General features: G+C 48.3%; 1 protein-coding gene, 1 non-coding gene and 1 pseudogene across 2 annotated transcripts; 1 reads left to right on the top strand and 2 right to left on the bottom strand.

Annotated features, from left to right (window-relative positions):
- The window catches only part of LOC122212738, a 31,942-nt pseudogene extending 17,319 nt beyond the window's left edge, over positions 1-14,623 (bottom strand).
- Positions 14,624-32,108: 17,485 nt separating this feature from the next.
- LOC122212740 lies at positions 32,109-32,272 on the top strand. Its single transcript, XR_006199267.1, has one exon. It is a non-coding gene; the product is annotated as a U1 spliceosomal RNA (small nuclear RNA).
- A 6,506-nt stretch (positions 32,273-38,778) lies between these two features.
- LOC122212739 (neuroblastoma breakpoint family member 6-like) lies at positions 38,779-70,269 on the bottom strand. Its single transcript, XM_042926684.1, has 16 exons — positions 70,132-70,269; positions 63,011-63,187; positions 62,700-62,910; positions 60,320-60,416; positions 55,661-55,875; positions 54,553-54,634; positions 53,503-53,717; positions 52,466-52,517; positions 51,503-51,678; positions 50,395-50,446; positions 49,399-49,574; positions 48,271-48,322; positions 47,300-47,481; positions 45,485-45,724; positions 43,057-43,271; positions 38,779-39,945 (listed from the first exon to the last, which is right to left on the bottom strand). Exons 1-15 carry the CDS (start codon positions 70,267-70,269, stop codon positions 43,066-43,068), a joined length of 2,271 nt encoding a protein of 756 aa, XP_042782618.1. The 3' UTR covers positions 38,779-39,945; positions 43,057-43,065.
- Positions 70,270-71,530: the final 1,261 nt, after the last annotated feature.

Raw genomic sequence — 71,530 nt, 5'->3', positions numbered from 1 at the left:
CCAGGTGTCTTCCTCAACACCCGTCAGAGAGATGTCCCTTCAGGCCCTCCCTGCGGCACAGCCATTTCCTGTGAACCTACACGGTGTGCATCGTGCTGTGCATGGACCCAGCGCCAGCCACAGAAATGTGGACAGGACAGCTGGTGTGGACTACACAGGTCAGGAGAGCGGCAGGGTCAAGAGGACAGCATTGTCTGAAGGAAAACATGACCGACAAGCTGTCATCCCTCAGGAGGTGACTGTGTTACAGGCAAATGAGGTGGTGATCTCACAACAGTGTGAATGTGGCCAATGCCACAAATTGTTCACTTGAATTTGGTGACTTTCAGCTCAATAAATGATATTTATTTGACACAGAGTGAATGATACATGGAAGCCAATGAAAATGAAACACGACAGGCCAAAACCTCTGGGATGCAGCAAAGGCGATCATAAGAGGGAAGCATATAGCAATCCAGGTCTTCGTAAAAGAGGAAGAAAAGTCTCAAATACACAACCTAACTTTACACCTAGAGGAGCTGGAAAAAGAACAGCAAATGAAGCCCAAAACCAGCAGAAGAAGGGAAATGATAAAGATGAGATCAGAAGTCAATGATATGGAAATAAAATAAAACGGAACACATCAATGAAACCAAGAGCTGGTTCTTTGAATGAATTAACATTATCGGTAAGTCCCTAGCCAGCTTTATCAAAAGAAAAAGGAAAGGGCCCAAATAAATAAACTCAGGAGTGAAAGTGAAGCGACCACAACCAACACTGCAGAAATACACACAAAAAAGAAGACATTATTATGAGCAATTATATGCCAACAAATGGCCCAAATCTGGAAGAAAAGGACAAATCCCTAGAAACATATAAACTCCCCAAACTGCAATAGGAAGAAATAGAAAATTTGAACAGATACATAACAAGTTGAGAAATTGAATCAGCAATAAAAAAACACCCAACAAACAAGAGTCCAGGGCCAGATGGTTCCCCAGGGGAATTGCACCTGACATTAAAGAAGGGTCCGTACCTATTCTCCTGAAGCTGTTTGAAATAGAAATGGGGGGAAAACTTCCAAACTCATCCTACAAGGCCAGCATTAACTTGACCCCAAAACCATCCAAATCCCCACTAAAAAGGAGACTTGCAGACCAATCTCCCTGATGAACACGGATGCGAAAATTCTCCACAAGATACTAGCCACCCATACCCAACAATACATTAAAAGAATTATTCACGGGGTGCCTGGGTGGCTCAGTCGGTTGAGCGTCCAACTTCAGCTCAGGTCATGATCTCAAGGTTCGTGAGTTTGGGCCCCCATCGGGCTCTGTGCAGACAGTCCAGAGCCTGGAGCCTGCTTCGGATTCTGGGTCTCCCTCTCTCTCTGCCCCTCCCCCACCTGCGCTCTGTCTCCCTCTGCCTCTCAAACATAAAGAGAAAATTAAAACACAAAAAAACAACAAAGAATTATTCACCACAATCAGGGGGGGATTTATTCCTGGGCCGCAAGGTTTGTGTTAATATCTGCGCATCAACCAACCTGATACAGCACATGAATAAAAGAATGGATAAGAACCACATGATCCTCTCAATAGATGCAGGAAAAGTTTTTGACAAAATCCAGCATCCTTTCTTGAGAAAACCCTCAAGAAAGTAGGGATAGAAGGAACATACCTCAAGATCATATATACCGATTACAAAAGACCCACAGCTAATATCACCTCAGTGGGGAAAAACTGAGGTCCCTAAGGTCAGGAACACGACAGAAGGTCCACTCTCACCGCTCTTGTTGAACATAGCGTTGGAAGTCCTAGCCTCAGCAACCAGACAGCAAAAGAAATAAAAGGCATCCAAATCAGCAAGGAACAAGTCAAACTTTCACTCTTTGTAGACAACATGATACTCCACATGGAAAACCGGAAAGACTCCCCAAAACACTGCTAGAACTGATGCATGGATTCAGCAAATTCACTGGAATATGGTCAACGTACAGAAATTGCTTGCATTTCTGTATACCGATAATGAAGCAGCAGAAAGAGAAATCAAGGAACTGATCCCATTGACTAGGGTACTGAAAACCACAAAATACATGGGAATGAACCTACCAAAGAGGTAAAAGATTTGCTGTAACTATAAAAAGCTGTAAACTGTAGAAAACTTATGAAAGAAATTGAAGACACACACACAAAAATGGAAAAACAATCCATGCTCCTGGATCTGAGGAACAAATATTGTTAAAATGTCATCACTGGGGCGCCTGGGAGGCTCAGTCGGTTAAGCATATGACTTCAGCCCAGGTCATGGTCCCGCGCGTCGTGGGTTCGAGCCCCACGTCGGGCTCTGTGCTGACCGCTCAGAGCCTGGAGCCTGCTTCAAATTCTGGATCTCTCTCTCTCTCTCTGTCCCTCCCCTGTTTGCACTCTGTCTCTCTGTCTCCCAAGATAAAAGAAATACTAAAAAAAAAAAAAAAAAAATGTTTTTAATCTGAATACTACCCAAAGCAATCTACAGAGTCAATGCAATTCCTATCAAAAGAACACCAGCATTCTTCACAGAGCTAGAACAAGTAATCCTTACATTTCTGGACTTCAAGTCATATTATAAAGCTGTAATCATCAAGACAGTATGGTATCAGCACAAATACAGACACACAGAACCAGGGGACAGAAGAGAGAACTCAGAAATGGACCCACAAATCTATGGCCAAATAAGCTTCAACAACACATGAAAGATTATTCAATGGAAAAAAGACGGTCTCTTCGGCAAATGGGGTTGGAAAAACTGGACAGAGACGTGTGGAAGAATGAACCTGGAGAACGTTCTTACACCGTACACAAAAATAAACTCAAAATGGATGAAAGACTTAAATGTAGGACAGGAAACCATCAAAATCCTGCAGGAGAAGACAGGTGGCAACCTCTTTGACCTTGGCCGCAGCAACTTCTTACTACACATGTCTCCTGAGGCAAACATGAACCACTGGGATCTCATCAAGATGAAAAGCTTCAACAAACAACAAACTCAAAGGCAATCGAAGCAATGGGAGAAAATATTTACAAACAACATATCGGATAAAGAGTCAGTATTCAATATGTATAAAACAACCTTGATCAAACTCAAAACTCAACACCCAAGAAGCAAATGATCCCGTAAAGAATTGGGCAAAAGACAGAAACAGACACTTCTCCAAAGAAGACATCCAGATGGTAACAGACACACGAAAACTTGCTCAACATCATTCATCATCAGGGAAAAGGAAAGTAAAACCACAATGAGATACCACTCCTATCTGTCAGAATGGCTAAAATGAATAACAGATGGTGAGGATGTGGAGAAAGGGGACCACTTTGGCACTTTTGCTGGTAGAAATGCAAACTGGTGCAGCCACTCTGGAAAACAGTGCGGAAGTTCCTCAAGAAATTTAGAGAAGAGCTACCCTACAATCCGGCAATGGCACTACTAGGTAGTTATCCAAAGGACTCAAAAATGCTGATTCGAAGGGGCACCTGCACCCCAATGTTATAGTACTGTTATCAACAATAGCCAAAGGATGGAAAGAGCCCAGATGTCCATCGACGGATGAATGGATTGAGAAGACATGGTACATAAATTGATACAACGGAACATTACTTGGTGATGAAAAAGAATGGATCTGCCCTTTGCAACACTGTGGATGGAACTAGAGTGTATTATGCTAAGCCGAATAAGTCAATCAGAGAAAGATAAAGATCACATGATTTCACTCATATGTGGAATTTAAGACACAAACCAGATGCACCAGGGGAAAGGAAGGAAAATTAAGATAAAAACAGAGACAGAAGCAAACCATTAGAGAGAGACATTTAAATGCAAAGAATAACCTGAGACTTGCTGGAGGGGTTTTGGGTGGGAGATGGGCTAAATGGGTGATGGGCATTAGGGGGGCAGTTTTCGGGATGAGCACCGGGTGTCATTTGTAAGAGATGATACCCTAAAATCTCCTGCGGAAACCATTTATACACTATATGCGAACTCATTTGGATTTAAATAAATTAAAAAAAAAAAAATACAAACATTGAGCGAGGCCCCGAATAATTGGAGTCCGCAATACACCAGATACTGCTGTCTTCACTGTTTGACAGATGTGTGCGTGCACCTGTGTGCCAGGCAAGTTTCTGCCCTTCTCCTGGCCCAGACCTGTCGCTGACAAGAGTCAGAGATGCCTACGGCCTCCCACCAGCCACGGAGCCCTCCTTACCTGAGCTTCTCGGTCAAGGTCTCTGCCAACTTCCCCTGCTTACGCTGCAGCGTCTCCCCCAGCACGGATTCGATGATGTCTTTCAACTCTTCACACTCTGAGAACACAGACACCGGCCTCAGTGGACAAGCTACACGTGCCGCTGTGCTCGCTGCCTCCAGGGAGGGGGGCGGGGTGTACCCCAGGACAATGTAACCCCAGCATCGGGCTCTGCGCATCTCATTCCTCAGCCCCCCAGCTACACGGTATTTGATACCTCCCTGTTTTAGAGCTGAGGGAAGAGCAGCTCCAAGGCGTGGACAGGAACTAGACAAGGTGAATGACTGGGATTTGGCAGAATCAGAATCCACATCCCCTGACACTCACCCTGATCATGGCCACTCACCTGAGCTGGCAGCCTCTTAGGTAGGACACTAAGCAGGGACATGAAGTGAGGCCCTTAGGACCACAGGACTGACTCATGGTTCCCTTGAGTTGGATAATGAGCACATATCTCAAAGGCAAAAAGTTCACCCGTATACTCTTGTGTGCACTATAATGCGTAAAACCAGAAGGACCTGAAAGCGATACGGCCAAACACTAACAAAGCTTGTGGTATCAGAAGCAGCAGACGGGGGGGGGGGGGGGGGGGGGGGGGGGGGGGGCGCCTGAGTGGCTCAGTCTGGCGAGCTTCGCCTTGGGCTCGGGTCATGACCTCGTGGTTCGTGAGTGCAAGCCCCCGCAGCAGGCTCACTGCTCTCAGCGCAGAGCCCACTTCTCGGATCCCGTGTCCCTCTCTCACTGCCCGTCCCCTCCACTCAAAGCAGCAGGTACTATGACAGCAGCAGGATCACAGAGGAGGAATGTGAGGCACAGAAATCGGGGCAGGGCAGCATGGCGGGGAGCACAGGAAGACTGGCCCAGAGCCAGACTGTGTTCCCTCCACCCCAAGCTCCTGGGTGATGCCTTCCTTCGTCGTCTTCACAAGTGGTTTCCCGCACTTGTGTCACGGTTATCAGGAAAGATGCAAAGAAAACTTTGCTTGTCCTTACCCCAAAGCTCATCATCTCTTCACCTTGCTAAAGAGCCGCTTCCAACATTACTTTTCTCCCCATCAGTCATTTGTAATCCCACCTCCCCTTGTTTTATGGAAAACTCTTGGTAAGGAAACGGCAACAGTTCGGGCTCAGAGTCGTCAGGATTCCTTCCCATCGCCCCGCTGCACACATGCCCCTAACTCAGGATTCCTCCCGCCATGGCAGCCCCCTCTGAATGAACAGGCAGCTGGCCTCCCCATTCCAGGCTGACCGTGGGGGAGGGCCAGCTCCACACACTGGCTTGGGCGGTCACCGGGGCTGTGGTCTCCCCCGCTCACCCTCATTCTCACCGGGCCGCTTGACTCCTGGCCCAGGCCTGCCCTGCTGGCCGTCCTGCATCCTTGAAGGTTCCCCAGCTCAGGGAGAGACACAGGAGGGAGCACAGATTGTCTGATGGGCCTTGAAATGCCCTCTACCTCGCCACAGGGTGCCAATGGCTACCGAGGACTCAGGAAGCAGAGCCTGTGCCCACGAAGCACGGCTTCCCTCTCATCAGGGGAGTCACTGTCTGCATGGCATCGCTCATGGATACCGCAGTTTCAGGGAAAGCAGACCCATCTTCCAGCTCCTTGCAAGCTGGCCGTGTCCCCTGGTCCCCACCCGCGCCCCGTGTGCACCATCAGCAAGTTTCCCCAGTGAAACAGCTCGCTGCTTTGCCATTGGAACCTCAGAGAAGTGGGACGTGATGGAGTTCATTAGTCCGAGACACGAAGGCCAACAGTGATGCAGGATGTGACACACACACACACACACACACACAGGACCCTGAGAGGACCAGGCATTTCTGGGTCTGCGTCAGGAATCAATCACTAGAAAGTTAACTGTAACCCCACACTGTACAGCACTGCAAACCAACCTGGAGAAACTGCTAGTCTCGTTTTCCCCATTCTTCCCATCCTCGGCAAAATGAGGGTAAGACACCCACTTCCACTGGGTCCTCCGGGAGCTTTAGTCTGTTAAGCTTCCAACTCTTGATTTCGGCTCAGATCATGATCTCACATTCCTGAGATCGAGCCCCACGTCAGCCTCTGTGCTGACAGCACCGAGCCTGCTTGGCATCCTCTATCTCCCTCTCTCTCTGCTCCACCCCGACTAACACTGTCTCTCTCAAAACCAACAAACATACATTAAGAAATACCCACTGCTACTTTTCCTGGATTGTGGTCACAATGGAATTGATCGTGACGATGGAAATAGAGAAGACAAAGTCCGGAGAGGGCTTTCGTTTTCTCTCCACACAAAGCCAATTCCCGTCTCCAGGAATACAGACAGTCATCACTTTGGTGACCCTGACCTTGTAGGACTTACTATATTTCTGCAGCTGGTTGGCCAGGGAGTAGGCAGTAGCTTCGGATACAAGGAATTTCTCTCTGAGGTCTCGGAAGTCCTGCTGGCTTGCTTCCAGCTTGGATTGAAGCTCCTGGTTGAGTTCCAGGAGGCTCATTTCTGTCCCTGGATCAGACACCGGGTCAAGAGGTGCTGCCATGGTGACATGTGGCAGAAGAGGTAGAGCTGGGGACTGGGGAGAAGAAACCAAACACATGACGGGTTAAAAACAAGTGAAATCAAGTAGGTTCAATCAGGACTGAGGGGCGAGGATACAGCAATTCTTTACTTACTATCGGGAACAACTTGAACAACACCCCACAGCACTGGAGAGTCAGCAGCTCCAAAAAGAAGGTTCGAGATGCCAGAGTCGAGAGCCCGAGGCACTGCCTGTAGCTCAGACTCCAACCGGAATGACAGACCGAGCACCTGGCACGCCAGGTGACGGTCTGCAGTTGCAATAACAGAATTGGAACGCGGGGATGTCATGGAACCTTGGGAGCCATTGCCTTCCAGGTGCCAAGGCTACGCAGATACCCAAGGCTGCCTAGTCTCCCCTGAAGGTCACCACTGATGGGGACCACCCCTCAGCGGCCACTCTCAGTAGTTGTCTACCCTTGTGCTAATACCACAGATCCCATATCTCTCTCTGTCTGTCTCTGTTTTAAGTTTATTTATTTATTTTGAGAGAAAGCACGAGCACGTGAGCGGGATGGGGTGGAGGGAGTGGGAGAGAGAGAGAATCCCAAGCAGACTCTGTGCTATCTGCACAGTACCGTACGGGAGCCTTGATCTCATGAACCGTGAGATCAGGACCTGAGCCAAAATCAAGAATCAGACACTCAACCCAATGAGCCATCCAGGTGCCACAGACCCCATCTCTTTCCAAACACATCTCAGCATCGTTCTCACTGTTCATTCTTGTGTGTGCATAAAAACATCAAGGCAGAAATAGTTTCCCAAGTTTTACTAAAGGGCTGTCATCAAGCCACCCCACTTCTCTTTAAGGTCAAACAGACCTTCAGGCTTTTCCAGTGAGTGAAACATTCCAAAGTCTTAGACTGTCATGATGTTCTTCTCTGGGTCTCTCTAGTTTGTCCTCTATCCGTTAAAAAGTGTAAGACAGGAGGCAGAGTATAATACTAAGTGAATAAATATTTACTTGAGAAAAATGTTTTGTCCCAACTCTCACTGTTCTTCTGGCTGTTTTCCTGTGTTATGAGGCTTTCTTATCCCCTCTTGGGGCACCATTTTGGCTTTCCATTAAACTGATGTTGGATATCCCTATATCCTCGACTCCTTCTCTACGTGTGAGTTGTTTTTTTGTTGTTTTTATAATGTCACTAAACAACCATATTTCATGCTTGTCACTTACGGATTTCATGTGTCTCTCACAAGATCTCTTTCGAACTGTCAAAATGTTAATTTATACGTATGTCCTTGAATACATGTAGTGACCACCTACTTTGGAAACATCTATAAACTTGATGCTATTTGATTACGTTCATTTGGCCTACCTTCATATTTAATAGAACGGAGGTTAACAAACCCTCTGTTTGCTCTCTATTACTTAAGAGTCTGTTTCATGGTTTGCCTCTCTCTTTACCAACCGCCCATCGTTCATCTATTGGGTTTCTTAAATTCCACAGATGAGTGAAATCATATGATACGTGTCCTTCTCTGGCTGACTGACTTCACTTAGCATAATACACTCTCGCTCCATCCACGTCATTGCTAGAACTGATACACAAATTCAGTAAAGTCCCAGGACACAAAATCAACATACAGAAATCTCTTGCGTTCCCACACATCAATAATGAAGCACCACAAAGAAAAATCGAGGAGTTGAAACCATGTACAATTGCACCTAAAACCGTAAGATACTTAGGAATGAACCCAACCAAAGACGTAAAAGATCTGCACTCTGAAAACTAGAGAACCCTTACGAAAGGCACTGAAGAGGGCAGAAAGAAATGGAAAAACTTCCCGTGCTCATGGATTAGAAGAACAGATATCGTTAAAATGTTGATACTAACAAAAGCAATCCACACACTGACTGCAATCCCTATCAAAATACCACCAACCTTTTCCACAGAGCTACAACTAGCAATCCTCAACTTTGTATGCAACCAGAAAAGACCCCAAAGAGCCAAAGGAATCTTGGATGGCCTCGAAAGCCAACCTTGTACCCCACATCAAAGCGACTGACAGTACTTTTGCTGGAATACGTCTCAGTGTTTATTGCTCTAGAGTGACTTTCCTAAGGCGGCAACATGCCATTCTAATCTTATTTGAACTTGTCATTCTCACTCTCCTGTTTTTCATGAAATTATACTTTTTAGTGTTTGTTCTGTTGAATCGCTTTGGGTTTCTCCTCAAGACATTCTTATTGTGATGTTCATGTTCAATATTTGTTACCGATTTCCTGTCATTTGTTATTCTCTTTTCGGCTCGGTCATCTCTCTCTTTTTCAATTCTAACAGTTCTTTATTGGGGTCGAATTGACCTAGAGCAAAACGCACAAACCGCAAGCACACAGCTCAATGAATTTAACGTACGTATGCATCCTGTCACCACCCAGATCGAGATATAGAACACTTTCGTCCGTGGCGCAAAGTTCTCTTCTGCTCCTTGCCAGTCAATACCCATTTCCAAACACAAACACACTCTGAATTCTCACCCTAGACGACTTTTGCTTGTTCTTACACTTCATATAACTGCAATGATGTCGTATGTTCTCCTATGTTCTGTGTTCTCTCACTCGGTGTCTGGTTTTGAGATCTCGTCCTGATTAGCTGTGTGTCAGCCATTGGTGCTGATGCTGCCGAGAAATACTCTGCTTGGGGATTATAGCACAATTTGACTATCCGTGTTCCTGCTGGACAGATCTAGTTTTGGTTATCACACACAGAGTAAGGACAAATAATCATGTACAAACTGTGTTTGTGCAGACACCCACTGGTTCCTCCCAGGTACACATCCTAGGAATAAAATGCTTGGGGAAAGCAGAGAAACTGACACAGACTTTTGCAAAGGCTTTGTCTCCTAGATTTCCGCCCAAAGATAGGCAGTCCCAGTTTCTCTACATTCCCACATACCTGGTATTCTTGGTCCTTTTGATTTTAGCCATTCTGCTAGCTGTTAGTGCTCGGTTTAGTTTTCGAATGCTCTTGGTCATTTGGGTATCTTCTTTTATGAAGCTCCTTTTGAGATCTTTTCCTCATCAATAAGCTCGGTTCTCTGTAATTTTCTTTGTGATGTGTGTAAGTTCCTTCTGTATTTTGGATAAGGTCGTTGCCATATATGAGGTATTGCAAGGAATTATTCCTGGACTGTGGATTGTGTTTTCACTGTGTATTTTATGATGACTTTTTAAATTTTACATATTTTGAGAGGGGGAGGGGCAGACAGAGAGGGAGAGGGTGTGTCTTTTCACTTTTTAAATAGTGATTTATGATCAACGAAGGATTTAATACTTTATGAAATCCAGGTTTTTATACTTTTTTTCTAAGTTCTTTATGTTGATAGAGAAAGTGAGTAGGGGAGGGGGAGGGAGAGAGATTCCCAGGCAGGCTCCACACTGTCAGGATGGAGCCCAATGCCCCCGGGGCTCAAACCCGTGAAGTGTGAGATCATGACCTGAGCCAGAATCCAGTGCCGGACGCGGACCTGACCAAGCCATCCAGGCACCCTTCCACATACATTTTAGAATTAGTTGGTAACTTCCCCCCAAAATGCCTACTCCAATAGGAATCAGGGTAATATTGATTTGGTATTCCAACAAGATTGGATCTTCTCATCTATGAAGGTGCTGTATACACTTTTATATGTATCTAGATCTCCTTTAATTTCTGTCAGCAATAGTTGTCTGGAGTCTTCCTTATATGTGTTCTTATGCATTTAATGATTGTGTGGATGTGAATCTCTATTGTGTTTATTGAGTTTAATTTTATTTTGTTTTTAAATTTCATTTTCTAAATGCTCACGGTTGGTATGGAGAAATACACTAGATTATCACACGAATGCTACCGGGGGATACTTTGGGTACGTTAGACGGCATTTTTAAAGTGTACCATGCGGGGTATGGGTGGCCCAGTTAGTTAAGCATCTGACTCTCTGGACTTTGTCTCAGGCCATGATCTCACGGCTAGTGATTCAAGCCCACACATCGGGTGCTGTGCTGACAGTGTGGAACCTGCTTGGGATTGTCTTGCTCTCCCTCTCTCTCTCCCCCTTCCCTGCTCAATCTCAGAATAAATAAATAAACATTAAAAAAGTAAATAAGGCGTACAATTAAATGCACAGCAAAATCAAACTCCAGCTACCATCAAGACACGGCATTTCTTCCAGCTCACAACTTCCCTTGTGGCCCTTTGCAGTCCATCACTGTCTCCGCCTCAGCCCCAGGCACCCACTGACCCTACAGGTGGGTTTGCCTTTTTTAACAACTCTAGGTAGGTGGAACGCTTTGGTGCCTACATTCCTTGGTGCAGCATAAGGATTCTGAAATCCATCCATATTACTGCACGTATCGCCAGTTCGTGCTTTTTTATCGCTAAGTAGTATTCCTCCGAACGGCTACATCCTGTCGATTTATACAGTCACCTACTAGTGGCCTCTGTGTGGTCTCCAGGGTTTAGCCACTGTGAAGAAAGCGATGGGGAGTATTCATGTACAGATCGGTGTGTAAATACTTAGAAGTGAAATGGCTGTTCATGTGAGTGGTCAATGTTTAACTATGGTTCAGCCTCTCTACATGACTGGACCAGTTTTCATTCCCACAAGTGTTGGAAACTTCTAGTGACTTCACATCCTCACCACATATATTTCCGGTCTTCTTCATTTTAGCCCATGGCAATGGACGTGTAATGCTAACTCATGGTAGCATTAACTTGTGTTCCTCCTGATGACTGAGTGTGTTCTGGAAAACTGACCTCCGTGCTTTGGAGCCAAAATATACCACAAAGACAGAGTCTGAGATAAGGAGGAACACTAACAGCTTTCTTGCTTTCCCAGGCAAAAAGGATGACAGCAGGCTAAGGCCTTCAAAAACTGCCAGCTCCTGCCCCTGGAGGAAGGGGTTGGGGGTCTTATCGGGAAAATCAAGGTGTGGCCAGTAGCGACAGCAACTGTGTACATGCCGCTACCCTCCTTCCTCATGTCCTGGGGTGTACCTGCTTCCTGATACAGAAGGCTAAGAAGGGAGGAGGGGAGCTTTGCAGAAGACAAGAAAAAGGTTACTTAGTTTAAAATCGAACCTGGGGAAACATCAGTGAAGCCATTTTCATTTTTCTTCAACTTTATGCCTTTAAGTGGTTTCCAGCGGAGCATCTTTTCAAGTGCTTTTTGGCCATGTGTATATCTTGTTTTGTGAGGTATTTCTTCTTCGAGACTTTTGACCAGGAGCGCCTGGGTGGCTCAGCTGGTTAAGTGTCCGACTGGTGATTTTGGTTCTGGTCATGCTCCCACAGTTCCTGAGATCGAGCCCCACTTCAGGGTTTGTGCTCACTGTGTGGAGCCTGCTTGGGATTCTGTCTCCCTCTCTCTCTGACCCTTGCCTGCTTGCTCTCTATAGCCCTCTCAGAATAGATAAAAATAAACTTAAAAGACTCTTGACCAATTCTCTTCTTGCACTGTCTTATCACACAAAATACGTGTCAGAACAGTACACTGAACACTACACAGCATTACCTTGAGAGATTAATGAACTAAACACATGGAGAGGTAAAATTTGCTGTGGATTGGAAGACCTCAATATGGTTTACATGTCAGTTCTTCCCAAATTGATCTACAGATCTGATACAAGGCCAATCAAAATTCCAGCAGACATGCTAGTAAACATTTCTAAGCTGATCCAACACTTCATATGGAAATGGAAAGGATCTTGAATTATCAAAGTGATTTTAAAAAGAAGAATGGTGGATGACTCAAGTGCCTATTCCAGAATGGCCATACGCATCTTTTACGCAATTTTGGAGTGATGTATCCTATTATTATTCAGTTGTAAGAGTTTCTGTACGTTCTCACTGAAGCTTGGAAGTTGCTCTACTCCCTTTGTACGTGAAGTACATGTCCTTGTTCTAAAATTGGGCCAATATTTATATTAGTTTTTATGTGGCGAGAGAATATGGAAGACCAGAAAGCATTTAACTTACCAGAGAGGAAGACAGATCATCACTGGTCATTATGGAGAGGATGACCCTATGAGATTTAGTGAAGTTGCCTCCGTTTCCCCAGCTGGCCAAGACATAGTGGGTAGTAGCCACAGATGCCAGCCGTTTCCTCTGAAGACCTTGGCAGTATTGACTGGTTGGAGCCACCATGGATCCCGGGTGTCAGTTGTGTCCTAAAAGGCTGAAATCTGGCTGAGGCTCCAGGGCTGTTGGGCCAAGGCAGGTCACCCAGCTGTTGGAAAACACACAGGCAGACCAGGACAATCACCGAGGTCATAGCCAGGCAGCTTTGGTCATTTCCTCCAAGGAACCCACCAGCACTACACTTCTCATGACTTCCTGTTTACCACACTGAGATCCCCAGGACAGTTGGGAGAATGTGTTATTCACCACTGTATTCGGGGTTCCTAGCACTGAGCCAAGCACTGAGGAGGCCCTCAGGGACTTCCTTTCACTGATCAAATACAAGTTGCTGCCAATCTCTGACCATCTCAACTCCATTCCAGTCACAAATGTCCAGTCAGGGGTCCCCTGCTTTCTCCCAAGAGGTAGCAAATCCCCTCCCTCAGAGAGGAAGCTGCCCTACCCTCTCCATGTCCCAGGACACTGCCCTGTGGTGAGCTCTGATGAAGACGGGGTTCTCCTCGGGGATTCCTCTCAATGGCTCACTCTGTCATGGGGAAGAGATGTCCTGGGCCTGGCCCCCACACCAATCCTCTGCTCTGTCACAACACAACACCCCAGTGTAGGAGAGCTACCACATTGTGTTTGCATCGTTCTCCCACTGCTTTGTCCTCCTCGGGAAATCGTATTGATTTCCAAGTTCTGAACACAGCCTCAGGAAAATGAAGCACTCAACCAATAGTCAAGAAAATCACTGGTCAACAGATATTATGTGTAAAGCCTTCCACATTCCTGACCAGAAATTCAGAAGAATATTATTAGTATTATGACTTCAAATGCAAGGGTCCCCTGCCCTGGCCCCTCTTGGCCTTAGGGCAAAACGATTTGAGGTAAGAATGGACATCTCCAAATCTGATCCAAACACCATTGATCCCTCCAAACCCACACTTCCTTGGAGGCCATCCACTGTCAGGGCAGCTCCAATGTCGAAGCTCAGGGACTGGGGCAGAGCCTCATGGTCACACCATCCTACCCTTAGAAACGGTGCTTCCCGGCAGTGCAAACCAACCCCCGTCCGTCCTGTGGGGCTCCCTGGCCGGTGCACCGTTCACTGTGGAGTGCGTTACACCCCCAGTCCTCACTGCTCGCCTCAGGCTGCTCCTTGCAGGGTTGGATGCTACTGTACGCGTTCCTCAGTTTCTCCAGATTGTTCTGAGCTCCACTTGCCCGTATTCTCAGGTCCTTGGGCAGCCACCGTTCCACCATTACCTTGTCCTTCTCTGGGTCATTCTCATGCTCCACACCTGCTGATTTTCTGTCTTCCATCGGCTCCCTCGGTCCTCTGTTTCCAGTGTGGGCTCAGCCGGGCTCCTGCAGGAGACACACAGACAAGGGACCAAGTCAGGTCTCAGCCACAGTCCTCAGGACACGTTTAACAGGCACCTCAGTCCCTCGTGCTCTCAGAGAGACGGAGCGGCAAGGGACTTTGGAGAAGTTGAATGACAACCTTATCTTACAGACAAGGAAACTGAGGCCCAGAGAGATGAGGAGATTTTCCCAAACTCCCTCATCGCTTGATGGCAGCACACACACCAACAGGTGCCTTGGCCGCAAGCTTCCCTTGGACTCTCCTATCACACCCTCCAGGAACCCACATCTGAATTTCAGAGGACACTGATCAAACATCTGTACCCCACCCCCGTCCCCGTTAAAACAAAAATGTCACAAGGACCTTTCTTGGGACACTTCCTTGTCACACTTCTACAGCCCTGTAGTTTATACTCAGTTGATTTTCAAGCCTGGCTGGCACAATGGGCCCAAGGAACTCAACAATTAAGTAAAATTCATCACAGCAGAAATTAAAATGTATTGATGTGGTTATCTATAAGACACCGATCTCCTGGGCTGGAAAATCATCTTCCTGACAGCGGGCGCTCTGCCTGCCCTGTTCATCCCGTCTCTGCAGCGCCTCCATTAAGAGCCTGCCAGGGAAAACGTTCAGTAAATACTTGTCAAGCAGATAAATAACAGTTCTCAGGAACAACTGCCTTTACCTATCTCTAGTCCCAACCACAGTTCCAAACAAACCGTATCCAGGGTCTGTGCTGAAGCGATAAAAGCACAGCCTTAAGAAAAGCAGGCCCAGATTCCAAAACCAGCTTTACCACATGCCACATGTGCTTCAGTGGATGATTTCAGTATCTCTTGGAGCATGTTTATCGCATGTATAATAAGAGAAGAATGTATACTGTAAGGTAGAGAAATCAGCATGAACCACGAGAGTATTGGATCAGAAAATGTGAGATCATGCAGCACACAGGGGTAGCCAACCTGCAAGGAGAATGAGAGAGCAGGCATCTGAGAAATTCATCTGACAGAAGTCCTCTAGCAGCAGGAAGGCGAGGACTATCTTACCTTAAGCAATCTGAATCACGGCACCAGAAGATGTTACCAGTGGGAGATTCTGCATTGTGTGAATGGAGAGCTCAGTGCTTAGATTCCCCGTGAACGACTGACGTGAGGATCCATGCCCGAATGAACACAGTGACGGGGTACCCGGCTGGCTCAGTCGGTAAACCATGCGACTCTTGATCTCGGGGCTGGAAGCTCAAGCCCCACGTTGGCGGTGCGCCTACTTAAAATATAAAATGAAAATAAAAGCAAAAGTATGCTACCAGCCCGTGGAAGGACAGTAGGGCAGTAGATGAAGGACAGCACATTCTCAAGATGGGAATGCAGGCAGGCCCGGAGGGGCAACAGCACCAGGGTTAGGGGTGTCTTTTCTTCCTCTGTTTGCACAGGTTATGGGTCATAGCTGGTGTGGTCTCCAACTGAAGTTGTTTCCAATCATCTAAGGAGCTTGTCCTATCGGTCAGGAGGGGCAGTTTTTGGCTCTACAAGGTTGTTGCTGGAACTGTCATGGTCATCTTCCCCTCCCAGGGGATCAAAACCACAGGGTCAATATTTTATGATGAAGCCATCGGGCATTGTAGGACACAAGCTAGAAAGGAGAGCACGTGCCGTGTCCCTGCTCTTCTAGTCCCAGGAGGCGGGAAACCACAAAACCACTCTCTACCACCACCCTTGCCTCCAGCTCCTGTCCAGCTGCCTACTCTATCAAGTTAACACTAGGAACAATTCCTTTTGACCCATTTGGAAAGGAGAAATGGAGCCACAGAACGATTCAAGAGACTTCGTCAATGTCACACTTTTGTCACCAGGGTTGCACCTACAGCTTCTGAGGCCAGAGTGCTCTCTTTTCTTGTTCTCTATGTTAGGGATTTCCAGGGAGAAAGAACAAGGCCAGCCCCCAATGCCCTGAACTCTGCACTCCCGGCTTGACTGTGTTGTTCTCATGCTGGAAAGAGAGGATCTGAGATACAGAATACCAACCTGAGATAAGACTGCTTTGAAACCTTGATAAATGAGACCAAACAAGGCTACCTCACAATATCGTTCAGGCCAGACAACAGCAAGGTCACAGTGAAATTTACAACGTCCCAAACATCTTCTTTTCATAAGGAAATGCTATCGCTTCTTTACCACAAGCATAGAATGTCCAGTGCTAATAGGCTTCAATATAGAACAAACCCTGCTTACTTCCATCAGCCCCCACCCACATCAACCAACCAAAGCCCAAATCCTATCATAGATCCTCTTAGTGAGACCTTGGGGTGTGTTCTTTCTGGCTGCAAGCAATAAAAATCCCAACCTCTTTAGTGAGAGGTGTCTTCCTGGCAATTTGGCTTAAAGGAATTAACACCGACCTTCCAGGAATGAGCAGCTGTAAACACCCAGCCTCAGGAAGAAAGGTTACATTGTCTGGGACATGCCCAGGCTCTGGGGCTCCAGACCTGATTTTTATCTTGAAAACTAAAAGAAAATAAAAGACTCTCTCTACCAAACCCCCTTGGTAACTAACATGAAACTTAGGCGCTCAGGCAGGATGTTTTTCTCCACATCTGATTTAAAATAGAGATTAAGGATAAGGTTAAGAAAGAAGCTAGTTAAGAGAGAATGTGTAGCACATGTGTAGCTTCCCAGGGCCTGGGATCACTTAAAACCCAGTATTCCTAGCTGGGCTTGAAGCTCCAAGCCTTCAGTTGCAGATGAATGAGCTCTCTCTTGACCCAACCAAAGGCAGGCGCTGATCCTCTCCCTGGCCTCTCTAGCCCCCAGTTGCCACTCTGGGCTCTTCTGCCTTGTGTAACTCCATCAGCTCAGAAGATATTGAGCCCATGAGGCTCCTGGCTGGCTCCGTTGGTAAAGCCCGTGACTCTTGATCTCAGGGTTGTAAGCTCGAGCCTGGATTGGGTGTAGAGATTACTAAAAATGAAATTCAAAACAAACAAACAAAAAGAAGACATCGAGCCCAAAAACCATGTTGCCATATCTACAGCTATGTGACATCAGAGCATCACAAAATCTTCTGTTGGCTACAACGTTGCAGGACTCTCCCATGCCACGTTCAGGAGATGCTACATTTCTTTCAGTAATTAGTCAATATCAAGACGTCCTCACCCCATCCAACTGAAACGTATGCTGTTCGGAATGCATTTGTCCCTGTTGTGTAGCAAAAGCCGAACTCGGTTTGGCGCCTGGCGGTCTCGGTAAAGCACATGGAGGACTTGGCCGGTTCCTTCCATCTGGTCTCCTTCACATGGGTGCCTGGCCCTTCCCTTCCTTTCTCCTCCCACGACACTGTGGGGTACTGGTCTCCACTCCTTCCCCCCACCCCCGCCCCCGGCGAGTGAGAGACTCACATGACATCTCTTTTTCCCCCAGACATCCCACTCCTTGTATCTGTGCTTACCAGACACACCTTCTGGGTCTTTCTTCATTTTGTTTCCTTAAAGTTTTTGCTGACTTCTAGAATATATCCGTGGCATATATTTGGCGAATCTTTTTGTTGTTGTTCTTATTCCTTCTATTGACGTTTTCATTTTCAAGAGCTATTTTTCTACACCGGTCTCATAACCAGGGAGCATCCAAGGCCTGAGGCCTTAGAATCCACACTGGGCCTGAACCTAGAGGGTAATGACATCACTTCCTGCCTGGTAGGCCAGCAGGCCATTGGCCAGGAGGGTGGGATGGGCGGGGAGAGGTGTGGGGGAGCATCATGGGAGTGGCAGCCAAGGAACCCATGTAAAGGGGCCTGTCTCCTGTGGATGAGGCTTGACAGTGGCTGCTGTTTAGGCTTCTGTTGCTCACAGACTCTAGGACCTGATACTCTAGGACTGCTACCTGATTTGCTTGCAAGTGTGGGCAGACGGACGCGTGTGTATGTGTGCACGCGTGCATGTGTGTGTGTGTGTGTGTGTGTGTGTGCGCACAGGGGCAGGCCTGCATCCTAGAGACCGTGAATGTACATTGTGAAGAATACAAGGTTGTGCCCAGGCGACACAGGCTGGGTTTCTATGTATGGTCCTGTAGGTATTCAAAAGTGGCCGTATGTTTTCAAGATACAATTGCTTTGTTGGACTTCTTGTCTGCTTGGTTAGTTCTACCCACGTGTCATGAAAGCCATGTTACCAACATGTTTGGCCATAAAGGCCACTGCATCGTCAGCTCACCAAGATGGTACGCTTTACGTCCTATGAAGTTTTACTCACAGTTTTGAGGATAAACTTGGGAGGCACAAGCAATGCCACAGCAAGGGTGAGGCCAGTAACACTATCTGCGAGAACCTTTTTCCCACATTAGAACGTGTTCTGGCCTGAGTCGACCACGTGTGGTGTCTGGTGTACGAGGTCGTCACTTATATAGCATGAAGCTGTTTAGGGCCATCTCCTGTGCTGATACGTACATAACTGATGTGACAGGTTGCAAGGAACGAGGCCTCACAAATCCAGAGTCTCAGTTTGATTCCCTGAAGAGTTCTCCACACACCCCATACATCCTGCTCTCAGCATGCCATAGGGAAGAACTCTCCCAATAGGAACCACCATTAGTATCTTTGTCAACAGGTTTCTCACCAGATGTTTACAAGGAAACTTGACTGGGGCATGTTTCTTTTTCCAGGCCTGCCTCACCAAAGGAGATAATAACAAGTGAAAGGAACACAGTTTCTCTTCTAGTCCCCGATTGTCTAGGTGGAGGGGCTCCTGGGTGGCTCAGCTGGTTAGGCCTCTTGCTCTTGATTTTGGCTCAGGTCATCTCATGGATCATGGGATCCAGCCCTGTGTTGGGTCCCGCCCTGACAGTGCAGAGCCTTTTTGGGATTCTCTCTCCTTCTCTCTCTGCCCCCCTCTCTCTATACCAAAATAAATAAACATTTTGTATGCCAACTGTAAATATTTATGCCTCCAATATCTAAGTGCCTAAATATACAAAGCAAAAACTAACAGAGCTAAAAGGAGTAATAAACAGTAATACGATACTAGTGGGGGATTTGAACACCCCACTCAATAAATAAACATTTTTAAGAAAGTGTCTAGGTGGGGTTTTTAGGCACAGCTTATACATCAGCAGGAATTCAAGTTTCTTTCTCTGAGCAAAGGTACAGTGATATCTCCTAGCATTGCTCATTAGTCAGTGCCAGATTTCATAGTTCAATAATATGTATATTATCCTGAGAAAGCACATGGTCCTCTGTGGAATCAACCCACTTAGGAGCATGTTTTCTTTTTACTACCCTGTCCCATTTCCTTTTATTACCTGTTGGACAAACATCCTTCCCCCAGGGACAGTGCCAGTTCAGAGGTACTGCTTAACCTAGAGGTGAGGCCAAGGAGTAGTGTGCACCCGGCTAGAATGGGGCTGCCTTCAGAGTCAGCCATAATTTAGCTACGTGTAGTAATAAACCAGCCTAAAGTACCATTATGAATAAGTACTGCCAAATTTAGTCATACGGGTTTCATATTTGTGTGCATTTGTTTTTTTCTTTTGAGAGAGAGAGAGAGAGAGAGAGAGAGAGAGAGCGCCTGCAGGTAGGGGAGAGGGGCAGAGGGAGAGAGAGAATCTTAAGCAGACTCCACACTCAATGTGGAGCCTGACATGGGGCTCAATCCATGACCATGGGATCATGACCTGAGCCCAAATGAAGTGTGGGACACTGAATCTACTAAGCCACCCAGGTGCCCCTGTATTTTATTTTGATATCAACCTCTTGGTGAAAATATGTTTAGACGTCGGCAAGGGACCATGGCATCACAGAAAATGACAGAAAACCTATGTGAAGTGTGAAAGATATTTATCAAAGTTAGATTGGGAGCGCCTGGGTGGCTCAGTCGGTTGAGTGGATTGGACTCTTGGTCTTGGCTCAGGTCATCATCTCATGGTTCGTGAGATCAAGCACTACATTAGGCTCTGTGCTGACAGCTCAGAGACTGCTTAGGATTCTCTCTCCCTGTCTCTCTCTCTCTCTCTCTCTCTCTCTCTCTCTGCCCTTCCCCCACTTGCTTGCTCTCATGCTCTCTCTAAATAAAGCAATAAACATTAAACAAATTATAATGAGTTGCATAATTTCATTCTCCCTTAGTGTCTCCTTTCCACCTGCAGAGCCAAGAAAACTTTTCAGCAGAGTCCTCACTTTCCAATGAATATAATCCAAGGACATAATAATTTGAACTGTTAGCCCATACCTTCAGTGTTTTCCCATAACATGCCTTAAATACCAGGTATTTCCAATGCCCACTCCCATGTTCAGTGAGACTAGTGAGGGTGGTAAGTAATGTGGTATATCCAGGTCACATTCTGTTTCTTGGTCTACTTCTGTACTCTGCGTGTCAACTTTTGTCTGCTACTGTACCTCGGACCGCACATACAAAACACAACAAATCTTTCTGTTTTTTTAATTCTTTGGAGACAGCACAAGCAGGGGAGGGGCAAAGAGAAGGGGACAGAGGATCTGACAGGCTGACAGCAGCGAGCCTGATGTGGGGCTCCAACTCATGAACTGTGAGATCATGACCTGAGTCGAAGTCAGATGCTCAACCAACTGAGCCACCCATGTGCCCCCTCAACAAATCTTAAATGTATAGGGACTCTGCACTGATCTTGGAGAATGTCAGGCAACATTTAGGATTCTCTCAGGGTTCAGAATGGGTCTTGATCTGCAAGGCCCAAGATAATTTCCCTATCCTTTCCTTAGGGGGAGTAACAACACGTTCCTGATCTAAACACCTTATGATTTCCAAGACAACACGCACGCGCGCGCGCGCGCACACACACACACACACACACACACACACCACTATTTTCTTTTTGGCAAAAATGTTTACAAGTCTGTGAAATGCCTTTCATCTGCTCTGATCCCTCAGGCATATGTTTCCTGAGTCCCTGCTGGTCCCCCTTTATCCTTTGTGTGGAATCCTCTCCTGCTTTTGGTGTGTTTTCGTTTCTAGGGACATCTTGGAGGAGGACCGCTTGCTACCCAGTGTTGCAAGATTGAAAGTACATGGGGTGTACGGCCACCAAACCTCACTCATCTCCCCCACCCCAGGGCATTTAGCCCATCACTGACAGGTGCAGAGGTATGAAGTCTCCGTTTCCTGGCCTGGAGATGAACTCTTAAACATAACTTACCGCTAAATTCTCTTACAGCTATCAGGACAAAGCCTCCCCGTGGCACTTTACTTGAAATCACACTATCGATGCCAAATGACCAGAAAGAACTCTAATATAAGAAGAAGACAGAGTTTGACTCAAACCCGGATTAGGATAGCTGCCCGGGGAACCCCATCCTCAGGGGGAAGAAAGTGCTCCGGAGAATGAACACTTTTTACAGGGTTACCTATGCTTTACATAGAGAGCCACAAATCAAGGTCACAAGTCCATTCCTGAAAAATGCTGAGGCCACTTTCAGGCAACAGGCTTGAGCAGTGGAAACTTCATCAAGGCAGAAGGGCCCACAGTGACCACCTGGCTGAATGCAGGGACCCGCCTCAAAATATCCACAGGCCTTCACTAACCAACGGGCCACTTACAGGCAAGGTTACCAAAAGAGGGAAAATCCCACATGGGGCTGTGCCTCTTGCCCTACCCCTTCCCCCCACTGCCTCCTTGCAGACAGTCTCTGCTGTGCTGACCTGCCCTCTGTCCCCTGCAGTGTATTCAGTCAACTTCCATCCGCTTTGTCCTGCTCAGGTGAACCTTCTCACACCCGCTCTGCCCCTTCCACACAATCCTCGCCCCATTTTGGGGGCCCCCATACGATCGGGAGAGACAACACAAAAAGTTCAAAAAGATTATAGATCAACATAGACACACAGGAATCACGAGTTTTAACATCACAGATGCAGGGAGTAAGAGCATTGATTGAAATACTAATGACAAATGCTTCTCCTCACTGTGTGCCTGGCGGGCCAAAAATCACCCTTCAGGTTGGAACAAAGTTTATCCACCATTATGCTGACTTAGAAAGAAGTCGACCATGATTTCCCTTAAATATTAGGCCTTTAGACAGATTTTCTCTCAGCAACACCGTATACAGCAGTTAATGCAAAATGGATCACAACCCTAAATAAAAGAGATAAAATAAAATTTCAAGAGGAATTTTGGAGAAAATTGTCATAAATTTGCATTAAGCAAAAAGTTCTAAGACACCACAGCAAAAGGACAGTACGTAAAGGACAAAAATTAAGAAACTGAAGTTGCTTAAAATTAAGAACCCTTTTGTGGGGAGCCTGGGTGGCTCAGTCAGTTAAGTGTCTGACTGTGGCTCAGGTCATGATCTCCCAGCTGGTGGGATCGAGCCCCTCGTCCGGCTCTCCCCTCTCAGGGCACAGCCTGCTTTGGATCTTCCGTCTCCCTCTCTTTCTGCTATTCCCCCACTCTTGTGGGTGTGCTTTCTCTCCCTGTCCCAAAAGTAAATAAACATTTATTAAAAAGCAGTGTAAGGAAAAAAAAAAAAAAACGCTTTTGCATCAAAAGACAACAATAAGGAAATGAAAAGACAAGCCACAGACAGGAGAAAACAGCCTCAGATTGAACTGTAGGAATGAAGGAATAGTATTCACAAGAGCCAAAGAACTCTTCCAACTCCAAAAAAAGAAACAGCAGGGTTTTTAAAGTCAGTAAAAGACATGAGAAGACATTTTGTCAAAGAAGACAAGTAAATGACTCATAAGTATATGAAAAAGTGTTCCATATCACTGAAAGAGGACCCAGTTGTAGCCTTAAATATCTCCATTTTGACTTTTATCACTTTCTGGTTAAGTTCTCCTTTCCAGCTTATCTTTTTTTTTTTTGTTCTTTTTAAGTTTGAGTTGCTTATTTTGACAGAGAGACAGAGAGACAGAGAGCGCAAGCTGGGGAAGGGCAGGGAGAGGAAGAGAGAGAATCCCAAGCAGGCTCAGCGGCCCTTGTCAGCGTGGAGCCCGACACGGGGCTCAAACTCATGAACCATGACCTGAGCCGAAATCAAGAGTCTGACACTTAACTGACTGAGCCACCCAGGCACCCCGTCTTCTTTAGAATTTGCTTAGTAACATTTTCTTTTCTCTAGCTTGCTTCACTGGAAGTATCCAGTGTATGATACGTATAACTTGCAAAATATAGGTGGGTCGACTACGTTATCGCTAAGGCTTCCAGTAAACAGCTGGCTGTTAGTAGTTAAGTTTGGGAGGAGTCAGGAGGTATACACAGAGTTCTGACCTTGGGAGTCAGCACCCTTAACCCCGCCGGGTTCAAGGGTCGTCTTGTGTCTCTATGTGCTGATGACATGGTCCTATGTGTTGAAAACTCTCAAATAATCCACACACACAAATACCAGAGTCAATGAACTAATTCTGGAAAGCTGCAGGGTACAACATATACAAAGATCGGGTGTGCTTCTATGCACTGGCAATGAACAATCTGAAAACAAAATGGAGAAAACAATTCCAGTTACAATTGCACCCAAAACAAGAAACTATTTAGGAATACATTTATTCCAGGAGAAGCAAGACTTGTGCACTGAAAGGTATAAACCATTGTTGTAAGAAATTAAAGAAGACCTAAGGGGAAAACCCCTCCAGTATTCACGTATCATAAGACTGAATGTAGTTAATATGGCCACACTCCTCAAAGGGATCTAGAGATTCAGTTCTATCAAAATCTTTCCCTCTGCTTTTAGTTTTGTTTTTTCCTTTTCCGATTTTTATCTAAATTCTTGTAGTTAACATACAGTGCAATCTGGGTCTCAGGAGTAGAATTCAGTGATTCATCACTTACATACAACACCCAGTGCTCATGATAACAAGTGCCCTCCTTAGTACCCATCACCTGTCTAGCCCATCCCCTCCCTCCATCAAGCCTCAGTTTGTTCTCTAGCTCTAAGGGTCTCTTATGATTTGTTTCCCTCTCTCCCCCGCCCCCAAAAAAGTTCATCTGTTTTGTTTCTTCAAGTCCACATACCGGTGAAATCCTAGGGTGTTTGTTTTGCTTTGACTGACCTCCTTCACTTAGCATAATAATACACTCTTGTTCCATCCCCAGTGTTGCAAATGACAAGAGTTCATTCTTTCTGAGGGCTGAGTAATACTTGATTGTATATATGTACCACATCTTCCTTATCCATTCATCAATCCATGGACATTTGGGCTCTCTCCATAGTTTGGCTATTGTTGATAACGCGGCTATATATAAACATCGGGGTGCATGTGCTCCTTCAAATCACTACTTTTGTATCCTTTGGGTAAATATCCAGTAGTGCCATTGCTGGATCATCGGGTACCTCCACTGTCAACTTTCTGAGCAACTTCCATACTGTTCTCCAGACTGGCTGCACCAGTTTGCATTCCCACCAGCAGTGCCAGAGGGTTCCCCTTTCTCTGCATCCTCACCAACACCTGTTGCTTCTTGTGTTGTTAATGTTACCCATTCTGACAGATGTGTGGTGGTATCTCAGCATGGTTTTGATTTGTACTTCCCTGATGATGAGTGATGTTAAACATCTTTTCACGTGTCTGTTAGCCAGCTGGATGTCTGCTTTGGAATACTTTCTGTTCACGTCTTCTGTCCATACTTCACTGGATTTTCTGGCTTTTGGGTGTTGAGTTTGGTAAGTTCTTTACGGATTTTGGATACTAACCCTTTATCGGATTCGCCATTTTCAAACCTCTTCTTCCGTTCCGTAGGCTGCCTGTTAGTTTCATCGATCGTGTCCTTCACTGTGCAGAGGCTTTTTATCTTGACGAAGTGCCAGGAGTTCATCTTTGCTTTTGTTTGCCTTGCCTCTGGCGACGTGTCCAGGAAGAAGTTGTTCTGGCCAATGTCAAACAGGTTGTTACCTGTGTCCTCCTCTAGGGTTCTGATGGTTTCCTGTCTTACATTGAGGTCTTTCTTCCATTTTGAATTTATCTTTCTGTGTCAAGCAAGAGATTGGTCCAGCTTCGCTCTTCTGCATGTTGCTGTCCGGTTTTCCCAACACCGTTGGTTGAAGAGACTGTCTTTTTTCCATTGGATATTCATCCTGCTTTGTCGAAGAGGAGTTGACCATATCATTGTGGGTCCATTTCTGGGCTTTCTATTCTGTGCCATTGGTCTATGTGTGTGTGTTTGTGCCACTACCACCTTGACTTGATGACCACAGCTTTGTAATAGAGCTCAGAATCTGGAATCGTGATGCCCCCAGTTTTGCTTTTCTTTTCCTGGATGGAGTTAGCTCTTCAAGCGCTTTGGCGGTTACATACACATTTTAGCATTGTTGGTTGTAGCTCTGTGACAAAGGCTGGTGGTATTTTTTTTTTAATTTATTTTCTTTAACATTTACTCATTTTGAGAGTGAGAGAGACAGAGCATGAGCGGGGGAGGGGCAGAGAGACAGGGAGACACAGAATCCGAAGCAGGCTCCAGGCTCCAGGCTCCGAGCTGTCAGCACAGGGCCCGACGCGGGGCTCGAACTCACGGACTGCGAGATCACAACCTGAGTCGAAGTCGGATGCTCAACCGACCGAGCCACCCAGGTGCCCCATGGCTGGTGGTATTTTGATGGGGATTGCATTGAATGTGTAGATTGCTTTAGGTAGTATAGACATTCCTCTGAATTTTCTAATTGTTCCAATCCCTTACACTACATTTCCTTTCTGACATCGTAGTTTTCATGTCTCTCTCTCTGTTTTTTTAAGAGTTCCTTTTAAAAAAAATTATTTATTTTGAGAGAGAGAGAGAGAGAACCTGCAAGTGGGGGGGGGGGGGGTTGGGGAAAAATAAAGAGGGAGAGAGGGAAGTCAAAGCAGACTCAAGTTGTCAGCGCAGAGCCTGTTGTGGGGCTCAATGAAGAAACCATGAGATCATGACCTGAGCCAAATCAAGACTTGGACACTTAACCTACTGAGTCACCCAGATACCCCCATGATTTTCATCTCTTAAAGATACAGAGGGTCTTTTCTATGTTTTCCATTATCTATTTAACATTTTCAACTGATGGAATATGATCACTTAAAACACATTTTTAATGATTATTTTTGAGAGAGAGAGAGAGCGAGAGAGAGCGCATATGCACGCACAGGAGGGGGGCAGATAGAGAGGGAGACACAGGATCCGAAGCAGGCTCCCAGCTCTGAGCTGTCAACACAGAGCCTGTCGTCAGGCTTGAACTCACAGACCTCCAGATCATGACCTGAGTAGAAGTCAGAAGCCCAACTGAGTGAGCTTCCCAGGCACACCTATGATTAGAATACATGTGTTCATGTCCTTCTCTGGTGGTTCTCACATCTGGGTCAGCTCTGGGCTCTGTTCAAAGGATTGATCTCTCTCCTCATGAGCAATTCTTTCCCCTTTGTGAGAACCGGGCCCTATTGCCTCTAATCTTCTCACAGGATTGCCCCCGACTTGCTGGAGTTGGCTCCCAGGGAGGCACAGAGCAGGACTGTGCTGCACCCTTTGGGCGCCCCAGCAGTTCTCCTTAGTTGGCTTTCCGCAGCTCTGTCCTCCCTTCTACACTGTCCTGTGGACTCTCAGCTCCGTGTCCTCGACCCCACGAGGTCCACTGGGCTCCTCTTCAGTCTCCTCTCCCGGTTCCTTGCTTGGAAAGTCTCTCGGGGCAGCACGCTGGAGCCATGGTAGGGCTCGGCTCGCCTGTGTGTTTCCAAGTGTCCGGGATTGCAGTCCTCGAACCCTGATGCCCAGGGTCTCGGAAATCTGCATTCCCTCTCCTTGTGAGGTTTGTAGTTGCTTTCTGGTTTCGGGCAGGAGAAGAAATCCAGTTCCTGTGGGTCTGTCTTGGTGTGGCTCCTAGAGTTTAGAATCAATGTAGGAAAATGATTCTGAATACAGACTTTTACGGAATACAGAAAATAGCCACAGTCAGGGTGAAACACTGGGAGAAGGAAACCCTCAACGTTTGTACTTAAAAAGCACTGCACCAGTGCTAAGGGCATTGTTTTTTAAAGAGGAGCCTGTGGCCTTATTGGCCGATGAGGCCACTTGAGGAGGACAAAGTGGGAGGAGCAGGTGGCCTCGAGGACGCCCACACCAGGCCCACAGCGCTTCGGTGCAGGAGGGCAGAAGGCAGAGGGCCTGTCCCGTGGTTAAAGAGCACCATCAAGAGCATCATCAGAGCACCATCAGCCAGGGTGCCCTCGGCCCGGCCCTGCAGCCCAGAATAGGCACGGTTTGTACAGGGCCTTGTGACCCTGCTTCTAAACGCCACACTGGCCTGGGAACTCGCAACGGCCACTTCTCGCTTCACTGCCCGTCCTCACGTGGTCACCCAGGGGAAACAGGACCCAGCTCCCTACGGATGGGACGCGTGGTCCCCACACGGGAGCTCCTCAGCAGTTCTAAAGCACACGAGTGACAGCGGTGCCCTGAGGGACAGTGGGGCTCAGCCGGCACTACTCCCAGATGTACGCTTGCTCGGGGCCAGCTCAGCCCGGCCAGCGTGGGCTGGGCGTCCGTCTACACTGCAGCACCCGAGTGCTTTGAATCCACGTGGCGAAAGTGGTGGCTTCCCACGTGCAATGTCCCGCTTAGCCTGGCGCCTCCTATTTCCGTTTATGGCCTCCAAAGTGTGGCGATGACCGCGGCCTAGTTACGCTTGCCCCTTTTAACTAAGTCCTGTCTGGGGACCTGGGACTCGTGGCCAGACCAAGCCCATGGAGAGTCCTCTGTAAGATAACCCAGTGATCATACTTAAGTGGCACCTACCTGAGAGGCCCCCAGTTGTGTGAAAGCCTCGTCTGTGTCTTCGCAGTGCTTTAGAATGCGTGTCCTTCTGTATAAATGTACCATAGGTACTTCTCTATGTTGCTATATAGCGATATGTTTTGGGCAACATAACTGGTGGACAGAGTCTGTTAGAGGAAATGAAACACAGTCTTTTCGGTGGCTATGAAAGTAAAACGTGTATAAAGAAATCAAACATTTTTCTTCACCTGCTTTATTTCTGATCTGGGCACCGTCTCTAGGCTGAGTGTGTGAGAGGAGCAAAGTCACACTCTCCCTAAGAAGGTCACAGTCTAGTGTTTGAAGTCTTCAGAGTAAAGGAAAAAGTTTGGGCTTCTTTGATCATTGTGTAAGAATCCCCAATCTAAAACTAAAAGAGAGTGGTTCTTAGGTTGGGAAAGCCTTAGAGTCAACAATGGAGGTCACAGAAGCTACCACCTGGGCTCTAACCCCAAGAGACGTAGTTGGTGTGAGGCCCCAGAATCTGCATTTCTTACATCAAACCCAGGTGATTCTGATGCAAGTGGGCTGCAGACCAATTTCAACATATTGCTCTCTAACATTGACCCAAAGGTATGAATAAAGTTGGTTTCCTTTAAGGGAGCATCTTTTTAACTGCAAAGAGTAGAAGTCCTTCCACAAATGTGGCACCCAGATCCGCAACTATTCCTCGGCAAGTGTCCTTAGTCATGTCCTTCCAGGAACGAACACAAAGCTATCGCTCCACAATGATTTCCTAGAAAGAGTTCAACAACACAGACAGCAGCAACCACAAAACCCTCAAACACCATCCTCCCCACCACCTCCAGTAACAAATAGATCCATCCAAAGACTCACACCTGAGGCAGACACGGGTCCTACTTTCATGGTAGACGGAGTGACCCCACGTGTGCTGTCACACTTGGTTGTTTAAGTCTTTCCATGAGTGCCTTTGGCTGTCAACAGAGCAACTCGCTGGCCCAATCTGCAGAACGGATGACAAGTCTGTAAACAAGTAGGACACAGAAGCCCAGAGCGAGGCTGTGCTGCCCCGTGATTATTCCAGGATCCGGACAATTCCTCCCCCGTCCCTGTGCTGCCGGGCCTGGTCGCAGAATCAGTACTCATGAGAACTCGGGGCTTCCACAAAGTTTGTTTTATGTCCGTGACATTTAGGAAAGCAACAGCCTATGACACCCTATAAAGCTCAGGTCTGCTCGGGATCCAGTCACAGATCACTTTTGGGGGAGAGCCGTAAACGCCACGCTTGCATGTTCGCTCTCTGTGACATGCTGAAAAGTAGCTCTGTGCCTTAAGAGAACTCGCGCAACAGAAACGCAGCTGTGAGAGGAGGGGCTTCTCCCGTATTTTTCCTTTTGTAAGTTATGTCCTTGCCCTCCTTGGGAAAGGAGCACAGCCCACTCTTGAAAAGTGAACAACCAATCTGTGTGACCACCAGTGGCTTCCACTTTGCATAAGAACGTGCTGAGCCTGTGTGCAGGGAACAGACTTTGAATGTTACAGAAAAGAAGGGAAAGAAAAAGGATGGCGGGTGATGAGGTGAAGAAAGGCAAAAGAAATGTAGATGCAATTCAATTTCCTTACACCTTGCAGCCCACTGGTCAATAGCTGACACAGGACCGCCTCAAGGAACTCACAACTGCCTTAATGTTAACGCTCTGCTGGACGCAAAAACCAACCTCAGCTTGAGGCTAACCAGACCTCCAGGGTCCTGTAAGCCTTCAGGAACATATGGAACTCCTGACGGAAACTTCATTTGGCTCTATGCCCCCATCCTCCCCCACCCCCAAATTAAAACTTTATAACCAGTCACACCTCACAATCCCAGTGCAGCTCTTCCTGTCCCCCTGTCCTGTCCTCATGCTTTTTATAAACACCTTTTTGCACCGAGAACGTCTCACGAAGTCTTTGTTTTTTGGGTTTTTTTTTTTTTTTTTAGTTTATTTATTTTGAGAGAAATACAGGGAGAGAGAGAGAGAAAATCCCCAACAGTCTCCCTGCTGTCAGCACAAAGCCTGACTCTGAGCTCAGTCTCACAAACCTGTGAGATCAGGACCTGAGCCAAGAGCAAGAGTCAGATGCTGAAGCCACAGAGCCACCCAGGTGCCCCGAGAATTCTTTCCGAGCCTTTCACTCCCGGCGCACCTCATATCGGCAGGTACCTAACCTAACACTTCACGGTGGAAAAGTAGCACTTGGCCTCACCACCTAAGACTCACGACCTGCAGCAGTTATACAGAATTGATTCCATCCCGCAGATCTAACTACCGCTGACGTGATGAGCCAGACACCTGACATGGGTTGTCTGTCGCCGGGGTACCGGGGTACCGACTCACCGCGAACTTAGAGGCTTAAAAGGACACACGTTTGTTACCTGACAGTTCTGTGGGTGAAAAGTCCCAAAAAGGATCTCACCAGACTCAGATGGAGATGTCAACAGGGCCACCGCCCCTTCTGGAGGCTCAGGGAGACTGAGCAATTTAATCCAGGGAAACCTCACTACAGTGCAGTCGGGAGGTTTTGGCAAGGGAGCGCCTGTGTCCTACCCGCCCTGGTTTCCTCTGTCTCCATGTTCCGCACCACCAGCTACAGCAGGGAGACATCTCCTCCTCTGCCTCCTCCAGGTTGAAGGCACCCCTGTAATTCCAGGGGGCCGCCCGGATATTCCAGGACGATCTCCCCATCTCAGGGTCCTTGACCTAAGCACCTTCGCAGAGGCCCCTTTGCTGTGTGATGGATCATTTTCACAGGATCCGGGATGAGGCTGGGGACCTCCCAGGCAGGGGGCATCATTCCGCGGACCACCACACTATTGACTCAGGTGACAACTAATGTCGGACGCCCGCCCCCACCCCCAAGTCTCTTCTAATTTCAGCAGTCTAGTAAAAGTCAAGCACACGTCAAGGCCCAAGGGAGACAAAGGCAAATCAGAAACCAGAACGCGAGGGACAGGACCAGGAAATTGCCCCAGGACTAGTCTCTTCCGAGTAGGTGCTGCTTGGTTTTCCAGACCTGGCTTTTCCCCACGGAAGGGGGACTTTGCTGGCGGAAATCTCCTCCAAGGGGAAGCGCGCAGGGGGGGAGGAAGGGACGGCAGAGGCAGAGTGGGGCGCCCGGGCCCCCACTAACCCCTGCTGTGACCTCTGGCAGTGGGGGGAGGGTCTAAGTGAGCTCAAGGCAGGTTTCCGTGGACCCGCCCCCGCCTCAACCCCGGGATCCTGGTGCGCCCCCCCGGGCGTCCACCAGGGGGCGCCGCGGCCCCGCCCCGCCCCGCCCCGCCCCGCGAACGCACCTGTAAAGCAGCAGGCACGAGGCAGTTCTCAAACGACAGGTGTGGGTTCGCGCGCCCCAAGCTGCCAGACGTTCGGTAGCCCCGCGCTGGTGTCCAGCCCTGGTGCGGGGGGACTGGCTTGGCGGCTGAGCCCCTCAGGTGGAGCCATCGCACTGTGTCTCCTTCAAACCGGGCTCTGTGCAGAGAGAGAGAGAGAGAGAGAGACAGCGAGCGAGAGAGGTGTGTGGGCGCTTCTCCGGCTGGGGGACGTCCTCCCTCGTGTTCCTCTCAGGCGGGCGCAGTCGGCCGGGTGCTGACCGCCGCGTGGGCGCCACGACGGGCGCAGGGGGCGATGCGGGAGCTGCATGGAGAGGGAAGACGAACGGGAAGCAAATCAGTGTGGAGGGGAGAAGACGGAGGAGACCCGCAAGGAGAGGAAGGAGGCGGGGGGCGGGAGGAAGAGGAGAAGCCTCAGCGCTGAGATCCCGGCGGGAGGGGAACTGGGGGCAGGGAGACCGCGTGCGCGTGGAGCCCGGTGGCGCGGGGAGGGGCGGAGAGTAAGGCGGGGCCGTTGCGTCCTGACCGGGGCGTGGCCTTATGTAAATGAGGCCGCGGTGGGCGCGGTAGGATTCCAGCGGGCGGTAGAATTCCCCCGGCTGTGGAAGCGCCCGAGCTGTGGCTCGGCTTGTCTGAGGACGACGTGTGTGGGGTGAGGATGGTTGAGACGGGAGTGGGTGCGGAGGGTTTTGGGGTGCGGGGAGGCCAGTGACCGTGTGTGTACAGTGTGGTGCGTGTGAGGCTGGGTTGGGGCGGAGGGGGAGGAAGTCATACTTACCTGGCAGGGGAGACACCATGATCAGGAAGGTGGTTTTCCCAGGGCGAGGCTTGCCCATTGCACTGCGGGCGTGCTGACCCCTGCGATTTCCCCAAATGTGGGAAACTCGACTGCATAATTTGTGGTAGTGGGGGACTGCGTTCGCGCTCTCCCCTGGTCAGCGGTCTTTCAAAGACAGATGTGTCTGAGTGCTTCGTTGCCTTGTTCTCTTTTCTTTTCTTACCTTAGAGTGCGTTTTGCACAGCGGAGCAAATTGCTGCTCTTTTCGGCAGTTCTTTGCTTGTGCTAGCTTTCGTATTCGTCTCGTGTGTGGTTGGTTGTCCCTCAGGTTGGGCGGTGGGAGCAATGTCCCTTGGGGAGTTCGAACTGTTCCCAAGTAATTCTCATTCCGGTCACCCTGATCCTGATACAAAGGCTTTTGAGGGTTTTGCTTTTTAAAAAACGGCGGGGTGGCTCTGAGCTCTCGCCACACATGAGGCACCAGGACTGGAAGTGGGAGCTCAGGACCTGACCTGAGCTGGGTTATGAGCTTGAGCCCAAGTCAGATGCTTCACCGACGGAGCCTCCTAGGCGCCCCACGGGTTCGCATTTCTTAGTGATGGCCTCAGTGCTTTCTCTGCAGGAGGGGAGGGAAGTGGGGCTGCAGTGGTCAACCATTGCCTGACCTCCCCATTTCCTGCCAGCAAGTACAAGGGAGCTCACAGGGGCCTAAGGCCAGTGCTACTCAGAGGTGTCTTTGGGGAAAAAAAAGAAAAAAGAAAATCACTCCAGGGCTGCCTGGGTAGCTGAGTGGTTGAGCGTCCAACTTTGGCCCAGGTCATGATCTCAGGGTTCCTGAGTTTAAGACCCACCTCCTGCTCTGGGCTGACAGCTCTGAGCCTGGAGCCTGCTTTGCATCATGTGTCTCCCTCTCTGCACTGCGCACACTCTCTCTTTCAAAAAATAAATAAGAACCATTAAAAAAAAAAAAAAAAACACTCTGAAAGGAGGGGATTATATGGAAAAGACAAAAAGAATCACAAGGGGATTTGGTTGGGTTCCCACAGCGTCCCCGTGGGTTGGGGGAAAGGGGACTCTCACACAACAGGAACTCAGGAAACATGCACACAGGGATTGGAGCATATGGAAGGCATTTCACACATCTGTAAACATTTTGCCTAACGTGGAAATCGTGGTATGTGCTTGGCCGTCATAAGGTGCCTGAATCAGGAAATCTGGAGGTACTCTCCCTGAGGAAAGGATGGGGCAACTACCTTTGTTCTTGCAGAGCCATTCTGAGCCCTGAGAGAATCTTACATGTTGACTGACATTCCTCAAGATCAACGCAGAGACCCTACACTTTTAAGTTTGTTGGGTTTCCCGTGTGTGGCCAGAGGTCCCCTGGCGGACAACAGTTGACACGCGGAGTACAGAAGTAGGCCAAGAAACAGAATATTACCTGGATATACCACATTACTTACCGCCCTCACTAGTCTCACTGAACATGGGAGTGGGCATTTGAATACCTGGTATTCAACAAGGTTTATGGAAAAAAAAATGGACAGTTTGGGTTAATAGTTTAAATTGTTGTGTCCACACTGAATTCCATGGGCAGTGAAGAAAGTTTTCTAGGTTCTGAGTGTGGAAATGAGGGGCTAAAGGATAAAAACCAATTCTACAACTCAATGTTACTTTGGTAACTTAGTATCTTTCACACTTGACACAGTTTTCTTTCATTTTGTCTGACGCCCTGCTCCCGTGAGTAAGTCTAAATGTATTTGTACAAGAAAGTTGCTATCAATACAAAATATAAAATCCATACCATTGCGTTTGGCCCTGCTTATTCCTAACGGTATTTTAGGCTGGTTTCTAACTGCTTGTAGCCATGTTATGGCTCCCTCTGAAGGCAGCCCATTCTAGCCACAGGCACACTTCTCCTTGGCCCCACCTCTAGTCTAGGTTAAGCAGACCCTCTGAGCTGGCTCCCTCACTGGGGGAAGGATGTAGGTTAAGCAGGTAATAAAGGGAAATGGACAGAGGATGCTTAAACCAGGCATTGTCATGAGTGGGATGGACAATGTGGGAGGACCATGGCATTGCTAAAGTAACATGCCTGGCGATATCTCTCGCTCGCTCTCTCTCTCTCTCTCTCTCTCTCTCCCTCTGCAAACTTGCACTGCCCAATGAGCAATGCTGGGAGAAACCATTGTATCTCTTCTCGGAGGAAGAAAATTGGATTCCTGCTGATTTATAAGCTCAGCCTAAAAACTCCACCCAGACAATTTGGACAGAAGAACAGGAACTGGGTTCCTTGCAGTTGCTCAGTTCCTTCAGTGACGCTGGCCTGGAGAGAAAGAAAGGTACCCCCAGTCAACTTTCCGCATAAACATCGACTGAGGAACCTCTTGCAAACACACTGTAGGGAGAGTCCTTACCTACGACATGCCTGTAAGTGGCAGGGATCTCGTGTGAGCAGAACCCTGTAGGGACTCAAACATATGCCCGTGGATTTATGTAGCTTAGTTTCCTGGAAACTGTCGCATCAGTTATGTGAGTATCAGCCTAGCAGATGACTTCTACCAGGTTCATCGACTTCAACCAGATTCATTGGGTACAAGTGACGACTTCATACAGCACTGAGAGAGCACGTATGTTAACTCGGGGCCAGAACACGTCCTAAGGTGGGAAGAAGTTTCTTGCAGTTAGTGTTGGTTGTCCGAGATTTCTTGTTGCTTTGCTTGTGCCTCACACAGTTAATTTTATCCTCGAAAATGTACATCAAACTTGATACCAGAGAAGATTTGTGGTTTGGTGGGTCTGATTTGGCAATGCAGTATTTTATGTGTGTCCTTTTCAGATGGATGTGCTCTGATGCAATTCTCTGACTGTTCTTAAAACACTCATCATGGCCAAGATAAACAGGGATACTCTGTGAGCAAAGCGACTGGTGGATCATGGATTAAATACGTAGTGGCCGTTATGGCCACATTTCTTGCTGACACGTCTTCCAAAATCACGTATTGTTCTTTTTGCGCGTGCCCATTTGTGACTCCCAAAGCCCAGAGCCACCTTTCCCTGCTACCTTGTGGTCCTTGTCCTCAGTTCCCTACAAGTTCAGGATGATGACAGCTCTCATTAAATCCCACACAGGAGAAAGCCCATATATCGTAACTCTCTATCCCTTAGTAAATGTTAATTTCCCATATTAGGAAAGGAGCAGAGATAAGAGAATATCAAGTACAGTGAGCACTCTTACCTTGAGGAGGTACATCGACCTTGGGGAAATCTGCCACACCACGATTGAAAAATTGTTCCCTGTCTCCCCTGGAATAATCTTAGGAGAAACGTAACCTTAGGAGAAATTTCGGATTTCTCTTCAGCCAAATCAGCAGAAACGTACATCCCATGAAACAGGTGGGGGTTTATATAATCATTGCAGCCAGAAAGATCACACCCCACGGTCTCAGTAAGAGAGTGGTAGAAAGAACCACCATGACAGGATTCGGGCTGTGGTTGGTTGATGGCGGGGAGGCTGGAAGGAAGCAGGGTCTGCTCTACCTCGAACACTGGTAGTCTGCACTGGCCCTTCTTGACTGCGGTGAGAGTCAGCAGTCATTTCCTTACGAAAAGAGGAGGGTGTTTGGGGCGTTGTAGTTTGCACGGTGACCTGGTGTTTGTGGGGCCTGCTTGGAATAATCAGGTAGTCTTGTTGTGTCCCATTGTCTCAGGGTTCAGAGTCTCTTTGAGGTTGAGATCCTGTATCTGAGACTGTTTATTCCCAGCATGAGAACAAAACAGCCAGGCCGGGATGTCAGCAGGGCCATTCAGGGCATCAGAGGCTGGCCTTGTTCTTTCTCCCTGGAAATCCCTAACCTAGAGGTCAAGAAAGAGAGCACTCTGGGCTCACAAGCTGTAGGAGCGAGCCTGGCTGAGTTACAGTGTGACTTTGCCTGAGTGTCTTGAATTTTCTTTTCTGTGGCTCAGTGTCTCATTTCAAAATGGGGCCAATGGGAGTTTCTCCTACACGAGTCGTCCCCGGTGTTACAGCAGAGGTGCAGGTGAAGCACTGAGCCCAGTGCCTGGCAGGGAGTAAATACTCAGCACGTATTAGCTCTGCTCGGTCCTCTGCTGTCAGCATTTTTACCATCTGCCTCATTCTTTTTTTTGTTTTGTTTTCCAAATATACTTTATTGTCAAGTTAGCTAACATACAGTGTAAACAGTGTGCTCTGGGCTTCGGGACTGGATTCCCATGATTCATCGCTTAACATACAACACCAGTGCTCAACCCAACAAGTGCCCTCCTCAGTGCTCATCACGAAATTTCCCCTCTCCCTGACTCCCACCATCAACCCTCAGTTGTTCTCTGTATTTAAGAGTCTCTTCTGGTTTGCCTCCCTGACTGTTTGAAACTATGTTTTCCCCTTCCCTTCCCCCATGGTCTTCTGTTAAGTTTCTTCAGTTCCACATGTGAGTGAAAACATACGGTATCTGTCTTTCTGTGACACTTATTTCACTTAACGTCCACATTGTTGCAAATGGCAGGATTTCGTTCTTTCTCATTGTCAAGTAGTGTTCCATTGTATACATAACCCACATCTTCTCTATCCGTTCGTCAGTGGATGGACGGATTTAGGCTCTTTCCATAAGTTGGCTATTATTGAAAGCACTGCTGTAAACATTGGGGTATACGTGGCCCTCTGCATCAGCACTCCTGTATCCTTTGGATAAATGCCTAGTAGTGCTCTTGCTGGGTCATAGGGTAGTTCTATTTTTAACTTTTTGAGGAACCTCCACACTGTTTGCCAGAACGGCTGCACCGGTTTGCATTCCTACCAACACTGCAAGAGGGGTCCCGATTCTCCACATCCTCGCCAGCATCTGTTGTTTACTGAGTTGTTCATTTTAGCCACTCTGACTGGCGTGAGGTGGTATCTCAGTGTGGTTTTGATTTGTATTTCCCTGATGATGAGCAATGTGGAGCATCTTTTCATGTGTCTGTTAGCCACCTGGATGTCTTCTTTGGAAAAGTGTCTATTCGTGTCTTCTGCCCATTTCCTCACTGGATTTTTTGTTTTTTGGGGTGTTGCGTTTGGTAAGTTCTTTATAGATTTTGGATACCAGCCCCGTTATCCGATCTATCATTTGCAAATATCTTCTCCCACTTCATCGGTAGCCTTTCAGTTTTGATGATTGTTTCCTTTGCAGTGCAGAAGCGTTTCATCTTGATGAGGTCCCAATAGTTCATTTCTGCCTGTATTTCCCTTGCCTTTGGAGATGTGTCGAGTAAGAAGAGAGAGGGGGACACAGGATATGAAGTGGGCTCTCTGTGCTAAGTGGGCCCTGTGCTGGCAGTAGATACCCCACCTTGAGGTTTGAACTCACGAACCGTGAGATCATGACCTGAGCTGAAGGTGGACGCTTAACTGGACTGAGCCACCCAGGCACCCCTAGAACTAATAGATTTTCCATAAAAAGGAGAAAACCTCTGATGCTGCATACACCTTCCCCACCACCAAAAGAAGCCAATTTATATCCCAGGGAGAGAAAAATCAATCTATCGTCTACATGCCCACCAAACCTACAAAGCAAGGCCATATATTTTAAAACCGCAGCAAAAACTCATTGTACAAGCACTTTCTATTCACCTAAGATGTCCATGTACAAAGGCAGTAGAAAAAGAGTACTAAATATGCAACACTCAGGGAGTCCTGATTCCGTCACTAGGAGTCATTTAAAGACGAACTCTGCCCAATAAGAGATGACTGGGGAAGTTTTGACTTTTGTACAACTGATCGTCACTGAATACACTTCATTGTAGATCTGAGACAAAAGTCTGGGAGTGGAACCAGTGGGAGAAATAGGATGTAAATGGCATCCGTTTCACCGGGCGGAAACAATCCTATAAGAAGTGGCAGGTGGAGACAGAAGAGAAAATAGAATAATGTCAGAAGTCTGAGGTTGGGAGATCAGTTAAAACTTAAGTGTTGTTTTCATTTATTTTTGAGAGAGAGAGAGAGAGAGAGACAGAGAGAGAGAGACAGTGTGAGTGTGGGGGCAAGGCAGAGAGAGAGAGGGAGACAGAATCTGAAGCGGGCTCCAGGCTCTGAGCTGTCAGCACAGAGGCCGATGCGGGGCTCGAATTCACGAACCGTGAGATCATGACTTGAGCTGAAGTCGGACGCTCAACCAGTTGAGCCACCCAGGTGACCCTGTGGTTATTTATTTTTAAGAGAGAGAGCATGCAAGCGGGAGAAGGGCAGACAGAGGGGAGGACGGAGAGTCTGAAGGTGGTTCTGTGCTGACAGCAGAGAGCTCGATGCGGGGCTCAAACTCATGAACCGCTAGGCCATGACCTGAGCCAAAGTTGGACCCTCAACCTGCTGAGCCACCCAGTCACCCTGAGGTCGTTTAAATCTTAGAATGGCGATGTGACAAGGTTCACAAGTTAATACAGAACCAAACATGTCCCGCACTTGTGATGCAGTGTTCAGCCCTACATATACAACCTTTCTAAACAACAGGTGCACATTCAGACACACATATGTACTCTTGCCCGTAGGGGAAATATAGCCTAAAAGATACAGAGACTCAGCAGTAAATACCAGAAGAGAACCAAGAACATTTACATCATGATGGTGATGGATTGGAGCCCTGAAGGAAACATAATTCACCAGTCCCCAGTGATTGTCAAAATAAACACTTTAATGATATAGAACGGGGAGGGAGTGTTCTTTTCCACAGCACAATGCCAGCAAATACACATACACAAGGATGATACAACTAGAGTTTTTCCAACATACAAACAGATACGGTTGTGACACACTGCAGGGATCACTAAAAGATGGTAACATTGTAGAGACAGACTTTACAGAGAGCATCTTCGCACATTCTCAGATGTCACACCCAAACAGAAGACCATGAACGATCTGATAGGCCCCCCATAGAAGGCAACCACTGCTGCTCTCACAATGATGGTGATGGCAGACTGGACGCTCTGGGTCTCTGGGTGGGCGGAGCTGGGACACACACAGCATTAACTAGGGAACGCCCCGGGAAAAGGGTTAGCCTGAATTTAATCAGGAGGAAGTGATCAGACACCTTCAGGATGTAGACCATCAAGCCAGACATCTGGCCTGTCCCCTACAGACAAGGAAGCGTCACCACCACCAGAGACAGCCACAGAAAGGTGAGGAGATGTTTGGGGTTCGAAAGGACTACACAATTACGATAGCACAATCTTCTGAGTCCTTTGGAACCCAAGATATCTCTTCTCCTTTTTGTCGTCTTATTTGTGCTGTGGACACTGGCTGTTTGAAGAAAGACAGGCCCGATGTCTTGTTCGATGGTCGAAATTCTGCAGTTGTCTGATCCCTACCTCGTGCTCAGATTCAGGCTAAGCCTCTTCAGCAAGAACGCTGCGTAGTTAATGCTGTCTGCTCCTGGCACAGCCCAGCCGGTGGCCCAGAATGTCCAGTTTGACATGGGGTCTATTGCCACGTTGCTCCAGCCTCCGCTTATCCGCAGGATGGAATGGAGAGGAGCCAGACCGAAGGTGTCTCACAAGGGCGTGTGGTCTGGGCATTGGTTGCCTCGGCGACTTATCACGACTGGAGTCAGAAGAGCGAGAGTTCCTCTCATCAAACCAGACTTTTGGAGTAAAAATCCCAGAGAGTGGCTTGTGATCGAGATGTCGATTCTCAGCAAAGGATCCCTCGCATGTTCTGTTTGGGCTTTAGCTTGATTTGCTGCTTTAGAGTTCTTTTCAGCAAGTGGAGAATGATGGGGTTTTATGATGGGGTTTCGTTTCAATGAGGAGTATCTTTTCTTAGTTCCTGGAGTCCTTGGTATCTGAGACAGAGAGTGAGAGAGAGAGAGGAATCAAATGTGAGTTTTGTTCAGGTCCTGCTGACGGCTGAGCCTGGAGGGATGGCTCCGTGGTGACAGAGGCCAGGGGCGAGCTGAGCCCCCGTGCAGAGAAGGAGCTGAAGGGGGGTCTGCAGGCAGGCTGAGGGGGAGAGTGAGAGCCACAAGTCTGAAGCAATAGCCCCCTCAATTGCATCCAGCCTACACTGTAGGATGCAGGGACCCCTCTGCTCCCCGCAGCAGGCACCTGGTGGCATCCCAGCTCAAGGCTGCCCTGAGCTGTTGCCAGGTCCCGACCATCCCTCCCTCAGCAGCCACCTCACCCTGGAACCCCCTTCATCAGAAGCAAAGTGATGGCTTTCTCATGTCTCCCACGGAGGGATGTGCTTAGCCCCCGACACACACGTTCAGAAACAGACTGCTGAAGGAAGGAGGGGGCCCTCTACAGACAAACACACCCCTTCTCACCCTGCCCTGATCTTCTGAAGGGGGAGGCCAGGCTATGGAACGAGCCCCAGGATGTGAGATGCAACAGGGGCCTCAGACTATGTCCCAGTTCAGTCCTGCCGTGTGCAGATGAGGAACCGTGGGCCAAGGGGCTGATAAGGACCACCTGTAGCCGTGTGACCTGTGCCTGACACCCTGGAACTGAAACCCAGGCTTCGGGCCCTTCCCATCCATGTGGGGGTCGGGAGACGAAAGCCTCCGATACGGGGGTGCGGGTAGGCAGTAGACGCTGTTGGCCGCTTGGCTGGACGGAATTAAGGCTTTGCACAGAAATCCTGCCCCAAAGGGGCTGAAAAGAACCCCAAAGGGAGAAACTCCAAGGGGAATGACGAAAAGAGCGGGGAGTGTACCCAGGGCCTCACCCCTTTTTGCTCAGGGACCCCAACAGCCCCTGCAGGGCACCTCACGCCAGGATACACCTGAGGGAACGTCTAGGAATATTCTCAGTGGAGACACTCGGAACTCCGCAGAGAAAACGGAAGAGCCTTCCTTTTAGTCGTCTAGGTTCTCCTCGCACGTTTCCCAAACTGTCCCTGAGGAGAGAGTCTCTCGGTGTTGACACTTATGTAAACGAGGGCCTGCAAAGGGCAGAGGCAGACCTAAGCTTCTTTACTGAGGTTTTATATGAGGAGAAAATTTGATTAAAACATTTCCTTTCCATCTGCAGTGCACCTGTCAGGAGGCTGGGAAACGCATTTAGTGAAGAGTCAACCGTGATTTTCATTGCACGAGGAGGAAAAAGAGCCCTGAATTCCATTACTGGTAATCAGGGAAGGGAGTGTTGTTCTTACACTGGGTTTCTAGGCAACATTTCTTTCTTACTGCATCCTATAGTATAAAAATTGTGAGACACTTGGATCCAGAAGAGGGAGTATTCATCGAATTCATTCATGTGTCTTTGTCCTCTTCTTTCTCTGGGCTCTATTGAGGGAGGAATGTCAACTCCATCAGGGGCTGATACTCCGCTTGTCCACAAAATGAGTGACACACACACGGGATCCTTCTATATGGCTTATGAACATCCTATAGATCCACAGTCCTTCTGATTCCTAGGTGCATACCAGCAGAGCTTTAAAACATCTCCCGTTACCCACACCCCAGCCCAGAATGTTGAAATAAAAATCTCAAGGTATTGGGTGGCGGCATTCACGTGAGTTCAAAGCTCAGTCAGTGTTTCTTTCACGACAGCGTGATTTAGAACTATTAGCTAAGCTACTCTGTTTCAGACCACGGTGTTCTTGTCCTCATCTCTGCCACCATGACGATACCGGCCCTCAAGATTTTGGTCTTCCTTCGGACACCCTCCCATGAATCCCCGTTCTCAGCTGGACTTGTATGAGGCACAGATTGTCTCGTGTTCCCCTGGATCTCGCGGGGACTTCACACAGCTGCCCAAAGTTAATTCAGTCAATGCTCGCGAATGTGCTCTGGCCGGAGACTCAACTCAGTTCCTTTCGGTGGATCCTTTTATGAACCAGCTGAGCATGTAAACACGGTAACGGCAGTGAAAAGGGAAGACAGGTGGATGCCTGAACATCTCATGCCTGTGCAGGTTGGAAACCTGGCCTCTGCATCTGTGTTTGGCCAGTGTCCCTGTAGAGTGCCATGTCTGTGTCCACCTGATGCCAGCTCTCTTGAGGTCCCAAGGTATGGACACTGAGTCCTGGAAACCCCAAAACACATTATCACAGGCCTGCTCACCTGGGGCTGAGGACAAACCTGACCCCAGGCAGGCCGTGTGGCAGTCCCAGAGGTGACCCATGTGGTCGTGTAGTTTTTGTCGGGGTGCTCTTTCTCCTCAGTTTTAACACTTCTTATTCACATGGAGAAGCTGAGGGGTAAGTGTCGTCCTAGGTCGTGTTCCCGGAAACACCCCAGAGGAGAAGCCATGTGCAAGAGACATTAAGACGATGTTCTTGATGGGGCATCTAGGTGGTTCAGTCGGTTAAGCATCTGACTCTTGGTTTTGGCTCAGGCCACGAGCCCACAGTTTGAGGGTTCAAGCCCTGCATCTGGCTCTGTGCTGTCAGGTCAGAGCCTGGAGCCTGCTTGGGATTCCCTCCCACTCTCATTGCCCCTCCCCGACTCGTGCTGTCCCTGTCTCTCTCAAAATAAATAACTTTAAAACAAAAATTAAGAAAAAAAAAAAAAAAAGACAATGCTCTGGGAGAAAGAGGTCATGGAGCTGGGGAAGCAAGGAAGGAAGTCAAAGAAGTCACGAAAGTGGGTGCCTTGTGCCAAAGTGCCATGTGTTTCGTGACACGTGTAAATGATGCTGGTCTGCTGAGGGGGGCCATGGGGCCTAATTCTCCGCGGCCGTGAGGGCATGGGAGAGGGAATCCCAGGACAGCCCCCGTGGGGACACAGCACAGCTCACATGGCACAGCTGATGGAGATGGGAGGGCCCCCAAGGTGGCAGTCCCCTGTGGCAAACAGAGGCAGGACCAGACAGAGGCAGGACCAGGCAGAGGCAGCGGCAGCTGGGGGAGGGACCAAAGGAGGAAGAGAAAAACAGTTTGGGGTGTGGGCGGAGCTATAATCTAACAGAGCAACAGGAATCCATACCCCAAGAGCCACGGACGCCATTACCTCTGTGCCCTAAGCTTGAAGGCCACGGAATCTGCACGCGAGTCTGCCCTCGCCGAACTGCACTTTTCTCTTGATCATCTTCTGTTTCATCACCACCAGGGCATTAACGTGGCCAAAGACTTGACCTGCACACTGGTTGGCCACCGAGCCCTCAGCAGCGTCACCCTCCAGCTTGGGAGGGTTCTTCACACCCATGGAAGCTTCCAAACCCTGCTCTGAAAATAAAAGCACATCAACAGGATACACTGTTAGTCATGATCTTCCTGTGACCAAATCCTCTACCTACGCTGACATCGAATAAGGACGGTGGGCAGGACGAGAAAGGCCATCGGGAAGTTCACGTGTGAGGGGCGCCGAGGGACACGCTTTGATCACAGCCTCTGTTGTTGACCTCTCTCACGCTACCCTGTAAGGATAAGAGCACGAGGAGGGCAACATGCCCCCAGCGCCAAAAGTGAAATTGAGAAAAGTAGAATTGGTCAAAACACACAGTTCTGACAAAGAACAGACAAAGGCCAGGAGATGGTGCTCAAAAGAGACTGTCCTATTCAAGGGAGGAGTCAAAGTTGAAGGCAAGCCTTTTGAGAGTCACCAGGAAACCAAAGCTGGAGAATTTACAGAACACACCCCAATATTTGATATATTTCATATATGTACACTATGCAGAGCATACACACCGAATATATGTAATGTGTGTGACATAAGACATAAATATGTGTGTCTATAAGCACATTCTTATCTAATTGAGTAAATGGGCAGTTAAGGGTTGGGGGACATCGAGCATAAAGTTCTAAACACTCTTCGGTCAGTTGCAAGTGGAAAATATAGACAAATTTGAGAAGGATGAGAAGAGTTGTGGCAAGAAACAGGTGACCTTTTAAGCACCAGGGAAGAATTACAGGGCAGATCAGGCTGAGAATCAAACAGAGTAAAACCACCTGCCCCAGAGTGATAGTTTGTCTTCCCCCAAATTCATCTGTGGAAACCCAATTCGCAATGTGATGCTGGGTGGGGTGGGCCTATGGGAGGCAGATCCCCCCAAGAAAGGGATCTGTGCCCTATGAAAGTGACCCCACAGAGCTCCCTCACCCCTCCACCCTGTGAGGACAGAGCAAGAAGGCGGCCACACATCACCAGGAAGGAGGTACCACCAGGTGCCCAATGTGCCACTGTTTGATTTTGGTTCTACTCAGCCTCCAGAACGGGAGACACAAATCTCTGCTCTAAGTCACCTGGTCTATGGCAGTTTTGTTATCACAGCCTGAATGGACTAAGAAACCCTCCTTGGACAAAAGTCTGGCATGGAGCCATGTTTCCTGCTGAGGCCTGTGTGGAAGGTGAGCCACAGAGAGGGACTGAGCCAGCAGGAGAGTCTGGGCCGGGACCACGGGAGTCAGGGAGAAGTGGCAGAGAGGCAAGAGGGAGAAGACAGTAAGAACCAACTGTCCTCAGCCAACTGTCAGGGCTGTGCTTCCCTGAACTCCCACTGAGGCGTCCTCTGGAGCATCTCCACGGGGCGACAGGGCTGCGCCCTCGTCACCTCACTTGGGACCTGTGTCTCCTCTTTTCACAGATGAAGTCGGCGCCTGAAGGAGGAGACCCAGGCTCCAGGAGGGGACACCAAGGGTGGGACGGTAAAGACGACACAACCCAGGGGAATGCTGAAACGCTCGGTCTTCATGAAATCTGAGCTGACGCGGATCCTGATGACAAAGAAGCTGGGGACGTGCTCGTGGAGATGAGGGGGGACAAGAGGAACTAGATGAAGTATTGGAGAACGGAGTGTGCACTTTAGGAAACTGGCCCCTTATAGTTGCAGAAAAGGGAAACCAGGCAAATGCATGGGAAACTGTCGTGGGGCCAGTATTTCCACTGTTACTGTGAGCGCCTAACAGGGAATATTGGCTGCCTGATGGATGTTGAAGGAGAGAAAACACTGGCCCACAAGCCTTGCTGAGAGAGTCCGGGAAGATGGGGTCCAGCGAAAGCGGAGCCAGTTAAGAACGGCTCTAGCACACGTGAAACAATGCCACGGAACCATTTTCCAAGTGTTCAGACACCACAAAGACACAAGAATTACGCATTACAGATTCACCGATGTTCTCAAGCCATTTTGCTCACTCGGGCCCCTGGAAATTATGTAGCTTCATGCTCCCAGCATTGATGGGATGGAGATCCCATTTTCAATGGTTTCAGATGAAGGGTCCGAGGGGGACATACATGAGATGATGAATAACTTGGTCAGTAAACAGCCAGGAGGCTGCAACCCCGGCACCTGGGCAGACAGAGCTGACCCTCAGCCCCAAGCTCTTTGGAGCTGGAGCGTTGTGAGTTTGGAGCTGGGCAAAGCATGCCTGCAAGAGGCCCCATTGCTGCCCCCGCCCACAGCCCTGTGACTAGAGCTTCCTACTCCCCCCGCACCTCTCACCTTGGAAGAGCGGCCGTTGGCTCCCAGAAACCATCGTGGCTGCCAGTCTCCTGATGGCAGGGGAGGGGCGGAGCCTGGCTCTGCAGTCACCACAAGCCAACTGCTGGTCCGGCTGCCCTGGCACAGAATTGGCCACCTGGGTATTGGACTGTGGCGGTGCTTGTGAAGCTTGCACCTCCGGCCTTGGGAAAGTCAAGTTTCCACTTGATGGCCCTTGGGGACCGGGCACCTGCATCGGGGCTGAAGCAAGAAGACACTTCAATGGACAAACCCCAGTTTTCTTAGCACTGCCAGAACTTCCATTTGTGATGTCCTCCCGCCCCGTCCCCCACTGTCTGTGAGACCAGCCAGTGAGCAGGTACAAAGGCAGACATCATGGAGACGAAGGCGATGTCACCGTTGTGTCTATGCCTGGGCATGCTGAGATGGCAAGTATCCAGGATGCAAAGTCCCTGAAGGGAAGGTCACCCCCTGGAGTCCAGACGGCTTTGCATGGGAGGCGAGCTCATGCCTATTATTCTGCAGTAGTACCCTTCGTCCTACAGCCTAGAGAGAAGGTTCTAGAGAGGCCTCAGGGCAGAACGAGAAAGAATTGCTGATATGTGCCCCAAAAGAAAAAAGAAGAGGGGGAGAATTTGGCCTCAAGGCTTCAGATGCCTGTTTCTCCCTGGCTGGTCCCAGTGCAGGGAGGCTGGGGCAGGGCAGCCCTCCTGGGGCGACCCTGCGGCAATCACAGCCCACACACACTGTTCCCACGTTCCCACCAGAACCTGCACCGGGGACGGGCTGTGCATAATGGAGAGGCGGCCTTCATTCATCTCCGCCCATCCTCATAGCCTCTCATGACCCAGGCTTAATGCAAGGCCATGTCACACACATCACCCTCCTGAGACGCGTCTTAACCTGTCCCATCCCTGCCCCCATGGAAACCCAGACCTGGCTGTCAGTGTCTCTGACACAGAGCTCTGCAGGGTTACCGGCGTGCCAGGCAGCCAAGTGAAGAGCCACCATGGGACCCCTAGTGAGAACACAAATCGTCTGGGACCTCTCAGCTCTGATTGTTTTCATGGAGCGTCTCCTGGAGACCTTGAGCTCCTGGAGGGGCTGGATGAGCCCTGGCTCTGCTCACACCACAAAGTGCACTGACAGGGTAGGAGCTGGCACTCCTGCAGGGTCAAAGGGGTCGTTGGGGCGTGGAGCAACTGTTCTCTTTGCATTTACGACTGTTTCAGATCATTTGGGTAGAACTGGGTGCTCTGGTACACAGGGAGGCGGGCGCCCCAGGAGAAACAACTAGCAGCTCAGCAACGATTTAACAGATGCAGCCAATGTGGAGCTGACCACAAACCTGGGTGGAAAGCCAGGGAGTTTGTAGGAAGCCACACAAGAAATACAATTGGAAGCAGAATTGCACAAGTAGCAGAGGTCTCCTTTTGGAACAAAACAAAATCAGGAAAAAACAAAGGAGGACTGTCACCCAGCTGTCTCCGGGTAAGACAGCGGTGGCTGAGATTCTGAACCCTTTTTTCCATTTTCTCCATTTCTCCTCTCGAGCCTCACTTGGTACCAATAGCCTGCATGTCGGACGGAGCCGGGGAACTGAGGGCAGCCTGGGACAGAAGGAAGGAAAGGGCTCTGAGCCACAGGATGCCTTTTAAAGAGTGAATCCGAGAGCAGAGTTCAAACTGGTACGAGCCTACAGGGCCTGTTGGCAGGGATGCAACTCTCAGCCGATTCAGGTTGTTGAAGACACAGAGGACAGGCTTCCTGGGGCCCCAGCAGGAACTTCGTGCCCCCCACAAGAACAGGACTCACCATCTACATCCACGCCCAAGAAGACTTCCTCTTTATCAAAGGTGAATGAGGCACTCCTATAAGGCCTATAGGTGTCTGACAGGTCATGGCCAATGCAAGGAGTCAAATGACATTCCCCCACTGAGTCCTGTGGGACTTCATCCTCTGGGGCCACTGGCAGCTCCCTGCAGAGCCTGGTGTTGCTGGGAGGACGAGACATGCAGAAAGAAGGTTTAGTCAACATGCAGTGCCAGCTTGTTTTGAGGGCACGGCGGAGGGAGTGGTCACAGAACACAAGCGGGATCCCCACAAAGGGAAATGAAGCAGTCTGCCTGCAGCTGAGGCCACAGTGTGGGTGCACGCAGGATAGGTGCGGGGGGGGGGGGGGGGCGGGGACGGGCAGGTGCTCAGGGCATGGCCAGAGCGCCAGCTTATGGGGCAGGAGTCGGAACCACCCCAGGGCACAACAGTCATGACCCACAGCACACCAGAAGACGATAAAGCAGCATCAACACTTTGCCATACACTGTGTGGAGATTTACACAAAGCACCAAGAGAACCCCAGGCTAAGGCAGCATTGTAGACTCCTGGATATCTCGTGGGCCCAAGGCTGACGTGTCTAAATACTGAGACGTGAAAACTGCTTTCCTAAAACCATCCTTGCTGTGAATGCCCGCCAATGTAGTAAAGGCAACCGGCAGAGAGAGCTGTGCATCTTACGCAGGACCTAATACGAGGAGAGACCGGGAGAGTGCAAGGCATCCTGGGACTGCTTAGTCCACCTGCGTCAGTGGACTGCAGATACTCCATTTGAGAGGGATTAATAACGGGGCCTATGCAAGTACCACATGACACAGAGGACCTTGCTGAAGGACCACCTTGTGGGTGTTGGAAGGGATGAAATAGGTGCATTTAGCACTTTCTAGATTGGCCTAGATCTGAGATTCCCAGATGTCACCACTGAATTAAAGCCCATGATTCTTCAGAGTTACCTGGGGCATGTCGGGTCCTGGTCTTCTTCATCGCAAAGATCATTATGATTGTCTGCAAGTAAATACAGACCGGCCAGTCACATAAACAGAGCAGCACTTGGACATGAAAATTAAGTGTCCCATGCAACTAGCACACGGGCACTAATGTCCTTAGTTGGGCAGCAGGGCATTGAGGGAAATAATCCAGGAGGCCTCACGAAGTGTCTTGGGAATGTGCCTTGGCTAGCTTTCCTAAAGCATCGGGCAGGATTTCCCTGATCTGGTAGAGCCCCATCTCAACAGTCTGTCTGCAGAGGTCAACCTCTGTTTTACCACAGATTCTGGTGAACGGCTTACCTGCATTCTCAAAACTTACTGCAACCTTCTCTCACTAGCTTCCCTCATGACATACTCTAGGTGGCAGGGTTTTAGGGAATTTCTACAGAGGCCAGACTGATGCACGGAATCTGCAGACCCTCAAATCAAAGGAAATCTTTTGTCCGTGATCCCTTTTGCTACACAGGCACATGGGCCACAAACGGGGTGGGGCCATGCACGGGGTGGGCCCATGCCAGGGCTCAGCTATGCTTCAGGGAAACGTACAAGCAAGCTGACGGTAGAGGTGGTTATGTCCTGACACTCAGACGACGACTTAGGGAAGACAACCAACACAGAGGACACGGACACTGGGGACCAGAGCAGTGAAACCAGGGAAACAACAAACCCAAAGACATGGGTAAGGCTGACATCGTCTTGACAGGCACAAAACTTCAAGGAACATTGTTTGGGATGAAAGTGAGAGGATGGCAGTTGAGGAGAGACATTGTGTGGAAATCAGGAACAAGACAGACTCCTCTGCGTGTGCCTCACAGATGAGTGTGAGTTTGTCACACCCGCGCTGACCCCAATGTCCTGACTTGTGTCAGGGGCCACAGGCATGGCCTGAGATGAGGAACACAGGGCAGGGCCCTGATGCATCTGATGTCTGCGCTTAGAAGTCTATCCTAGAGCCTGACTCAGATCCATATGTCTACGGGGCTGAAACACCTGGATAACAAATTCCAACACAAGCAGAGTAGGGATACCAAACTATGGGGTCGACCTGGGAGTCCAGTTGGAGCTTTATCACCTTCGCAGTGGAGGACTCACTAGCTACTTCCAGAGCAGGACAGACATCCAGATCCTCATATGAGTTGATGTTGGCCCTCCTGTGTGTCCAGGGGGAATCAGATGGGTCAGGAAGAGCTGAGTAAGTCAAATAGCATTCATCCAGTGAGTCCTGTTGGACATCCTGCTCTGCACTCTCCGGCAGCTCCCTGCCGAGCCTGGTGGGGAGGGGAGATCTGAAGATTAAAACAGGAAAAGTAGACACCACAGCATCTTACTGGTTTTCACGGGAAGCCGAGAAGTGTAGTCATAACGTAGGGGCAACCCCATTATTGACAGGGAAAACTATCCTCCTGTTTCAGGGGCACAGTGTGGATGCTATGGGGGCAGGAGAGGCAGAGAGGGAGAGACAGGGAGACACACACACACACAGAACAGAGGTAGAGGTGTTCAGGGCACTGGCCACAGAACCAACTTCTGTGCACCAAACTGAACTACTGTGGAATGGATGTCATGACTCACAGCACACATGGAGAATCCTAAACATGAGTTCAACCCTTTTGCATCAATTTTGTTGATATACATTCAGTGGCTAAGTGAACACATGTTAAAAGGCATCATCCACATGGAGAGGTTTGTGTCTTCAAGGACTCTTTCTCTTACTATCGTGACATCATGTGAGGTTTTTTGATTTTTTTGCAGTTATCCATTTGCTACAGCAGATCCTCAAAGAGGTAACACCAGAGAGACAGAAGTAGACACGTCTGTCACTCTGGTATTTCCCAAAGGAGAGATCAGGGCAATACAGAGCACCTCAGGGAGTGACAATTCACCTACTTCAACTGACTGCCGGTTATCGAAATTGAGGGATCATTAAAGGAACTTATCCACATAATACATGAAGACACACGTCATGGCCAAAAAAGACATTCTGAGACTGGAGAATGGATGAAATAGGTAAATTTGGCGGTTTCTGTTTTTCCTTTGAAATGTAGAGTTGAACCACTGAAATAACAACCCATGATTCTTCAGACTTACCTGGCGCATGTCAGGTCTTGGTCTGGTTCCTCCTCTTGATGGGTCTGATTTTCTGCAAATAAATACAGACGGGGCCAGTCACATTAAACAGATCCCTGCTTGCACATTAGTAACCCAGTGTTCGGTGCCACCCGGGGACTCAGCTATGCTCAATGAGAGCACAGGTTGAGTGAGAAGGATATTTCAGGGTGCCTCGGATAGTGTGACGACTCGCTTGATTTGCTGGCCTGAGCCATTGGGAGAAATTTGCTTTCTCCAAGAGATCATCATCACAATTTCCTCTGTTTTGAGTCTGTGCAAACACTTTCAGTTCTCTTTTTCACACAGATTCTGGGGACCTGGCCTCTCTACTTTCTAAAAGGATTACTGCAGTTTTCAGCCTTTCTTGTGAGATACCTGGTTGGTGACGGCTTAGTGGAATTTATACACTGAGATGGAACAGACAGCATGCAAGTACAAACCCTGAAATTAAAATGAGTCTTTGGAGCTACACAGAAACCTTGGCGCAATTCCTGTTGATGAGGGAATGCCAACGCACAGCTCTACTCCTGGAAACACGCAAACGAGCTAACAGTAGAGGCACGTAGGGTGGGTTTTCAGACGAGGCTTAGGAAGACAAGCCAAAGCAAAGAGATAGAGAATGAGGCTAAGAACAGGAAAGCCAAGGTTACATCTTTAACCCTGGACAAGGATTCTGACTGACTGTGGCAGGCATGGATTCTTAAAGGACCTGGCTCAGAGATGAAATGGGGAGCATGAAAGGTGAGAAGAGGCATTGCATCCAAGGTCTGACAGACACCTTCTATGGTCGTGTTGCTGAGGCGAGTTGTATTTGTCACGCCGCCCTTGGGTCCAATGACCTGACAGTGAAGCCCAGGGGACATGGGCATGTCCTGGGAGTAGGAAGGGAGAAGAGTTCCCTGACCCACATGATGTCTGTGCTTGAAACTCCATCCATCCTGGAGCCTGGCTCAGATCCAGATGTGTGTACAGAGCCTGCACACAGGGAGGAGCTCTCTCAGCACAGCACAGGTGTGGGGCACAAAGACCAGGAGATGTACGGGGCAGTCCAGCTGGAGCTTGATCACCCTGACAGCGGAGTACTCACTGGCCATTTCCAGAGCAGAAGAGACTTCCAGTTCCTCAGGGAAGAAGATGGCGGTGCTCCTGTAAGGCCAGTAGGAGTCAGACAGGTCAGGAAGAACCGAATATGTCCAGTAGCGTTCATCCAGAGAGTCCCACGTGATTTCCTCCTCCACCACCTCTAGCAGCTGTCTACGGAGCCTGAGGCGGGAGGAAAACTGAAGATTAACCGAAGAGGGATCTGAAACCGTATGTCCTGTCTGGCTTTGATGGAAGGCAAGAGGCATTTTCACAAAAGCAAAGAGAGTGCCTCATTAATGAGAGAAACAACTCTTCTTTTTGTGCGGGACAAAGTGTGTCTGTCACAGGGGCGGCAGACAGAAAGGACAGTAAGTGCTCTGTACACTGGCCACCTAGCAAGCTGATGAGGAAAGAGCCTGAATTAGCACCGTGCCATCCAGTCCTGACTCAAAACACACAGAGTCACAGGACAGCAGTGGCTCCCTTCCTTCCGTTCAAATGCCCTTGAGTCCTGCATGGAGTGGCCCAGTGCGTGCAGCTTCTGGGGCGGGCTACTGTCTCAGAATTCTCATGCCATGAAGGCCTGTCTCTCTCAATATCACGGCATGATGGCACATTTTCGTCTACGTACATTCTTGCTCTGAAATACGTGCCCACAGGCTAAATCGAACGGGGCAGAAAGTACATTGCCTCTCTCTCTAAAGCTGGGGAGAATGAGTGAGTGCAGGACTCCCTGTGCCTTTAGCTCACCTGGGCCAGCTGACTGTGTGTTACTCAACTTGAGTCGTAATTAAGAAATGGGAGCAATACAAGTACCACAATGAAAACAGAAACCATTGTGAAAGCGGATAATTGGCCATTGACCGAATGGATAACATGGTTCTATCCAGCACTTTCTGCCTTTCCTTGGATCTGAGGTCTGCAGACGCCACCACTGATTTCCCAGCCCCCAAGTATTCAGAATTACCTGGGGGCATCTGACTCTCGCCCTTTCAGCCCCTGGTGACCAATTTGGTTGTCTGCAAATAAATGAAGAGAAAGAGTTCCATTAGGCAGATTCCCCTCCACAAATGCTCACTCCCGTGTGCTGTGTAGCAGAGGACAGAAATAGAAGCACAGTCATAACAGGCAATTGTGAGAGAAATCATTCAGGAGGGATTCAGTAGGGCCCTGGAAAAAATCACCGGGATTGCCTTCTTGAGCCAGCAAATGTCCCTGATAAGACAGGTCATGATCACAGTATCCTAAGACACGTCGACACAACAGAAAACTTATCCCTTTTCCCAGAGATCTTGGGGAAGGACCTGGCTGCTTCCTAGAGCATTGCTGCCACATTCAGGCTTTTTCCATTTGAAACACTGCAGGCCAATGGTTTTCAGGAATCAGCCGTTGAGATTAAACTGACGACTGGAATCTACACCATCAAAGCAGAATAATCTTCAAAGCTGCAAAGCACCAGGGGCCGTTCATGGGGTCGGGAAGTTCCAGGGCCCTGCCTTGCTGCAGAGAAACATACAACGTATGATAGACTTAGTCCTGTCCTGGTTCTCAGCTGACTTGAGACAAGAAGAAAAGGAAGAGACAGACCAGGTAGAGACAGTGAACCTGGATCGTGACATTTCCTATGATATAGAAAAGGCTTCCAACAGCCTTGGGTGGCCATATATCCAGAAACATGGTTCAAGGATGGAAATCAGAGCCTGGCAAGAGAGATAAGAGATTAATCCAAAATTTGGAGGTCTGATAGCCACCTCCTGTGCCAGGGGTAGAGAGGTATAGGAGTCTGGCAGGACCAGCTTGAGAGCAGCGATGGGCGGTGGCTCAGACATAAAAGTGCCATGGCTTAGACATGAATCGAACAAAGCTCACTGACTCATGGAATGTCTTATTTCAAACTCAATCCTAGAGCCTGGGTGGAAACTGTCTGTGAGTACATGGTCCACTTCTGCGGATTAAATCTCTTGGTCTACACAGGGTGTGTGCAACAAAGATTGTGGACACTACCTGGGGAACCGGGTGGAGTTTCATCCCCTTTGGAATGGGAGCATTCACAGGCTACATCCAGAGCAGAGCCGAATTTCTGTTCATCCGATGGGAACGTGCCATCCTTGCAAGGCTGGTAGCAGTCACGCCCTTCTCGGCCAATGGAAGGAGTCAAAACACATTCATTCAGCATGTCCTGGAGGACTTCCTTCTTTTCAGCTTCCGGAAGCTTCATGCTGTGCCAGGTGGGGCAAGAACGACACAAGAGGAAACCAGGAGGATCAGACACCATGGCTTGCTACCTAGCTGGTGTTGATGGGAGGCAAGGGAGTGGTCGCAGAAAGGAAAGGGACCATAGCCTTGAGAGAGAAAAGGTTATCCTACAAGAGGCAGAGTGTGGCCAGGAAGGGGTGGGAGAGAAGCAACAACAGATAGATCCTCAGTCCACTGGCCACATAACGAGCAATGAGGAATGAGACTCGACCATCCCAGTATGGTACAGTCACGAGACGAAGGACAAATGGGAGTCCATGCCAGGGGCAACCGCCACGTGCCTGAGTCATGTTGAATTTAACATAGACTGATCAAGCGGTTACAGTCTTGAGTCACTGTGCACTGCAGAAAATTGTGCCCTCCAGGCACTTTTCTATTAATAGTGTCACATGACACCCCAACCTTTTGGTTTTGGTTAGGTAATTCCGTGTTAATTTTGCCAGCTGTCTGTCTCTCAGTTCCTTTGCTGGTTACCTTCCTACCAGGGACCTTTGAGAACTGTGTAGAGATGCGTCTCCTCCTGGTGTTCATTTACAGGACAGAACGGGTATTTTGTGCGTACGGGGAATCCTAAGGCTGCTGAGTTCATCTGGGGCTCCCCCAGACAAGCAGCCCCGTGACAGCAGACAACCGAGGGAACAGGGCCATTTGCCGCTGAGGGAATTCAGTCACTACCATCTGCAGCTCTGCTGATCCCTGCATCTGCCACCTGGACTCTTGTGACCTCACCTACTGTTCTTTCTGAGTCCCTATCCTTTTTCACCCACACATTACCGGGTCCCCAGTATTCATTGTTACCTGGTGGTGAGGGATTCTTCTGCTTGTTCATCCTCCTCCTCCTCCTCCTCCTCCTCCTCCTCCTCCTCATCATCATCATCTTCTGCAAAGAAATTCAGAAATCTCCCATGATGTGGAGCTCCCACATCACCACTATAAACACAGGGGCTTATATGCCTTAGCAACGTAATTATCTACGCATGACTAACTCTTGTTCTGAAGCTCCAGGGCACTGCCCTGGAGAACTGTTGCGGTATGGATTTCAGATCCAGCAGGGAGTGTCTCTGATTCGGGGGCTCACCATGACTGAGACTGGGCAAAAGTTTAAACTGTCTCTTGTCCAGATCCGTGGATGCCTGTCCAGTTTCAATCTGATTTCAGCGAACAGTGTCTTGCAGGTACCACAGTCATGCAACAGGCGCAGGCCCTGTGTGCTCCCAGTGCTCACGTAGAGTCTCCTCCTTGCCCCGAGGACAGCACAATCACCCGGTCCCAAGTCCCTCCACATGTGGACTCATGGGTCCCCAAGTGGACGTCGGTGTTATGGACGGGCCGTCTGTATGAAGAGTGTTTCAGTCTAAACGACGTTCCATCTCCAAGGCCTACTACATCCAATACCTCATTCCCCTCCACAAAGTCAGGGGCTTTATTTTTCCTGAAGTGCATTCGTGAACTTTCCGCATGTGATCACCACAGCTATGACAGGTTACTTGATAGACAGTTGAGGAGACAGTTATGGAGAAAGCGAAGATCACTCTCTCGCCCACAGTCAATAAAGACAGCTCCTGGGCGGGAGCCTGGAACTTCCCGCTTAGCTCAGGACTCCCTGCACTCGAACAAGCTGCCTCCTTCCTCGTCCTCCCTTCTGGGCTCTGACACTGGTGGAGGCTGCCTCCTGCCCTAAAGGCAGTTCCCTCGGGGAGGACACAGATGGGTGGAGCACCGTGACCTCCACCCTGTGCACTTCTCCTCTCCTTTCCCACCTGCTAGTCCGGGTCCTCTGGTGGCCCCATGTGTCACATGGAAACCAAGACAGCGGCTGCCAACAATGTGAGGGGAGGCGGGAGATGTCTGGGGAGCCCAGGACCTCGGAGCAGCTCAGTGCACACAGGGCCTGTGGCCGCCTTACCGGGGCTGAGCTGGAGGGCAAGGCACTCTGCCAGCCTGTGTCCCTCGGCCACTTGCTCCTGGATGCCCTGGCCTTGGGAACGCTCGGGGTCATCGTGGGTGAGGAGGTCCTTGAGGTGCTGATCGACTGGCTCAGAAACTTCTCTCCCTTCCCGTAACTTCTGCCACAACTGGGTCAGCTCTTCAGCCTGAGCTTTAATCAGGATATGATATTGCCTAAGGTGGGACATAGAGAAAATTTTAAAACACAGAGTTGAATAGATTCTCTGAGAGCTTTCACGGACGTTTCTGTGATTTTCCGCAAGGAGCCCTCAAGGCCACGTTCTGGCACGTGTGTGGGGCCCTGCCTGTGACACAGAAAGAAGAAGGTAAAACAAGGCTCCTCTGTGTTGGGGAGTCTCCTTGACCTCCTCTGCAGCTCCTTCTTCTGTAAACAAAGCCAGGTGTCTTCCTCAACACCCGTCAGAGAGATGTCCCTTCAGGCCCTCCCTGCGGCACAGCCATTTCCTGTGAACCTACACGGTGTGCATCGTGCTGTGCATGGACCCAGCGCCAGCCACAGAAATGTGGACAGGACAGCTGGTGTGGACTACACAGGTCAGGAGAGCGGCAGGGTCAAGAGGACAGCATTGTCTGAAGGAAAACATGACCGACAAGCTGTCATCCCTCAGGAGGTGACTGTGTTACAGGCAAATGAGGTGGTGATCTCACAACAGTGTGAATGTGGCCAATGCCACAAATTGTTCACTTGAATTTGGTGACTTTCAGCTCAATAAATGATATTTATTTGACACAGAGTGAATGATACATGGAAGCCAATGAAAATGAAACACGACAGGCCAAAACCTCTGGGATGCAGCAAAGGCGATCATAAGAGGGAAGCATATAGCAATCCAGGTCTTCGTAAAAGAGGAAGAAAAGTCTCAAATACACAACCTAACTTTACACCTAGAGGAGCTGGAAAAAGAACAGCAAATGAAGCCCAAAACCAGCAGAAGAAGGGAAATGATAAAGATGAGATCAGAAGTCAATGATATGGAAATAAAATAAAACGGAACACATCAATGAAACCAAGAGCTGGTTCTTTGAATGAATTAACATTATCGGTAAGTCCCTAGCCAGCTTTATCAAAAGAAAAAGGAAAGGGCCCAAATAAATAAACTCAGGAGTGAAAGTGAAGCGACCACAACCAACACTGCAGAAATACACACAAAAAAGAAGACATTATTATGAGCAATTATATGCCAACAAATGGCCCAAATCTGGAAGAAAAGGACAAATCCCTAGAAACATATAAACTCCCCAAACTGCAATAGGAAGAAATAGAAAATTTGAACAGATACATAACAAGTTGAGAAATTGAATCAGCAATAAAAAAACACCCAACAAACAAGAGTCCAGGGCCAGATGGTTCCCCAGGGGAATTGCACCTGACATTAAAGAAGGGTCCGTACCTATTCTCCTGAAGCTGTTTGAAATAGAAATGGGGGGAAAACTTCCAAACTCATCCTACAAGGCCAGCATTAACTTGACCCCAAAACCATCCAAATCCCCACTAAAAAGGAGACTTGCAGACCAATCTCCCTGATGAACACGGATGCGAAAATTCTCCACAAGATACTAGCCACCCATACCCAACAATACATTAAAAGAATTATTCACGGGGTGCCTGGGTGGCTCAGTCGGTTGAGCGTCCAACTTCAGCTCAGGTCATGATCTCAAGGTTCGTGAGTTTGGGCCCCCATCGGGCTCTGTGCAGACAGTCCAGAGCCTGGAGCCTGCTTCGGATTCTGGGTCTCCCTCTCTCTCTGCCCCTCCCCCACCTGCGCTCTGTCTCCCTCTGCCTCTCAAACATAAAGAGAAAATTAAAACACAAAAAAACAACAAAGAATTATTCACCACAATCAGGGGGGGATTTATTCCTGGGCCGCAAGGTTTGTGTTAATATCTGCGCATCAACCAACCTGATACAGCACATGAATAAAAGAATGGATAAGAACCACATGATCCTCTCAATAGATGCAGGAAAAGTTTTTGACAAAATCCAGCATCCTTTCTTGAGAAAACCCTCAAGAAAGTAGGGATAGAAGGAACATACCTCAAGATCATATATACCGATTACAAAAGACCCACAGCTAATATCACCTCAGTGGGGAAAAACTGAGGTCCCTAAGGTCAGGAACACGACAGAAGGTCCACTCTCACCGCTCTTGTTGAACATAGCGTTGGAAGTCCTAGCCTCAGCAACCAGACAGCAAAAGAAATAAAAGGCATCCAAATCAGCAAGGAACAAGTCAAACTTTCACTCTTTGTAGACAACATGATACTCCACATGGAAAACCGGAAAGACTCCCCAAAACACTGCTAGAACTGATGCATGGATTCAGCAAATTCACTGGAATATGGTCAACGTACAGAAATTGCTTGCATTTCTGTATACCGATAATGAAGCAGCAGAAAGAGAAATCAAGGAACTGATCCCATTGACTAGGGTACTGAAAACCACAAAATACATGGGAATGAACCTACCAAAGAGGTAAAAGATTTGCTGTAACTATAAAAAGCTGTAAACTGTAGAAAACTTATGAAAGAAATTGAAGACACACACACAAAAATGGAAAAACAATCCATGCTCCTGGATCTGAGGAACAAATATTGTTAAAATGTCATCACTGGGGCGCCTGGGAGGCTCAGTCGGTTAAGCATATGACTTCAGCCCAGGTCATGGTCCCGCGCGTCGTGGGTTCGAGCCCCACGTCGGGCTCTGTGCTGACCGCTCAGAGCCTGGAGCCTGCTTCAAATTCTGGATCTCTCTCTCTCTCTCTGTCCCTCCCCTGTTTGCACTCTGTCTCTCTGTCTCCCAAGATAAAAGAAATACTAAAAAAAAAAAAAAAAAAATGTTTTTAATCTGAATACTACCCAAAGCAATCTACAGAGTCAATGCAATTCCTATCAAAAGAACACCAGCATTCTTCACAGAGCTAGAACAAGTAATCCTTACATTTCTGGACTTCAAGTCATATTATAAAGCTGTAATCATCAAGACAGTATGGTATCAGCACAAATACAGACACACAGAACCAGGGGACAGAAGAGAGAACTCAGAAATGGACCCACAAATCTATGGCCAAATAAGCTTCAACAACACATGAAAGATTATTCAATGGAAAAAAGACGGTCTCTTCGGCAAATGGGGTTGGAAAAACTGGACAGAGACGTGTGGAAGAATGAACCTGGAGAACGTTCTTACACCGTACACAAAAATAAACTCAAAATGGATGAAAGACTTAAATGTAGGACAGGAAACCATCAAAATCCTGCAGGAGAAGACAGGTGGCAACCTCTTTGACCTTGGCCGCAGCAACTTCTTACTACACATGTCTCCTGAGGCAAACATGAACCACTGGGATCTCATCAAGATGAAAAGCTTCAACAAACAACAAACTCAAAGGCAATCGAAGCAATGGGAGAAAATATTTACAAACAACATATCGGATAAAGAGTCAGTATTCAATATGTATAAAACAACCTTGATCAAACTCAAAACTCAACACCCAAGAAGCAAATGATCCCGTAAAGAATTGGGCAAAAGACAGAAACAGACACTTCTCCAAAGAAGACATCCAGATGGTAACAGACACACGAAAACTTGCTCAACATCATTCATCATCAGGGAAAAGGAAAGTAAAACCACAATGAGATACCACTCCTATCTGTCAGAATGGCTAAAATGAATAACAGATGGTGAGGATGTGGAGAAAGGGGACCACTTTGGCACTTTTGCTGGTAGAAATGCAAACTGGTGCAGCCACTCTGGAAAACAGTGCGGAAGTTCCTCAAGAAATTTAGAGAAGAGCTACCCTACAATCCGGCAATGGCACTACTAGGTAGTTATCCAAAGGACTCAAAAATGCTGATTCGAAGGGGCACCTGCACCCCAATGTTATAGTACTGTTATCAACAATAGCCAAAGGATGGAAAGAGCCCAGATGTCCATCGACGGATGAATGGATTGAGAAGACATGGTACATAAATTGATACAACGGAACATTACTTGGTGATGAAAAAGAATGGATCTGCCCTTTGCAACACTGTGGATGGAACTAGAGTGTATTATGCTAAGCCGAATAAGTCAATCAGAGAAAGATAAAGATCACATGATTTCACTCATATGTGGAATTTAAGACACAAACCAGATGCACCAGGGGAAAGGAAGGAAAATTAAGATAAAAACAGAGACAGAAGCAAACCATTAGAGAGAGACATTTAAATGCAAAGAATAACCTGAGACTTGCTGGAGGGGTTTTGGGTGGGAGATGGGCTAAATGGGTGATGGGCATTAGGGGGGCAGTTTTCGGGATGAGCACCGGGTGTCATTTGTAAGAGATGATACCCTAAAATCTCCTGCGGAAACCATTTATACACTATATGCGAACTCATTTGGATTTAAATAAATTAAAAAAAAAAAATACAAACATTGAGCGAGGCCCCGAATAATTGGAGTCCGCAATACACCAGATACTGCTGTCTTCACTGTTTGACAGATGTGTGCGTGCACCTGTGTGCCAGGCAAGTTTCTGCCCTTCTCCTGGCCCAGACCTGTCGCTGACAAGAGTCAGAGATGCCTACGGCCTCCCACCAGCCACGGAGCCCTCCTTACCTGAGCTTCTCGGTCAAGGTCTCTGCCAACTTCCCCTGCTTACGCTGCAGCGTCTCCCCCAGCACGGATTCGATGATGTCTTTCAACTCTTCACACTCTGAGAACACAGACACCGGCCTCAGTGGACAAGCTACACGTGCCGCTGTGCTCGCTGCCTCCAGGGAGGGGGGCGGGGTGTACCCCAGGACAATGTAACCCCAGCATCGGGCTCTGCGCATCTCATTCCTCAGCCCCCCAGCTACACGGTATTTGATACCTCCCTGTTTTAGAGCTGAGGGAAGAGCAGCTCCAAGGCGTGGACAGGAACTAGACAAGGTGAATGACTGGGATTTGGCAGAATCAGAATCCACATCCCCTGACACTCACCCTGATCATGGCCACTCACCTGAGCTGGCAGCCTCTTAGGTAGGACACTAAGCAGGGACATGAAGTGAGGCCCTTAGGACCACAGGACTGACTCATGGTTCCCTTGAGTTGGATAATGAGCACATATCTCAAAGGCAAAAAGTTCACCCGTATACTCTTGTGTGCACTATAATGCGTAAAACCAGAAGGACCTGAAAGCGATACGGCCAAACACTAACAAAGCTTGTGGTATCAGAAGCAGCAGACGGGGGGGGGGGGGGGGGGGGGGGGGGGGCGCCTGAGTGGCTCAGTCTGGCGAGCTTCGCCTTGGGCTCGGGTCATGACCTCGTGGTTCGTGAGTGCAAGCCCCCGCAGCAGGCTCACTGCTCTCAGCGCAGAGCCCACTTCTCGGATCCCGTGTCCCTCTCTCACTGCCCGTCCCCTCCACTCAAAGCAGCAGGTACTATGACAGCAGCAGGATCACAGAGGAGGAATGTGAGGCACAGAAATCGGGGCAGGGCAGCATGGCGGGGAGCACAGGAAGACTGGCCCAGAGCCAGACTGTGTTCCCTCCACCCCAAGCTCCTGGGTGATGCCTTCCTTCGTCGTCTTCACAAGTGGTTTCCCGCACTTGTGTCACGGTTATCAGGAAAGATGCAAAGAAAACTTTGCTTGTCCTTACCCCAAAGCTCATCATCTCTTCACCTTGCTAAAGAGCCGCTTCCAACATTACTTTTCTCCCCATCAGTCATTTGTAATCCCACCTCCCCTTGTTTTATGGAAAACTCTTGGTAAGGAAACGGCAACAGTTCGGGCTCAGAGTCGTCAGGATTCCTTCCCATCGCCCCGCTGCACACATGCCCCTAACTCAGGATTCCTCCCGCCATGGCAGCCCCCTCTGAATGAACAGGCAGCTGGCCTCCCCATTCCAGGCTGACCGTGGGGGAGGGCCAGCTCCACACACTGGCTTGGGCGGTCACCGGGGCTGTGGTCTCCCCCGCTCACCCTCATTCTCACCGGGCCGCTTGACTCCTGGCCCAGGCCTGCCCTGCTGGCCGTCCTGCATCCTTGAAGGTTCCCCAGCTCAGGGAGAGACACAGGAGGGAGCACAGATTGTCTGATGGGCCTTGAAATGCCCTCTACCTCGCCACAGGGTGCCAATGGCTACCGAGGACTCAGGAAGCAGAGCCTGTGCCCACGAAGCACGGCTTCCCTCTCATCAGGGGAGTCACTGTCTGCATGGCATCGCTCATGGATACCGCAGTTTCAGGGAAAGCAGACCCATCTTCCAGCTCCTTGCAAGCTGGCCGTGTCCCCTGGTCCCCACCCGCGCCCCGTGTGCACCATCAGCAAGTTTCCCCAGTGAAACAGCTCGCTGCTTTGCCATTGGAACCTCAGAGAAGTGGGACGTGATGGAGTTCATTAGTCCGAGACACGAAGGCCAACAGTGATGCAGGATGTGACACACACACACACACACACACACAGGACCCTGAGAGGACCAGGCATTTCTGGGTCTGCGTCAGGAATCAATCACTAGAAAGTTAACTGTAACCCCACACTGTACAGCACTGCAAACCAACCTGGAGAAACTGCTAGTCTCGTTTTCCCCATTCTTCCCATCCTCGGCAAAATGAGGGTAAGACACCCACTTCCACTGGGTCCTCCGGGAGCTTTAGTCTGTTAAGCTTCCAACTCTTGATTTCGGCTCAGATCATGATCTCACATTCCTGAGATCGAGCCCCACGTCAGCCTCTGTGCTGACAGCACCGAGCCTGCTTGGCATCCTCTATCTCCCTCTCTCTCTGCTCCACCCCGACTAACACTGTCTCTCTCAAAACCAACAAACATACATTAAGAAATACCCACTGCTACTTTTCCTGGATTGTGGTCACAATGGAATTGATCGTGACGATGGAAATAGAGAAGACAAAGTCCGGAGAGGGCTTTCGTTTTCTCTCCACACAAAGCCAATTCCCGTCTCCAGGAATACAGACAGTCATCACTTTGGTGACCCTGACCTTGTAGGACTTACTATATTTCTGCAGCTGGTTGGCCAGGGAGTAGGCAGTAGCTTCGGATACAAGGAATTTCTCTCTGAGGTCTCGGAAGTCCTGCTGGCTTGCTTCCAGCTTGGATTGAAGCTCCTGGTTGAGTTCCAGGAGGCTCATTTCTGTCCCTGGATCAGACACCGGGTCAAGAGGTGCTGCCATGGTGACATGTGGCAGAAGAGGTAGAGCTGGGGACTGGGGAGAAGAAACCAAACACATGACGGGTTAAAAACAAGTGAAATCAAGTAGGTTCAATCAGGACTGAGGGGCGAGGATACAGCAATTCTTTACTTACTATCGGGAACAACTTGAACAACACCCCACAGCACTGGAGAGTCAGCAGCTCCAAAAAGAAGGTTCGAGATGCCAGAGTCGAGAGCCCGAGGCACTGCCTGTAGCTCAGACTCCAACCGGAATGACAGACCGAGCACCTGGCACGCCAGGTGACGGTCTGCAGTTGCAATAACAGAATTGGAACGCGGGGATGTCATGGAACCTTGGGAGCCATTGCCTTCCAGGTGCCAAGGCTACGCAGATACCCAAGGCTGCCTAGTCTCCCCTGAAGGTCACCACTGATGGGGACCACCCCTCAGCGGCCACTCTCAGTAGTTGTCTACCCTTGTGCTAATACCACAGATCCCATATCTCTCTCTGTCTGTCTCTGTTTTAAGTTTATTTATTTATTTTGAGAGAAAGCACGAGCACGTGAGCGGGATGGGGTGGAGGGAGTGGGAGAGAGAGAGAATCCCAAGCAGACTCTGTGCTATCTGCACAGTACCGTACGGGAGCCTTGATCTCATGAACCGTGAGATCAGGACCTGAGCCAAAATCAAGAATCAGACACTCAACCCAATGAGCCATCCAGGTGCCACAGACCCCATCTCTTTCCAAACACATCTCAGCATCGTTCTCACTGTTCATTCTTGTGTGTGCATAAAAACATCAAGGCAGAAATAGTTTCCCAAGTTTTACTAAAGGGCTGTCATCAAGCCACCCCACTTCTCTTTAAGGTCAAACAGACCTTCAGGCTTTTCCAGTGAGTGAAACATTCCAAAGTCTTAGACTGTCATGATGTTCTTCTCTGGGTCTCTCTAGTTTGTCCTCTATCCGTTAAAAAGTGTAAGACAGGAGGCAGAGTATAATACTAAGTGAATAAATATTTACTTGAGAAAAATGTTTTGTCCCAACTCTCACTGTTCTTCTGGCTGTTTTCCTGTGTTATGAGGCTTTCTTATCCCCTCTTGGGGCACCATTTTGGCTTTCCATTAAACTGATGTTGGATATCCCTATATCCTCGACTCCTTCTCTACGTGTGAGTTGTTTTTTTGTTGTTTTTATAATGTCACTAAACAACCATATTTCATGCTTGTCACTTACGGATTTCATGTGTCTCTCACAAGATCTCTTTCGAACTGTCAAAATGTTAATTTATACGTATGTCCTTGAATACATGTAGTGACCACCTACTTTGGAAACATCTATAAACTTGATGCTATTTGATTACGTTCATTTGGCCTACCTTCATATTTAATAGAACGGAGGTTAACAAACCCTCTGTTTGCTCTCTATTACTTAAGAGTCTGTTTCATGGTTTGCCTCTCTCTTTACCAACCGCCCATCGTTCATCTATTGGGTTTCTTAAATTCCACAGATGAGTGAAATCATATGATACGTGTCCTTCTCTGGCTGACTGACTTCACTTAGCATAATACACTCTCGCTCCATCCACGTCATTGCTAGAACTGATACACAAATTCAGTAAAGTCCCAGGACACAAAATCAACATACAGAAATCTCTTGCGTTCCCACACATCAATAATGAAGCACCACAAAGAAAAATCGAGGAGTTGAAACCATGTACAATTGCACCTAAAACCGTAAGATACTTAGGAATGAACCCAACCAAAGACGTAAAAGATCTGCACTCTGAAAACTAGAGAACCCTTACGAAAGGCACTGAAGAGGGCAGAAAGAAATGGAAAAACTTCCCGTGCTCATGGATTAGAAGAACAGATATCGTTAAAATGTTGATACTAACAAAAGCAATCCACACACTGACTGCAATCCCTATCAAAATACCACCAACCTTTTCCACAGAGCTACAACTAGCAATCCTCAACTTTGTATGCAACCAGAAAAGACCCCAAAGAGCCAAAGGAATCTTGGATGGCCTCGAAAGCCAACCTTGTACCCCACATCAAAGCGACTGACAGTACTTTTGCTGGAATACGTCTCAGTGTTTATTGCTCTAGAGTGACTTTCCTAAGGCGGCAACATGCCATTCTAATCTTATTTGAACTTGTCATTCTCACTCTCCTGTTTTTCATGAAATTATACTTTTTAGTGTTTGTTCTGTTGAATCGCTTTGGGTTTCTCCTCAAGACATTCTTATTGTGATGTTCATGTTCAATATTTGTTACCGATTTCCTGTCATTTGTTATTCTCTTTTCGGCTCGGTCATCTCTCTCTTTTTCAATTCTAACAGTTCTTTATTGGGGTCGAATTGACCTAGAGCAAAACGCACAAACCGCAAGCACACAGCTCAATGAATTTAACGTACGTATGCATCCTGTCACCACCCAGATCGAGATATAGAACACTTTCGTCCGTGGCGCAAAGTTCTCTTCTGCTCCTTGCCAGTCAATACCCATTTCCAAACACAAACACACTCTGAATTCTCACCCTAGACGACTTTTGCTTGTTCTTACACTTCATATAACTGCAATGATGTCGTATGTTCTCCTATGTTCTGTGTTCTCTCACTCGGTGTCTGGTTTTGAGATCTCGTCCTGATTAGCTGTGTGTCAGCCATTGGTGCTGATGCTGCCGAGAAATACTCTGCTTGGGGATTATAGCACAATTTGACTATCCGTGTTCCTGCTGGACAGATCTAGTTTTGGTTATCACACACAGAGTAAGGACAAATAATCATGTACAAACTGTGTTTGTGCAGACACCCACTGGTTCCTCCCAGGTACACATCCTAGGAATAAAATGCTTGGGGAAAGCAGAGAAACTGACACAGACTTTTGCAAAGGCTTTGTCTCCTAGATTTCCGCCCAAAGATAGGCAGTCCCAGTTTCTCTACATTCCCACATACCTGGTATTCTTGGTCCTTTTGATTTTAGCCATTCTGCTAGCTGTTAGTGCTCGGTTTAGTTTTCGAATGCTCTTGGTCATTTGGGTATCTTCTTTTATGAAGCTCCTTTTGAGATCTTTTCCTCATCAATAAGCTCGGTTCTCTGTAATTTTCTTTGTGATGTGTGTAAGTTCCTTCTGTATTTTGGATAAGGTCGTTGCCATATATGAGGTATTGCAAGGAATTATTCCTGGACTGTGGATTGTGTTTTCACTGTGTATTTTATGATGACTTTTTAAATTTTACATATTTTGAGAGGGGGAGGGGCAGACAGAGAGGGAGAGGGTGTGTCTTTTCACTTTTTAAATAGTGATTTATGATCAACGAAGGATTTAATACTTTATGAAATCCAGGTTTTTATACTTTTTTTCTAAGTTCTTTATGTTGATAGAGAAAGTGAGTAGGGGAGGGGGAGGGAGAGAGATTCCCAGGCAGGCTCCACACTGTCAGGATGGAGCCCAATGCCCCCGGGGCTCAAACCCGTGAAGTGTGAGATCATGACCTGAGCCAGAATCCAGTGCCGGACGCGGACCTGACCAAGCCATCCAGGCACCCTTCCACATACATTTTAGAATTAGTTGGTAACTTCCCCCCAAAATGCCTACTCCAATAGGAATCAGGGTAATATTGATTTGGTATTCCAACAAGATTGGATCTTCTCATCTATGAAGGTGCTGTATACACTTTTATATGTATCTAGATCTCCTTTAATTTCTGTCAGCAATAGTTGTCTGGAGTCTTCCTTATATGTGTTCTTATGCATTTAATGATTGTGTGGATGTGAATCTCTATTGTGTTTATTGAGTTTAATTTTATTTTGTTTTTAAATTTCATTTTCTAAATGCTCACGGTTGGTATGGAGAAATACACTAGATTATCACACGAATGCTACCGGGGGATACTTTGGGTACGTTAGACGGCATTTTTAAAGTGTACCATGCGGGGTATGGGTGGCCCAGTTAGTTAAGCATCTGACTCTCTGGACTTTGTCTCAGGCCATGATCTCACGGCTAGTGATTCAAGCCCACACATCGGGTGCTGTGCTGACAGTGTGGAACCTGCTTGGGATTGTCTTGCTCTCCCTCTCTCTCTCCCCCTTCCCTGCTCAATCTCAGAATAAATAAATAAACATTAAAAAAGTAAATAAGGCGTACAATTAAATGCACAGCAAAATCAAACTCCAGCTACCATCAAGACACGGCATTTCTTCCAGCTCACAACTTCCCTTGTGGCCCTTTGCAGTCCATCACTGTCTCCGCCTCAGCCCCAGGCACCCACTGACCCTACAGGTGGGTTTGCCTTTTTTAACAACTCTAGGTAGGTGGAACGCTTTGGTGCCTACATTCCTTGGTGCAGCATAAGGATTCTGAAATCCATCCATATTACTGCACGTATCGCCAGTTCGTGCTTTTTTATCGCTAAGTAGTATTCCTCCGAACGGCTACATCCTGTCGATTTATACAGTCACCTACTAGTGGCCTCTGTGTGGTCTCCAGGGTTTAGCCACTGTGAAGAAAGCGATGGGGAGTATTCATGTACAGATCGGTGTGTAAATACTTAGAAGTGAAATGGCTGTTCATGTGAGTGGTCAATGTTTAACTATGGTTCAGCCTCTCTACATGACTGGACCAGTTTTCATTCCCACAAGTGTTGGAAACTTCTAGTGACTTCACATCCTCACCACATATATTTCCGGTCTTCTTCATTTTAGCCCATGGCAATGGACGTGTAATGCTAACTCATGGTAGCATTAACTTGTGTTCCTCCTGATGACTGAGTGTGTTCTGGAAAACTGACCTCCGTGCTTTGGAGCCAAAATATACCACAAAGACAGAGTCTGAGATAAGGAGGAACACTAACAGCTTTCTTGCTTTCCCAGGCAAAAAGGATGACAGCAGGCTAAGGCCTTCAAAAACTGCCAGCTCCTGCCCCTGGAGGAAGGGGTTGGGGGTCTTATCGGGAAAATCAAGGTGTGGCCAGTAGCGACAGCAACTGTGTACATGCCGCTACCCTCCTTCCTCATGTCCTGGGGTGTACCTGCTTCCTGATACAGAAGGCTAAGAAGGGAGGAGGGGAGCTTTGCAGAAGACAAGAAAAAGTTTACTTAGTTTAAAATCGAACCCTGCGAAAACATCAGTGAAGCCATTTTCATTTTTCTTCAACTTTATGCCTTTAAGTGGTTTCCAGCGGAGCATCTTTTCAAGTGCTTTTTGGCCATGTGTATATCTTGTTTTGTGAGGTATTTCTTCTTCGAGACTTTTGACCAGGAGTGCCTGGGTGGCTCAGCTGGTTAAGTGTCCGACTGGTGATTTTGGTTCTGGTCATGCTCCCACAGTTCCTGAGATCGAGCCCCACTTCAGGGTTTGTGCTCACTGTGTGGAGCCTGCTTGGGATTCTGTCTCTCTCTCTCTCTGACCCTTGCCTGCTTGCTCTCTATAGCCCTCTCAGAATAGATAAAAATAAACTTAAAAGACTCTTGACCAATTCTCTTCTTGCACTGTCTTATCACACAAAATACGTGTCAGAACAGTACACTGAACACTACACAGCATTACCTTGAGAAATTAATGAACTAAACACATGGAGAGGTAAAATTTGCTGTGGATTGGAAGACCTCAATATGGTTTACATGTCAGTTCTTCCCAAATTGATCTACAGATCTGATACAAGGCCAATCAAAATTCCAGCAGACATGCTAGTAAACATTTCTAAGCTGATCCAACACTTCATATGGAAATGGAAAGGATCTTGAATTATCAAAGTGATTTTAAAAAGAAGAAGAGTGGGGTATGACTCAAGTGCCTGTTCCAGAATGGCCATACACATCTTTTACGCAATTTTGGAGTGATGTATCCTATTATTATTCAGTTGTAAGAGTTTCTGTATGTTCTCACTGAAGTTTGGAAGTTGCTCTACTCCCTTTGTACGTGAATTCCTTGTTCTAAAATTGGGCCAATATTTATATTAGTTTTTATGTGGCGAGAGAATATGGAAGACCAGAAAGCATTTAACTTACCAGAGCGGAAGACAGATCATCACTGGTCATTATGGAGAGGATGACCCTATGAGATTTAGTGAGGTTGCCTCCGTTTCCCCAGCTGGCCAAGGCATAGTGGGTATTAGCCGCAGATGCCAGCCGTTTCCTCTGAAGACCTTGGCAGTATTGACTGGTTGAAGCCACCATGGATCCCGGGTATCAGTCGTGTCCTAAAAGGCTGAAATGTGGCTGAGGCTCCAGGGCTGTTGGGCCAAGGCAGGTCACCCAGCTGTTGGAAAACACACAGGCAGACCAGGACAATCACCGAGGTCATCGCCAAGTAGCTTTGGTCATTTCTTCCAAGGAACCCACCAGCACTACACTTCTCATGACGTCCTGTTTCCAGACTGAGATCCCCAGGACAGTTGGGAGAATGTGTTATTCACCACTGTATTCGGGGTTCCTAGCACCAAGCCAAGCACTGAGGAGGCCCTCAGGGACTTCCTTTCACTGATCAAATACAAGTTGCTGCCAATCTCTGACCATCTCATCTCCATTCCACTCACAAATGTCTAGTCAGGGGTCCCCTGCTTTCTCCCAAGAGGTAGCAAATCCCCTCCTTCATAGAGGAACCTGCCCTACCCTCTCCATGTCCCAGGACACTGCCCTGTGGTGAGCTCTGATGAAGACGGGGTTCTCCTCGGGGATTCCTCTCAATGGCTCACTCTGTCATGGGGAAGAGATGTCCTGGGCCTGGCCCCCACTCCAATCCTCTGCTCTGCCACAACACCCCAGGTTAGGAGAGCTACCACATTGTGTTTGCATCGTTCTCCCACTGCTTTGTCTTCCTCGGGAAATCGTATTGATTTCCAAGTTCTGAACACAGCCTCAGAAAATGAAGCAGTCAACCAATAGTCAAGAAAATCACTGGTCAACAGATATTATGTGTAAAGCCTTCCACATTCCTGACCAGAAATTCAGAAGAATATTATTAGTATTATGACTTCAGATGCAAGGGTCCCCTGCCCTGGCCCCTCCTCCCCTTAGGGCAAAACGATTTGTGGTAAGAGTGAACATCTCCAAATGTGATCCAAACGCCATTGATCCCTCCAAACCCACACTTCCTTGGAGGCCATCCACTGTCAGGGCAGCTCCAACGTCAAAGCTCGGGGACTGGGGCAGAGCCTCATGGTCACACCATCCTACCCTTAGAAACGGTGCTTCCCGGCAGTGCAAACCAACCCCCGTCCTTCCTGTGGGGCTCCCTGGCAGGTGCACCATTCATTGTGGAGTGCGTTACCCCCCAGTCCTCACTGCTCGCCTCAGGCTGCTCCTTGCAGGGTTGGATGCTACTGTACGCGTTCCTCAGTTTCTCCAGATTGTTCTGAGCTCCACTTGCCCGTATTCTCAGGTCCTTGGGCAGCCACCGTTCCACCATTACCTTTGTCCTTCTCTGGGTCATTCTCATGCTCCACACCTGCTGATTTTCTGTCTTCCGTCGGCTCCCTCGGTCCTCTGTTTCCAGTGTGGGCTCAGCCGGGCTCCTGTAGGAGACACACAGACAAGGGACCAAGTCAGGTCTCAGCCGCAGTCCCCAGGACACGTTTAATAGGCACCTCAGTCCCTCGTGCTCTCAGAGAGACTGAGTGGCAAGGGACTTTGGAGAAGTTGAATAACAACCTATGTTACAGATGAGGAAACTGAGGCCCAGAGAGATGAGGAGATTTTCCCAAACTCCCTCATCGCTTGATGGCAGCACACACACCAACAGGTGTCTTGGCCGCAAGCTTCCCTTGGACTCTCCTATCACACCCTCCAGGAACCCACATCTGAATTTCAGAGGACACTGATCAAACATCAGTACCCACCCTGCCCCCGTTAAAACAAAAATGTTGCAAGGAACTTTCCTGGGACACTTCCTTGTCATACTTCTACAGTCCTATTGTTTATATTCATTTGATTTTCAAGCCTGCCTCACACAATGGGCCCAAGGTACTCAACAATTAAGTAAAATTCATCACAGCAGAAATTAAAATGTATTGATGTGGTTATCTATAAGACACCGATCTCCTGGGCTGGAAAATCATCTTCCTGACAGCGGGCGCTCTGCCTGCCCTGTTCATCCCGTCTCCGCAGCGCCTCCATTAAGAGCCTGCCAGGGAAAACGTTCAGTAAATACTTGTCAAGCAGATAAATAACAGTTATCAGGAACAACTGCCTTTTACCGATCTCTAGTCCCAACCACATTTCCAAACAAACCCTATCCCAGATCTGTGACAAAGCAATAAAAGCACAGCATTAAAAAAACATTCCAGGATTCCAAAACCAGCTTTACCACATGTCACATACACTTTGGTGGATGATTTTATTATCTTTTAGAGCACCTTTTCCTCATGTAAAATAGAGAACATATACTGTAAATAAAAGGCAGCATGAACCACGAGAGTATTGGATCAGAAAATGTGAGATCATGCAGCACACAGGGGTAGCCAACCTGCAAGGAGAATGAGAGAGCAGGCATCTGAGAAATTCATCTGACAGAAGTCCTCTAGCAGCAGGAAGGCGAGGACTATCTTACCTTAAGCAATCTGAATCACGGCACCAGAAGATGTTACCAGTGGGAGATTCTGCATTGTGTGAATGGAGAGCTCAGTGCTTAGATTCCCCGTGAACGACTGACGTGAGGATCCATGCCGAAT

This window comes from Panthera leo, assembly GCF_018350215.1.
Source record: "Panthera leo isolate Ple1 chromosome C1 unlocalized genomic scaffold, P.leo_Ple1_pat1.1 chrC1_random_Un_scaffold_68, whole genome shotgun sequence".
Classification (NCBI taxonomy): Eukaryota; Metazoa; Chordata; class Mammalia; order Carnivora; family Felidae; genus Panthera; species Panthera leo.
The sequence above is the reverse complement of the archived record's forward strand: the minus strand, read 5'-3'. Positions and strand labels throughout refer to the sequence as shown.

What these genes read in the sequence shown, in the direction of transcription:
- LOC122212739 (XM_042926684.1), bottom strand. Translation starts at nt 70,269, where the DNA reads ATGGTGGAACGGTGGCTGCCCAAGGACCTGAGAATACGGGCAAGTGGA. An exon ending in TGTTCAAGTTGTTCCCGATA is followed by an intron (nt 62,911 to 63,010) that starts GTAAGTAAAGAA and finishes TCTTCTCCCCAG; the next exon opens with TCCCCAGCTCTACCTCTTCT. An exon ending in TTCTGCTCTGGAAATGGCCA is followed by an intron (nt 50,447 to 51,502) that starts GTGAGTACTCCG and finishes ATTTATTTGCAG; the next exon opens with AAAATCAGACCCATCAAGAG.